Source organism: Phoca vitulina, unplaced genomic scaffold (genome assembly GCF_004348235.1).
Source record: "Phoca vitulina isolate PV1807 unplaced genomic scaffold, GSC_HSeal_1.0 scaffold115, whole genome shotgun sequence".
Classification (NCBI taxonomy): Eukaryota; Metazoa; Chordata; class Mammalia; order Carnivora; family Phocidae; genus Phoca; species Phoca vitulina.
In genome coordinates, this window is record NW_022589818.1 from 475,589 (window position 1) to 538,351 (window position 62,763).

General features: G+C 60.0%; 1 protein-coding gene and 2 long non-coding RNA genes across 8 annotated transcripts; 2 read left to right on the forward strand and 1 right to left on the reverse strand.

Annotated features, from left to right (window-relative positions):
• The first annotated feature begins 10,510 nt into the window (after nt 1-10,510).
• On the forward strand, nt 10,511-40,947 carry MEF2D (myocyte enhancer factor 2D). Of its 5 annotated transcripts, none has more exons than XM_032398275.1 (12): nt 10,511-10,845; nt 25,905-26,093; nt 26,669-26,872; nt 28,338-28,475; nt 29,338-29,548; nt 29,733-29,789; nt 31,230-31,420; nt 31,884-31,904; nt 33,012-33,141; nt 36,202-36,418; nt 36,804-37,113; nt 37,320-40,947. In XM_032398275.1, exons 2-12 carry the CDS (start codon nt 26,040-26,042, stop codon nt 37,329-37,331), a joined length of 1,545 nt encoding a protein of 514 aa, XP_032254166.1. In that variant the 5' UTR covers nt 10,511-10,845; nt 25,905-26,039; the 3' UTR covers nt 37,332-40,947. The 5 variants fall into 5 exon arrangements, with proteins under 5 accessions (XP_032254166.1, XP_032254171.1, XP_032254168.1 ...); XM_032398277.1 differs by lacking the exon at nt 10,511-10,845 and adding an exon at nt 11,438-11,494; XM_032398276.1 differs by lacking the exon at nt 10,511-10,845 and adding an exon at nt 11,509-13,144.
• A 6,139-nt stretch (nt 40,948-47,086) lies between these two features.
• On the forward strand, nt 47,087-51,094 carry LOC116628202. Of its 2 annotated transcripts, none has more exons than XR_004298597.1 (4): nt 47,087-47,377; nt 47,851-47,965; nt 48,587-48,720; nt 49,011-51,094. It is a non-coding gene; the product is annotated as an uncharacterized LOC116628202 (long non-coding RNA). The 2 variants fall into 2 exon arrangements; XR_004298596.1 differs by having other exon boundaries at nt 48,646-48,720.
• A 612-nt stretch (nt 51,095-51,706) lies between these two features.
• On the reverse strand, nt 51,707-54,667 carry LOC116628185. The gene is made up of 3 exons (XR_004298595.1): nt 54,418-54,667; nt 53,398-53,527; nt 51,707-52,863 (listed from the first exon to the last, which is right to left on the reverse strand). It is a non-coding gene; the product is annotated as an uncharacterized LOC116628185 (long non-coding RNA).
• Between the last annotated feature and the right edge of the window lie 8,096 nt (nt 54,668-62,763).

A 62,763-nucleotide genomic window follows, 5' to 3' on the forward strand; every position in this document is an offset into this window, starting at 1 on the left:
GAAGGCAGACGCTTAACGACTGAGCCACCCAGGCGCCCCTTATTTATGTTTTTGACAGAAAGACACAGCGAGAGAGGGAACACAAGCAGGGGGAGTGGGAGAGGGAGAAGCAGGCTTCCCGCAGAGCAGGGAGCCCGATGCGGGGCTCGATCCCAGGACCCTGGGATCATGACCTGAGCCGAAGGCAGATGCTTCATGACTCAGCCACCCAGGCGCCCCGAGAGGCTTGCTTTTTCGTTGGACAATGTCTCCGACCGCTGTGTGTCCCAGGGCCGGCCGCACGTCTTGCTTTGTAGGGCTGTGCGGTATTCCACAGCAGAGACATCCCGTAACAGAGCACAGAGGGTTTCTTTTGTCTGGGGCTGGGTCTTCAAAGGAAGGCTTACGTGGAAGCCCACCGTGTCACATGAGAGGAACTTCAGGGCCCCGCACGCCCCGCTCCTCACTAACCTTCCTAGAGGCAGGGCCCTTGAGGCGCTCCTAGCTCCCGATGACACCTTTAAAGATCCCGCTCCTGGGCACAGGGTCCGTGCACAGTGCACCGCAGCAGTGCTCAGTCTGTCCTCCCTTCCCTTCTATTTGAGATGGAACTGACGTATAACCGCGTACCGGCTGCAGGGGTGGGACGTAAGGAACTCGATACTCGTGTGTGCCGTGAAATGGTCACCACCAGTAGTCCAGCCATGACCCCACAGTTACTAACCGTCGCTCCGGTGACGAGAGGTGCTTCTCGGTCCCGAATGTACATTCAGATCACCTGTGCATTCGGTGGACGCGAGCTGTGCTTCTGGGGGGTTCCGGCCGCCTGCTGGCTGGGCCTGCGCGTGCCCGAGTGGTTGGGGGCCGGCCACCCCCAGCCCGCTCCCGCCTTCTTCTCTGACCTTCCAAAACTGTGGTGAGGCTCAGCCTGGAGCTGTGAGTATCTAGCTCCCCTAGTTCCCCTGGAGCCTCCTGTTCTCCCCTTCAGTCTTGGTACTTCTTTCTCCAAAATGCCTCCCAGGGGGCACCTGGGTGGCTCAGGCAGTTAAGCATCTGCCTTCGGCTCAGGTCATGATCCTGGGGTCCTGGGATCGAGCCCCGCACTGGGGTCCCTGTTGAGCGGGGAGCCTGCTGCTCCCCCTGCTTGTACTCTCTCTCTCTGTCAAATAAATAAAATCTTTAAATAACAAAAAGAAATCAAAAAAAACAAAATGCCTCCCAGACCAGGCAAGGCCACCGCGACAGGCTACAAACTAGGGGTCTGCAGCCGAGCTCCCCACGGTGCACACAGGAAGCCATGAACGAGCGGGTGGGGATGCTATTCTAACTGTTCTAGAACTCCCATTCTCTGGTCTCCACTTTGAATATCTGTCTTACAGGAGGAACGGGAAGAAGTCCTAGCAATTGTCCCCTCGGTCACCTGTTGTCATTACCTCTCCAGCAGAGGACACTTTTTTGGCCCTTTCTTGATAACGGGCTCCACGCGTGACTTCCCCTTGGCCACGAGGGAGGAAGACACCTCAGAGACCTTCCACAAACCGTGGCGAGGCTCGGGCTCCCCCAGAGCACAGCTGGTGCTCCGCCAAGTTTGCATGGGCCCTGCAACTTGCCCTTGGTCACAGGGGATCTTCGCCTTCTGGAGGGATGGAAGGAGAGGGGCTTTGTTGCAAGGTATCAAACACACGTTGTTTGCCTTTTCTATTGTAAACTAGGAGTATCAGCTTCCCACTATCACTGCGGAAAGCCAGGCTCAGAGAGGGTCAGTGGCTTGCCGAAGGTCACACAGCTAGAAATGGCTGAGCTGGGACGGGACCTCAGGTCTGCCTGACCCGGCCTTCTCTGCTGGCTTTCTCTAAGCCTGAGCAACTCTGAGGTCGCTGTGTGAGCACACGGGGTTCTGAGGGCCCTCTTCTTCTTTATTAGCACTTGGAACACTGAGTCCGTGAGGGTACTAACTGTGCTCTGGGGCTTCCCCTCCGTGTGGACTCCTGGGCCCCTCCAGTGTCCCTGTGACCCCATAGTCAGGGCAACAGACAGGCCTGGCTTCGAACCCAGAGCCCCTTCTTGCTGTGTGACTACGAACATGCTCTTTAACCTCTCTGAGCTTCTGTTCCATCATCTGTACAAGGAGGGTGAGAATTCTGTGACCAATGGACAGTTCGTTGTATGACGATGGCAAGAGTGCATCTCGGGCCTTCCAGAGTGTCTGGCATGATACAGAGATGAAAACAAGCCAAGCTTGTACCCTTTATCCCCGTTTTCTCTCTTTCTCCCGGGTCAGCAATCAGGAGGCCCCTGTGTCTTCCCAGCAACACGGCTCTCGGGGGCAAGTCTGGGGTGTGGGAGGTGGGTGGCTGGCAACTTCCCAGCCTTTATGGAGAGGTTCCCTGCAGAATTCGGGGACCACGCCAGGATAGACAGCAAGGGTTCCCAACCCGTATGTGCAGCATGTGCAGTGCCCACCCCGGGCCACCTCCCCAGGGCCCCGTCACAGGTGCACAAACGCTCGCCCCACGAAGGTGCTCTTTCTGGATGGGAGCTGAGCCGATGGCAGAGCCACGGGGCAAGAGTGGTGACAGCCCCGTGTCGACACTGCGGACGGCCCGAGCGGCTTCCTCAGCCTGGCAGAGATGCAGCTGGATGGGGAGCAGGGCTCCAAGCACAAAGAACAGAGTCGTTCCTATTGATGGCTACCTCTGTCAGACTCCAGTCCACCTAAAATATACGGAAAATAACAGAATAAAAATAATGAAATACGGTGGAGAACGTCAGCCTTGAGAACACTCGGACTTGCAGGCAGTCTCTCCTCGGGGAGCCCCTCTCTCACCGGAGGCTGGTGGAGGTCCCCTCCCCACCCAGCTGCCCCCTGGCGCCCCTGCACTTCCACAGGGGCCCCTACCTTGTCCTGCGCAGGGCAAGCCCTCACCCCTCCCATGACCAGTGAAAGATGCTTAACCTGTCCTTCTTGCCCCGCCCCGCCCCGCCCCCGCCTGACCTCAGAGATAGTCCCGCGGGGGCTACGTGGTCACAGCATCGCGGAGAAGGACCGCACATGTACACATCCATCAACACACTTACTGGGTAACGAGTACATCCCTCCTCGGCCACTGGCATGAGGAGGGTGGGAGAAGGAGCCTTGAGCTCTGTCGGCCCGGCGTCTTCGCGGTGTCCCTGCCTCCCCCGCCCCTACTGTCCCCGCCCGGGCCCCCTCCCGTGCCCTCCAGGTGCACAGCCTCTGGTTGCTCAGCAACGGCCCCGGTAGCTCGGGCAGAGCCGTGGCAGGGGCGGGGCTGGGGGGGCAGCCTGGACTTCACAGGAGCCGCTGCCAGGGAACGTGTGGGAACAAGCCCCAAAATAGGCCGAATGTGAAGCCCGGGGTCCTCTGTGAACACTGAGGTCCCGCACTGACTCCTGGAAAGTCCTGGCCCAGCGCCTGCCAGCCGGCTGCGCCCCCTCCCACACTGGACGTCCCCCCGCCCCCAGTTCTGCCCTGGGTCTCTGCGTCTGCCCCTGCGGTCTCCTCCTCTGGCGGGGCTCAAAGCCCTTGTCCTCTGGTCCATCCTGTGACCCCGCCTCCGCCGGCCTCTGTCTCAGGCGCCAGTCCCCTCGCTCCCTGGGTTGCTATAGCAACCGTGGCCCCGCCCCCTGTTATCACCTTTCTAGGAAAGGCCTGTGCTGGGAGGGAGGGTCACAGAACAGGCCCCCAGGGGCACCTAGCTTCCACATTCACCTGCCCTGGACTTCAGTTTCAATGGAAACTAGCGCTGAACTTGCAGCCAACCAGAAGATGATTAGGCCCAGAAAATGAAAGTCCTTCCTGCTGCCTTCCCTCTGTCCCTTCAGCCACAATGTCAAAGTCCCCAAGAGAAGCCCTGAAGAGGCTCAGCCCCTGGGACAGTCAGGAGCCTGCCTCTCCCAGAAAAGCAGAAAAGCCCCCCAGCCCCCGCTGACGGAGTGCCCTCTGAGGGCACGGTATCCATCTTCCTGTCTGTGTCCACCTGGCTTGACCTCTTTACCTGCACTTCCTGCCCCCCCCCCCAGTCCCGGACGCTGGGGTCTGATAATAGGATCTGTGGGATAAGAACCAGGACTAGGAAGCAGTCAGCGAAGGGTTGGCTGAGAGGAAACACTTCCAGAGTTACAGGAAGGCGGGTGGGGCCCAGCTCCCAGGCGGGACAGGCTGGGAGGGGTGCAGAGATGAGGGCTGGAGGGAGGCTCAGGGAGGGAGGCCTGGAGTCCGCCTTCTAGCAGACGAATCAGGCCAACAGCAGATGGAACTTTCAGGCCGGAGGCCGGACCAAGTGACCTCACCCAAACCATGTGGTCTGCTCCTATTGCAAGCTGGCGAGCCTCCCGGCTCTCCTGGGTCCCCGAGTAGGAGAGCTTTTTATAGTTCACTCCCCAACTTGGGTTTGAATAATTAAACAAGATGGACAGAAATAGCAGCTGGACAGCAAAGTTGGGTTATTTTGGGGTTTTCTGGAACACAGAGTGCTCCTGGGCAGCACCCTACCCCTGCAGGGGGCGGAGCCAGCACCGAGGCTGATGGGAGATTCCTGTGGGGACCCACCGGGTCCCTCAGGGTTCCTGAGTTGACAGGGTTGCTCTCAAGCACAGGAGGGTCTCATCACTTCTTCCCTGGTCTGCAAGGAAGGAGGGGGCTCCCAGCGCCTCCTGCTCAGAGCTCCTCCCTGGGGAGAAAGTCGGCCCTTCTACTTCAGAGATGGTGACAGATGTTGAAAATCAGATCGATAAGCAGCTGCGAGACAGGCTGAACCAGGATGGGGTGGTTACTGCTCCTCTGGCCAGCGAGCTGGAATCAGGTGGTAGGAGGTCTCGTGCCCTCCCCCTCACCCCTCACTAGAACTACTGGGAAGCCACAGGGCCCAGGAAGGCTGGGGTGGGCGATGGGAGTTCAGAGCAGGGCAGGGGGGTTGGCGCCCGATTAGCCTTGGCTCCGGAAAGGAAAAGGCCAAAGACGGACTTGTGTCTGCGCTAAGAAACCCTGAAGGGGCAAGAAACTCTCCCCCTCCAGCTCCCTTTTAGCGGCCCCGGCTTCCTGGGTCAGGGTTCTATCACCTCAGCTGGGGCTGGGGAGGGGTGAGGAGGCCCCTCAGGTCTCCACTGCAGACCGATCATTTGCGGCTTGTTTGCATAATACTTTTGGTTCAACCACAGTGACTAGGGCCTCATCCCAACTCCACCTTGAGGCTCTGCCACAGAGCTAAAAACCTGGGGGCACAGAGGGGGCATTTGTAAAGTTTTCTCCCTTTGGGTAAGCACTTCGGGGGTGGGTTTGGAGGTCAGATCTCAGGAAATACAGAAATCATTCATTCATTCATGTTTACTCATTCAACAAACATTTTAAAGTCACCAGCTATAAGCCTTGCACGGTGTTGGTTCTGGGACTAAATTAGTAATGGCAAGGGCCTCGCTCTCTAGAAGCACAGTTTAGTGGGGGAGATGGGCATCCTGAAACCTACTCCCTACCACTATGGAGTGCTTACATGAAACAGATCCCATACAAGAGCTTCGTCAGAGAAGTCTATGGTCAGAACAGCAGTAGCCCCATTTGACACTAAGCAGAACTAAGATGAAGAGACTTGTCCCAAATCCTTCAGCTAGAAAACAGTATAAATGGAACTGGAACCCATGTCTCCGTGATTCTGAGGCCTGTGCGCTTAAGCACTGCCCTGCGGTCCCTAATGCATGGAAGGAATATGCAGGGTCGTTAAACGCTGTGGGTGTTCGAGAGAGTGAGGACGTCTTTCCGGGGGTAGGTGCAGTCAGGGAAAGCGTCCTGAAGGAGGCGGCTTTGCACCGGATCCCACCACTTCTACAAATACCAAATACCTGTCCCCTTGGTGCCGGAGATACGGAAGAGAACGAAGTCCGTGCACCGTGGGCGTGCTGGGCAGGGGTGAAGGAAGGGCTGACGGTATAACCGGGCGAGTCTTAAATGCCAGCCTCCTTTACCTTCAGAGTTGTTCTGCTCTCCCAGGCGCGAACCCCAAACTCCTGGGGAATCTAGAGGAAAGGCCTGGCCCTCCTACTCTGGGAAGGAGCAGAACTCCTACCTGTCCTCCCTAACGTCTATCCTGCATTTCTTCCTGTTCCAATAGATTTCCCCACTTCTCATCTCATTCCTCTTTCTCAAGGCCAAACTCAGAACAGCAACCCGGCAAGCCAAAGGCGTCTGGCCCTTTAAGGCCACCTTCTTCCCCCCACGTGCCGTCTGGTTGGGCTGGCGACGCTGACGCACGCGTGACGTCAATGGCAGCTGGCGGAGTCTGGGCACGAGGAGCGAAGTTGGGATGGGGGTGGGGGGGCGAGAGCGAGAAGGCGGTTCATTTGCATTTAAAGGGGCCACTCCCGAATTAGTGGTCAGGGAGCTAAAGAAATGTGTATCTGGCAAACTTTCTGTCCTGGGCTACGAGGCAAGAAAAAGGCGTGGTACGGCTGAAGTCGAAGGTGACTTGAGTTTACGATGTCAATTATGTCCTTCCGCGGAAAGGGAGAAATAGTCCGTCGGTGCCCGGGCTGGAAGCACGTGACCTGGAGGGGGCGGATGGGGGGGAGAGGGAAGAAGGGAGGAGCTGGGGAGGCGAATGTCAGGCTTCGTTTCAGCTGCCCCCACCCCCACATCCTGCCCACCCTCTTGCAGCTGCCACCACATCCTGCCCAGCCTGGGGCAGGGAACTCTTGTGGGGGGGGGGCACGGACAGTGGACCCAGCTTTGGCACCCCTTTCCTGCCCCCTTCAGATCCAGGGTGGGGCCTCTGCCCTTTGCCCCGGGCCTGGCCCCAGGCACCCTGGCACTGAGCTTGGGGCACAGCTCTGCCAGCCCAGCCTAGGACAGCTCTCTGCTTAACTCCGCCCCCCCCCCCCCTTTCTGGCCCAGAGCTGGACTTGTCTAGGCCCCAGATCAGAGCCTCATCCCTGGGCTAGCACAGAGTTATCAATGGACGAATAGAGGAGATAGTCAATAAAGCTTTTATAATGTTAACTAAGATACAAAGATATGCACAGATTCACATAACAGACATTTGCCGAGTGCATTCCACTCCAGGCCTAGCAAGGCCCTGAAATCCCAAATCTGATTGAACTGTTGCCCTCAAGGATCTGGTGCCCTCCAGGAGCTCAGGATCTGGTGAAGAATAAACTGGAAACCAAAAATGTCAGTCCAGTCTGGTGTGTACTGATGAGGTAGCCATTTGGAGTCAAGAGCACTTTGCACAAAGAGGGGTGCAGGATGATGCAGAAGCCCACCCGGAGAATGTGCACACAGAGGGACCACCATGCACGTGCTGACGGCCCCTGCCCTCACAAACCAGGTGGAAGGCATGGGGAGAGACTGAAAAACTGGGAGGAAGAATGATCAGCCCAGTATAAGGGACGGGATGGACAGAGTGGGAGTGGGGTAGGGATGGTCCAGAGGGCTGTGAGGAAGGCTAGAGGGGTCAATGGAGCAGTCAGGCAGAGGCTGGAACAGCAGGCAGGAAGAGAAGCAGCTCTTGGGGGTGGGGAAGACCTTTCCGAGTAAAGATGGACTAGGGTGCTTGGGGAGATGTGAATAAAGGGAGCTGTTGGTGCCCTTTGCTGTAGAAACTGTGAAGATGATACTGTACAGAGGAGTTACCCACGTCTTAGGACTTTGGTGGGCACCCATCTAATTCCTCAGGGATTTTATAGCACCTTTGGGCTGTAAGATGACTTTTCTCTACAAAAGATGGGCTGGGAACCAGAGGGGCAGAAGGAAAAACGAAACCCAGGCACCTGAGCTACGAGGGTGTTTTCGCCCTAGAGGATTCTGGCATAGGTAGTGCAAGGGCTAGGAGAAAAAGATGGTGTGAGTCAGTTTCAGGAAGTCTTTATTATAATCTAACTTCCAGCAACGTTACTCCCTAGATCCTTTCTTAGTCCTCCATGGAAATCAAGACCTCATATTTGTTACTTTTCCTTTTCATGAAGTTCTCTCTATAAATATAAATATATGCAAATTCTATCCCCCTTGTAATGTCAGCCTCTGCGACTCTCTCCTCCTCTGTACTCTAGTGAATTATTCAGCATCTCAGGGTCCGGGATACTCCATCTCCCCCACTGAAATCTTCCCTCCTTTCTCTCTCCAGCTCCTGGCCCTTTAACGCCCTCCCAGGTGACTCACCTTCCTTCCTCATTCCTTTGTTAAGGACCCAACATTCCAAGGCAGGGAGTACTAGCCAGCCAATCGCAGCCCTGGCAAGCCTGTCTCTGGCTTGAGATTGGCTGGAGCTGTAGTTGGCGGGAGGCTCACCGGCCCAGATCTATCAGAGGTTGGGGAGGGGGTTTCTGGAAATCCGGCGTAGGAAAGAATTTGTTCTGGGGCTGTTTATGTTCTTGGAGAGAATCCTTCAAGGGGAGCTAGGGCCATAGGCATCTCTGGCTTGGAGAGCCTCAAAACTGGAGGCAGGCTGAGAACCCATGTCTCTTGGTCCCCTGGGGGCTTAGCTGCCCCCTGCCCACTTTGGTTTTTTCCTGTGATCTTGGGACCCAGCGGTCTGAAGGCTGCGTTCCCAGGCCTGTTCCTAAGAAGTCTTTTCCAGCAGCCCTGTCTCTCCAGTCTCAACATTCTGCTTTCCCGACGTCGGAAACAGCCGGAAAATAAACACCCTGATGACTAAACGGTTTCTCCAGCTAGAGCCTGGGGAAGCACTAAAAATAGAGGCCACAAGTGAGGGGAGGTTCCCCACTGGGTGGGGGGGGGGGGCACTTTCCCAGCTTGCTACTGCCCCAGCCCCAGTCCTGGCACAAGGCTCTGTTCTTCTCACTGTCCTAGGGACAGGGCAGACGGGCTCCCCTTCTTGTCCTGAGGACTTGGGGGCCAGCTAGCCCTGCCTGGCAGGGAAGACTGACATCTTCTGGTGCTGGGGCCCCATCTCCCAGGTCTGACAGGGAACTGAGAAGCTACATTTGGGGACAAAGCTGGACACTTTAAACCAGGTTTCCTGAAGGAGGGGCCAAGTGGAAGGGTTGGAAACTGAGGCCAAGGAAATAGGAGCGTGCTGGCTTCCCGTTTTGGGACATACAAGATAAGCCACCAAACCATTGGCAAGACGGGTTCCACTGATTTTGCCTCCTTTGAGGCTTGTATGGGATAATGGGCCCAAAGGGGTCTTGGCAGTCCAGCCCTTAAGGTATTATAATGTAGCATGAGGCACTGTTCTAAGCAATCTACCTGCATAAACTAACTTAATCTTCACACCAAATTTATGAGCTAGGTACTATTATCACCATCTTCATTTTACCCATGAGGATCATGAGGTACAGGGAAGTTAAGTAAGGTCCGCGTGTTCACAGGTAATACATGGTGGAATGGGGATTTGAACCAAGGCAGCTTGGCTACTCCCATGTTGATGCTTTTAATCACCATGACTTGCTGCTTCTCTCTGTGCATAGTAGTGTTTTCACTCAGAACTTAACCCAGCACTTAAGCCAGAATCTAGTCTTTGTTCAGTAAATCAGACCCAGCCAGATACAAATCAGGGTGTGTGAAGAACTGAGTACCCTTCTGTTCTGCAAGGTTCTTAGAGATCGAAGCCATATTCCATCATTTCCTCACGCTCCAGGTCGACAGCAGCAGGCTTTGGAGGTTAACAGGGATGCTGGAGAAGTCTGATGGGCCAGTGGGTAGGCATGGCACCGCACTCCTGTTGTAGGGCACGTAAAGGTTCACCACGCCCCGGGGCAACTAGGGATTTTTTAATTTTAATTTTTTTTTAAGAGCTACTACGGCTTCTTTAGTAAGATGCTTTTGGGCGTTTCCTGTGCTGGGGGAAATTAAGGTCCCGCCCCTTTAAATTGCCCCCCTCGGCTGTAAGTGCTCTGGGGCCGCAGGCACTGGGGATTAGGTCACCCCAGAACTATGAGCTGTCGCTTTAAATTGCTGGGCGTCTGCCGAGCCGGGCCTGGGAGGGGAGGGGCCCGACACAGGTAGAGGAGCGAGCGAGCTCCCCAGGTAACCCCCGGCCGCGAACATGCTCCTCTCCGCGGGGCTTCGGCGCACACCAAGTGGGGGAGACGGAGTCTTGTCGCCATTTAGCGTCTACCCTGAATTTGTCTACTTAGACTGCCACAACCAACTCTCCCGGGGGCTTGGGGGCCAAGGGGGGCGCGCTCGCGTGTGCCAGTGCGCGGCGGCCGCCGAGCCTCCGGGGAGGACCGCGCGGAGCGCACGGGGGCAGCAGCACCGAGGGGCATTTCGCGCGGGCCGTCCCTCCGCGGGCGCCTGGCCTCCCCTCTCCGCGCCGCCGGCCCGGCCCCCCGCCTTTTTCCTCCCCTCCCCTCCCCTCCCGGCCGGCGGAGGGATCCGCCGCTCCCGGCGCCGCAGCCTAGCCTGGAGGGCGGTGGGTGGGGCGCCCGGCCCGCCCGGCCGGCCGCGGGAGGCGCGAGGCGGGGCCGCGGCCAGGCCCGCCCCCTTCGGCCCCGCCCCGCCGGCGCGGGCTCCTCCCATTGGCCCCCCTGCCTGTCCATCAGCCCCGGGTCCCACCCCTCAAGCTAGGCTGAGCTGTGCCTACGTCGGCCTCGACTCCCGGGGGCTGGAGGAGTTACCTTTGGAGCCCGAAAGGAGGAAGGAAGCAAAATATCAACAACGCCGAGGCGTCTCGGGCGCTCGGCCCCGGTCCCCTCTGCCCGCCGCGCGCCTGCCCGCCCCCGCGCCCACGGCGGGGGCCCAGGCCCCCCGGCGCCGCCCAGGGCCCGCGCGGACGCCGGCCTCATTTGTTATTCCCCCCCGTCCGGAGCTGCGGCTGCCCGGTGTTGAAGATCCCCCGGACCGGGGGCGAGGGCCACCCCTCCCAGCCGTGACACCCCCTTCCCCCAGCGGGGCCGGTGAGTAGGGAAAAATAATGCGCCTGCCGCTTTAAGAGGCCCCCTCCCCCACCCCGTCCTGGGGTTGGGGTGGAGGGTGGTCTGGACCGTCCCCCTGAGGGGTGGGATGGGGTGGCCCCCGGGTGGGAGGAACTCGCGGAGCGGGCTGTTCCCGTGCGGCGTCGGTGGGAGACTACGTGGGGGGCTGCTTGTTTGTGTAGAAGACTCGGCCGGGGGACAAGTGCAGGGGGCTCTAATTCTCCTGCGTGTCGGGGTCGGGGTGGGGACCCGCGCTTGGGAGCGCGCCCGTCTGTGGGTGTCGGGGGGGTTACGACGGCCTGCGAGTGGTCTGGGAAGGGGCGCCATCCTCAGAGGGGGTCTCCGGTGACAGCCGGGAGCGACTGACATTTTAACAGCCGGCCCTCCCTCCTTCTCCCTCCTCGCGCCGCCTGTTCACTCCTCCTTGGCCCGAAATGGTGCAGAAGGGGGCCTGGGAGGGCGGCGGGAGGGTGGGGGCGGGGGGAGCCGCAGCTGTTTGGGAAGCGGGGGAGGGAGGGGGGACGTTGTTCAGATGACACCGGGGTGGTGGGTTGGGGTGTGTGAGTGTGTGTGTGTCCGGGCCCGCGATTGCCGGGTGCCTGTGGACTTAGGACGCCGAGTCACCACGGAGGTGGGCGCGCGACCCTTTCTTGGGACCTCCCACCCCCATTCCGAGACCCCCCGCTCTGGTTTGTCAGCAGCCCCAGTTGGAGAAACCCTGGCCAGAAGTTTGCAGCTGTTCGACATCTGGGCAAGAGTTCTCCAGTCCCTCTCTCCACCAATGGCGGGCTGAACTGGCCTGGGAGTGGGGGGTCGAGGGAGTGTTTGGGGGGCTTTTGGGGAGGTAAGGCCAAGGAGACCAGGATGGGTCTTGTGTCTCGCCCCCATGGCAGCCCCCTCCTGTCAGGTTTGGGTCTCAGGGTGATGGGAGAAAGGGCCCCTTCTGGTTAGTGGTTCAAGCCTCTGGAGGTCTCTCCCCATGTGGGGAGGGCTCCTGGGTGTGGGCACTCTTGGAGCCACTGACTAGGTTATCCCAGGTTTGTCCTTCTGAGTGGGAGGCTCTCTGTACCTCCTCTTAAACAGGGCATTGTTGGTGGTTTGGGGGAGGGTACCGTGGGTGGATCCTCTGCTCACCTTCCCTGTGCCCAGTCCCCTTTTTGAGGTCTCCTTGTTGGCCTGGTTTCTTTGGTTTGGGGGTGGCCCTCCCCCACCCTTCCCCCATCCCCTCGGTGGGTCTCCTAGGCAATTCAGGGGCCAGCCTGGACTATGGGAAGTTTGCCGTCTGGGGCGGTGACCTTGGGCTGCTCTGGCCTCAAGATAGGAGGGGAGCCCAGGCCAGCTCGAGATTGGGTGTTTTGAAGTTAGGGAGCTGTCCACCTCCCACTCGTCTTCAAACCCCCAACAGGGAAGTCTTGGTAGCCAAGGAGAGCATTGAAAAGACACATGTCAGTGTTCACAGATGTCCAGCCTGCCTGTGGCCGCTGGGTCACACCCGCCCCAGGACTTAGCCTGGCTGTCCCAGCTCCCACGGCCTGCCTGGGAATGAATTTCCTTCCTGTGGTTTCCCAGTGTGTTGGGCAGGAGATGGGGGTGGGGTGGGATCTGTGTGAGGGTGGCTGAGGACCTGTTTACGTGGGGTGATTGGGGAACACTAGAGCTTATGTGTGGCTCTTTCCCGGTTTGCCCTAGGACAGGCATTTAGACCCTTGGGTCTCAGTGGTCCTATTCTCTTTGTCGTATCTCCCCACCCCCCCAACATACTCTGCATGTGCTTGTGTACCTGTGTGTATGTATGTGTATGTGTGTGTGGACGTTCGTAAGTGAGGGGTCTCTGGTTTCTCTGGGAAAAGGAAGGGTTTTCACTCACATTCCTCTAGGGACCAGAGAGGTTGAGCTTTTTACCTGAAATCACACAGCAGATCTGTGTCAGGGCTTTAGTCTAAGTGCCAGTCCTTCAGGCATGGCTCCATAGTGGGGAGAGGCCGTGAGAGGGAAGACACAATCCTTGCTCTTAGAACCCCTGGTCCAAGGGGAGCAGCAGGCCCCAGGCAGAGAGAGCATCCTGACCCTTGTGTTGGGGGATGGGCGTGAGAGGTTGGGCTGGAGCTTCTGTCTCCTGTAGCCCGTGCCTGGAACCGAGTGGTGGAGGACTAGGACCCGTGGCTCTGACGCACTGCCCGTTGTCCACCGCACTCTGCCTGCGCTCCTGGGCTGGAGGGGCCTGGGCGTCCCAGCTCTGCCCCTCTTGGCTCCAGGCTCTTCACACAGACCGGGAGATAGGGTAGGCTTCCGACTGCTGTTATATAATCTTTCTCCTGCAGGGTGTTCTTTTTTCTCTCTCTTTCTCTCTCTCTCTCTCTCTTTCTTTCTTTTTTTAATCTTTTCTCGTCTTTCCTGAGAGGTGTGATGGGGGAGGAAGGTGGAGGGTAAAGTCCCCAGGGGGGTCTGGAGTACCTGTGGTAAGGAGGCTGGGGGAGGCCCTTGAGGGCCCTCCAGGGCCCAGGGAAGATGAGGCCTTAGGTTAGACCCTCACCGATTGCGACCTAGCCTCTCCCACGCTCCTCCTCCAACCCTGCCCTGGGCAGGTCTCTGTTGCGGGCATCCCTAGCCCTTGTGCCCCCAGAGAGGCCTGGCCTTCTGCTCGTCTTGCGAACCTTCTCCCCTGGCCACCTGGGCCACCTGCCCTCCCTGGTCGGCCCCGGGTCCAGAATCTCCGTGCTTACCCCCTGGCCTGGTGTGGGTGGGCCCCGTGTTGGACACTTTGCCACCCACTGATGTGCCTATGTGGGAGCAAGCGTGTCGAGGACAAACGGGCGGCTCCAGCATTTCGCTGGTTGTATTTGGAGCCAGGCTTCCGGCGTCTGTGCCCTTCTGGTCCAGAAGGTGGAGGCCTCACTGGAGAAGAGGGGCGGTGGGGGGTGGGCAACCGAGGCCTGGCCTCGGGTCGGACGTGGGCCTCGAGTCCATCATCGGGGGTCGGGGTCTGGGTCATGTGGCACTGTGGAGGGGGGCTCTCCCCCCCCATGGGACCATGGCTGGGACTCTGGGCTCCCTGCGGCCCCTGGCTTTTTACAGGGAGGGAGGAGGTGACAGGGGCCAGCATCACCTCAGCATCACTGTAATCGCCGGTGGCTTTTATGAGCAGTCATGGGGCCGGAGTCCAGCCAACCGTCTGTCCTTCTGTCCCAGTTTGGTGACTTACTCATGGTGGGAGGGGGAGGCGTGAGGTGCTAGTAGTTGGTGTGTGGGAAGCTGGACACCTCGCTGTGTTGTGGTTGGTGCCGGCCCGTCTGCCCACCACCGCAGCGGGGGGACGGAGCTCAGACCTCAGGCAGAACTTACCGGTGGCGCCAGATGAGGGGACGGGTGGCTCTCACTCGGCCTAGGAAACGTGGGGATCTCAAAGTGCTTTCTCTCTAGCCATTCTTGGTGGCTCCGCTTTCTGAAAGGCCTCCAACAGTGGCCTGGTGGGGATGGGGTATTTATTTTCTCTTCTGCCCCTGCCTGAGGCTGAGGAGTTTGTCCTGGAGCCCGCCGAGGGGCGCCGGGTAGGGTCTTGCGCAGAGCGCCGTGCACAGACGCACCAGGCAGGTCCCCCAGCATTTAGTGGCACGTGTGCATGAAGGTGTGCAAGCACGTACGCACGGGCGTGTAGACGCCCACGGAGCAAGCTGCTGCCCTGCGGGGGGCGAGGGCTAGTGGATGGGAAGATGATTAAGGGATTGGAGGCTGGGGATGGGTGGGGGACCAGGGGTGAGGAGGCGGAGGCCTGCAAGAACTTGGAAGAGGGAGGGCTGACTGGAGCAGGAGGGATTGAGGTTAGACCACAGATGGGCAGCCCTAGAGCATGGCTTTGCCAGTCGAGGAGCCCTGGCTGACGCCCATCACTGCCCCTGCAGCGCCCCCAGGGCCCCTCCCCGTGGCCACGGCTCGCACCGCCTCGGCCCCCCCGCCCATGGACCGCGTGCCCTGGGGTAAGTCAGCTCTCCAGGTGGACAGGAGTCGCACTAGCCTGGTGGCCCTCAGAGCACCTGGGAGGCCTGGTGGTTTGCGCTAGTCTCTGTCTCCCTCCCCACTCACTCTGATGAGCAAGGCCGCCCGATGTATCAAGGTTGCATCTGAGCCCTCGGGCATTGTGGGGTAGATCCCTGGCCTGGGGGGGTTCCCCAAGGCCCTTGGCATCTGATTTTTCCTTTTCCTGAGGCTGTGGCCGCAACCTCCCCTTCCTGGGAGCCTAGCCGTGCTTCTGGCTGGTCCTGGCTGGCGTGGAGACCAGAGGATGTGCTCACTGACTGTGCCCAGGACCCCGAGAGCCTTCGCAGGGCTGGGGAGGCGGCTGTGCTGTTGGGCGAGCTCTCTGCCTTCTGCTGTAGGCTGGGAGGGGAGGGGCTTGTCCAGAGCTCGGCCTGCTGCTGGCCACACCCAGGCGGGACCATATTTACTCATTTAAACTCACCCTCCCAGGAGGCTCTGGGCTCTAGGCCTGGTCACTGACCTTGGCTTGGTGCCTCTGGCTGGGTGCTCTGGCCACTCCCCGGGGAGCTGGGCAGACCAGGGAAGCATATAGAAAAGGAGATGTTTTTGTCCTCTGGTCCGGGGACCTTCGCCATGGGCAGTACCCCATTCACTCTTCCTTTGGAGACCTGACACTAAAGCTCTTGAGATCCCTGCGGACTGGAGCAAGGAAGCTTCTGTTCGTCGCGCCCCGTGTGCCAGGCTCTGTGCCGGGCACGGGAACGTATGAAGACTCGTTGGTTTCCTGGCATAACTGTTTTTTATAACTGGGGAACCGAGTCAGAGACTTAAGTGATTTGCTTAGGGGGTCATCCACTCCATCCCTTGCCTCCACGTCACGTGATCCAGCGGGAGCGGGAAGACCTCACGGCCCCTCTTCCCCGGTTAGGAGGCGTTAGGGGCTTTGTCTGCCGTTACGGGAAGGGCCCAGGGGAGCAGGAGACCCAGGGAGACCTGGGAGGAGGACGAGGGGGACGAGGACGGGGCGTGGAGGGAAGTGCGAACCCGTAGGAGTCCCTGGCTGAGGGCAGCTGAGGGAGATGTTGCTGTGGTTTCCTGAGAAGGTATCGTCCCCCGATGGAGTGCCATGGGAGAAAGCGCCCAGAAAAGGGACCAAGTGACGCCTGCCAGTCCCCTCTCGAGCTGGCTGTAATGCGCGGCCACAGGAGCTCAGGCTGGTCTGAAGGCGAGAGGCTGACGGGAGCCTGCCCAGGCCCCGAAGTTTGGGACCGTCCTGGAAGAAATTGCTCGAACTCCCAGGGGGAGGGAGGGAAGCCCCGTCATGCGGTGAGCCCACCTCTGCTCCTCACTGCTGGTGACAGAAAGAGCCGCCTCCCCTGGGAAAGGAAGGAGGGTCCGTGGGGAAAACGTGGGGCCCTCGAGAGCAGGTGCTTGGAAAGTGAGTGCCTCCTTTCTTCTAGACCCCAGCTCCAGCCTGGCCCCGGACTTGCCGGCTCAGGCAGCCGCCCAGAAGGTGGGGTGGGGGCAGGCAGTGTCCCGGCGGGGACCTGGTGTGTGGGAGCTGCCTGAGCGGGCCCTGCGGGGGGCCTCCAGGCCAGGGGCTCAGTCTGAGCGGGCATGGGCCGGGGACACTCCCCAGCCAGCTGTCTCCTTGCCTCAGCCTTCCCTCCACCTCCACCTCCCCCTGAGTCTTAGCAGATCCCCTGGCTGCTGGCTTCCTTATTCCTCATGATTTCCCCGCCCCACCCCCGCCAGCAAATGCTTGGGGTTGAGGGTTGGGAGAACAAGGAGTAAGAGAGCTCATCCCCAAACCTCGAGAGAAAACATTCAGTGGGGGTGGGTGGGGAGGGGAGTGGTCTGTCTCGTTTCTGGAGTCTTCCTGCTCCAGGCTCTAGTTGGATCAAGTGACATGGAGGCAAGGGGATGGTGCAGATGACCTCGGATCTCGAGTTTTTCCCCTTAAAGCATGCGTGTGTTCTGTGACGTGAGGGACAGTGGTTGGGGGTGGCCCTGGAGGAAGGGCTGAGCCTGAAAGGGGGGCTTTAGGCCTTCTAGTCACATCTCTCCTTGACCTTTGAGCTCCTTTCCTTCGGCCCCCACAGCTGCTTGCCTCTCTGCCCACTCCCCTCTGCACCCCCCAGGGCAGGCCCATGGGGCCCGGACTGACCGGGTGGGGACAGGTGTCCTGGCCCAGCTGCTCCCTCTTGTTTCTCCCACCTGTCAGCCCAGGGGGTGAAGGGTGAGGGGCTGGCCAGCAGGGGAGAGTAGGAACCCCTTGGTCCCCTCACCTGCTCCCTGGGGCTCGGTGGGGGTGGGGTGGGGGTCGCTTGTTGTAAAGTGTGGCAGAAGGATTGAGAGTGGACAGTGGGCAGGACTTCGCCACTCGGAGCCAGGATGGTGCCGGATCAGAGAAAGCTGGTTGATAGCCAGGGGTCTTCGCACAGTCCGCTCACGAAAGGGAGGGCTGTGAATTGAATCTGGGGGCAAGGGTTTGTGTAGCTGCGTAGAGGTACCCCCCCACCCGCCTGGGCCCCGTCCATCTGGCTGGGCATCTTAGCCTCACCTGGCACCTTTCCTGAAAGCAGCGAGCTAATCCTGTAAGAGTTGCCTGGCTGGCCGCCTCGGCAGGCCCATGCAGCCGCCCTGCCCGCCCTCCCCTGCCAGGGGCTTAGAGGACTGTCCTTCGAGTCAGGAGGAGACCCAGCCACTGCCCTAAGCGGCCCCTTTAAATCCTCGGTGGCTCCCTGAGGTCATGATGTCTCTAGGAGGATTTGCTTCCTCTGATTGGATTGGCCTCTTTTGGGCCCCGTCTGTGACTGTAGGTGGACACTCACAGCCTGACCGTCCAGCTGCCCTGTCGTCAGGCTGGGTGCTGCCCCGTGTGAGGGCCCGGGCCTCGGGCCTTGTGTCCTCTCTCCTCGCCTTCCTGTTCTGGCAGCCAGGGCCCGGACCCCACCACCTGCCTCTGCTCTGTGCGCGAGAAGGAAGGGTCCCACCACCGCCCTGGAAGAGCATCTTTCGGAGACCGTCTGCTGCCCTGTTGTCCACTTTTTCCTTCTCAGCCTGCTCTTCCTTCGCCCGGGGGCCTGCACTCCATAGTTACCCCGTGCCCTCACTTCCATGGGAAGTCCCTCCCCTGCTCTAACCATCAGCCCACCCGCTTGCCGTGGCAGGCGGCCCAGACACAGCACTGGTGGCATTATGCTCACCCAACGGCTCTGAAGCTGACCCGCCCCCAAGGCCCCAGCTGCCACTTTCACTTCTGTCTCCTGAGACCCCAGAGGGAAGTTGGGTGGGGAGGTAGAAGGTGACACGCTAACCGTCCCAACCGCTTCGGGTGGCCAGGGGGCCCCCGGCCACCACTCTCATCTGGATGAGCCGAGTGGAAGGACTGGCTGCAGTGGGAGGGCAGGAAGGCCTTCCCGGGAGAGCGGACCACTAGGCCAGGGCAGGGCTGCCGAGGGCGCTGCTCTGACTGGACAGGCAGATAAGACCTCCTCGAGGCGGCCAGGGGACGGGTTGCCTTCCAGTCCCCGTTGGTTGGAGCATTGTGCTGGGGCCTCCGTGCTCCCTGAGACCTTACCAGCTGCCCCTGCTTGGTTGGGTGACTTCTAACAAAGCGAATTTGAGCCCCAGAGACGACTTTGAGGCCAAAAGTGCAGCCCTGGGAAGTCCTCTCTGAGCCTAGCATGTGTCTTGTCTGCTGCACGAGGCCGTCTCCTCTCATTTGGAGGGTTGGAAGTGGATTTTAGAAATGAGAATAGAGGTAGAAGTAAAGGACAACCAGCCCGTCCTCCTGCTGCCCCAGTCTGGGCACTAAGAGCTGGGCTCTTTTTCCTGGGAAAAAGCCCCCAGGGAGCCCCCAGGGAGCCACCACGAATCTCCGATGCTTGCTTCCGTCTCAGGGTCACACCCCCACCCCACTCAGAGGAGGGACAAGAGCGGAGGGCCCCATGGGACCGAGAGCTTAGACAGTACCATGGGGATTCTTTATTGGTTCAGGGATGCTTTCTAGACAAGGTGCCGGGAACTCCATCCTAAGTGCCTAGGTGTGCTGGGTGGGGGTGGCCCAGTTCCTGGAATGGGAAGTTGAGCCTCATGGAATAAGGTCAGAGACACTATGCAAATCCCCATGCAAATGGTGGTAGTGAGTCATTACGGATCAGTCTGCCGGGTAGAGCATGAAGCAAGGCTCAGGCTTCGGTTCCAGAACCAGCCCCACTAATGACCATGACCGTGACCTCGGGGGGCAGTCACTACCCAAGCCCTGGGTCTTATAGGCATTCCAGGTGTGTTTGGGGTTGGGGTGGCTGAATCTCTGCAGCCAGAGCCCTGGTGTGCCCCACCTGGTACCCGCCCTGGCTGACCATGAGCCTCTCTCAACCCTCTGCCATCTGTTACGAGGGTTACTGTTCAGAAAGCACCTTCCGTCTTTATCAGCCCCATCCATCCCTCCTGCCTTCTGGTCCCCACACTGCCCTTCCCCCTAGGCTGGAGGACAGTGGACCCAACCAGGCCGTGTCTTCTGTTACCTCCCCATGGAGGAACCCGCTCCTGACCTCCCTTCCTTTTGGGCCTCTCTAAGGAGCACAGGAACCAAATGTCCTGGCTGGAAGGGCACCCGGGTATCTGCTCCCCTCCACCCACCCATCGTACTGACCAGTGGGGTAACACCTGGCAGGACAGTGACTTATTCATGGTCACACAGTCATTTAGGACCAGAGCAAGCACCAGAACCCAGGCATCCAGAAGCCCTGCCCAAAGATCCCATGCTTCCCTGGGCTGTTTGTTGCCCAACCACACCCACCCCTTTTCTGCTAGGATTCAATCTCCCGTTACCCCAGATTCTTCCTGAGATCAGGCCCGGTGGCTCCAGAAACTTGGGAGGATTTGGGGTGAGGGGTGGTTCCTAGGAGCCGGCCCAGAGGCCGCCAGGGGAAGGCCAGAGCTGCGGCAGGCGGTGCCCGAGCCTGGGGGGTGGGCTGGCTGCCGCCTCTGTGGGGCACTGGACACACTCTGGCCGCTGCAGGAAGGATGGGAGCTAGACTACAGGAAGGACAAGCTGGGGCGGGGAGGCAGTGGAGGAGGCTCAGGAGACAGACCCTCACTGGAGACGCATCTCCTGGGCAGAGAACAGGATGACCCCATCCCAGGGGATTTGTCCCGACGGGAAGCCTGGGGTGGGGCTTGGGAGAGGTGTCCAGCGGAAGCTGCAGGGAGGGTGCCCAGCGAGCTGGCCACGCGGGGTGCTCCTCTGGCAAGTCCGTTCCTGTCCCTTCAGCCAAGGCTGCAGGGCCTGTCTCCACTCGCCTTCCTGGGGCACCTGGGACCTGAGACCACCCCTGCCCTGGGTCCAGCTTTTCCTGGACTGGTCCTCCCCCTCCCCCCAGCCCGCCAGCCCGCCCCCAGGTCCCTGTCGGTGAGTTAAAATTAGCTCAGTGCCCAGGCTAAAAATAGCCCCTGCCCAGCCCTGAGGCTGCTGGGCTGGGGGAGGGGAGTTCCCGAGGGAGGGGAAGATGGTGGGAACCAGGGGTTTGGGAAGGGAGCCTGCCAAACAGAACTTTGAGGGGAGGAGGATGGGGATGGGGACGGGGATTGCCTGTGCCTTTGAAAGCAGACAGTGGAACTCTGGGTTGAATGAAGTGGCTGCCCTGGGCTGGGGGAGGGGGGTGGAACGGAAGAGGGACAGCAGAGAGGAGCAGGGGAGCAGTGGGGGGAGCAGGCTGGGGGCGTGAGAACTGGGCTGGGCGGGTGGGGGCGAGGGACACTGCTCCCACTTCCGAGGACTTCAGAGATTGCGGAGGAAGGCCCCCTGTGTGTACCCCGGGGGCTGTGAACCCCAGCACCCTCTGCCTGGGCCCCGCGTGTTGGTGTTGGGGTTCGCCTTCGCACCCCATCTTTCAGAGTGCATCTCAGTGTGTCTCTGCTCCCCTCGAAGCCGAGGGGAGAGGCTGCAGGCTGTGAACCCCAGGCTAGGGTGGGGGGGACCGAGAGGGCTCCTGGGCTCCCCCTCTGCCCACTGTGGGGGCCTGCCCGCCCTCAGGAGCCCGCATGCCCTCGCCCTTGGTGGGACCTGCCCTCCCCCGGTCTGTCTCTTGGCTGGACTGCAGGTATTCGGAGGGCAGGCCTGGCGTCCCACCGGTCGTGCCGCGCGCCCAGCCCAGCGTTGGGGCGCAGTCGGGCTGCCTCTGAGTCTGGACTCCGGGCCTCGCCCTCTCTGCTCTGGCCCTCTCCTTGTCTGTCTCTGCCTCCGCCCCACACTCGGCCTTCCTCTTGGCCTCTTGGCCTCTCTTTCTCGCCCGTCTGTCTGTCCCCCTCTACCAGCCTCCTCTGTGTCTGCCTCACCCACGCCTCCTCCCTCGTTAGTGAGCAGGCTGCTTGAGGCCGCCTGACTGTGGGGGTGACAGGTGGATTGGCTTGTCACCCCCTCCCCCAGCGCCTGCTGCTTATTTCATGCCCTGCAGCCCAGCCACGGGGAAGGGGCGGAGGAGGGCTGACAGCTGTCTCCGGCGCCTCCTGCCTTCCCCTCCAGTCCCCAGCCCGCGGCCTGGAGCAGCCTGAGAGGAAGGGATGGAGGGCCTGCCTAATGAGGGCTGCCTCTCTCGCCGTGCAGAGAGCGGGGTGGAAGCCCGGTGCTCTGCGGTGGGAGGCTGCTCGCTCAGCCTCTCTGGGCCCCTGCTCAGTTTTGACCTGCACGGGTAGGGCAGCTCTGGCCCCAGATGCCCTCCAGTTCCTGGGCACCGGGAGCCGCTGGGCGCCGGCTGGCAGGTGTGGGTGGGAGGGTGTGGGGGCCGCGGGGAGGTAGGAGAGGAGCTGGGAGACACTCTGGGCTCCCCAGGAAGGGCAGCCCGGCCACAGCTGCAGCTCCAGGAGGCCACCCTGACCGCCGGCCCCGCACTCTCCCCACTGGCCCCAGGCCGCCCTCACAGGAACTGAGATAGCATCATTCTGAAACCCGAGAATGGTTTGAATATTGCTCAGGTACCAAGAGGTGTTAAATTGGGGGAGGCAGGGGCCTGTTTTTTTTCTCCCATGCCCGGTCCAGCCTGAGACCCCCTTTAGGGTAATTTTGCATAGTGTTTGCGCCTCATTTGCATGTGAATACAACCCACAGGTTCCTCTTGGGTCTGGATCCCAGCTTGGACAAATGGCTGTCCACGGGTCGCTCTGGATTTCCCACCATGTCTGGTTCCCTCAGCCCCTCCTCCTTGTCAAGGGTGTTGTCAGATGAGCCTCTCCAGCCCTGTGTCCTCTCTGTTCTCCATTTGCTGAGGCTTCTCTGCCACCACCCTTCCCTAAAGAAGGTGGGTCTGGCCCAGCTGCCCTCCCCCCAGCCCCTCTGCTCTCTCTGTCCCCACTCCCTGCCCCCAGGAGGCCCACCCTGCCCAGCTCTGTCCGGCTGGCACTGCCTTGAGTGGGAGAAGCAGAAGCTGCCGGAGCCTTCCAGGGGCTACACTGGGTGACACACATGCCACCAGCCCCAGGAGTCATAGCTGTGGCCTGAGGTCGGGCGGAGCCGGAAAGCCATCCTAGCCAACCCCCCATGTCCATGGCATCTTGCTAAGCCCCCTCCAGCCCTGGAGAGACAGCCAAAAGTCAGGTCTGGGAGGGCTTCCTAGAGGAGGAGAGGGCCGGAAAGGAGAAGAGGGATGGGGGCAGGCCAGGCCAGGGGCAAAAGGTGCACGTCTGCAGAACAGATGCCCAGGCCTCTGGCTCTGGGCAGTTGGTTAGGTCATTAGGCAGGGGGCTAATTAAGGAGGTCCAGGTGTTCATTAGGATCTTCCTAATTGAGTAGGAGGGAAGTGGGACGGGAGTGGGACGGGATGGGCCTCCACAGCTTGGACAGGGTCAGTATAGGGTCCTCTGTGCCCACCCAGGCCTCAGCCGCCCTTTTCAAAAGTCAGTGGTGAGTTCCTGTTCTCGCCCCGGGGCTCTCCGACGCTGCAGCTCTGTAGAGTGGGTAGAATGGATAGAAGGCGAGAGAGATTATTGCAGGCTCGGCCTGCTCTGTAGGAGGGCTCCTGGTTAGGTAGGAGGAGGGACTGCCCAAGGCGGGGGCATCTCGTCCTCTGGTAGTGCCAGCACAGAGGTAGGGAGCAGTGGTGGGCAGGGGGCCTGGGAAACGTGGAGTTAGGAAAGCGCTCGGGGGCTACCCTGGCAGAGACTGGGATGGACAGGCGGGTCTGTTTACCCCTGAGTCCCCTCTGGTCAGAGGATGCTGGGGGCGGGGAGGGGGGGTGTCTCTGTGGCTTCCCTGTCTCCTCAGTCCTGATCCCTCTCGCATCCCAGCTCCCCCAGCATGAAGCGGGGGTGGGGGGGTGTAGGAGATCAGCCAGGGAGCCGGTTGCCAGGAGACAGTTGCCTAAGCAACCCCATCCTCTCCATCTCCATGTGCTCTGGGCTGCTCCGTAGACTTTAGAGTCTCACCCTCTGCACCAGGCAGCCCAAGGATGGGGAGGGTTGAGGCCTGGCCTGGAGAGGCAGGCCTGCTTGGAGGGTCGGTGGTGTCCAAACGTCCAAGTTCAGGGGCAGAGGGACAGGATGTGGGTCCTGCAGTGGGACTGACCCGAGTTAGGCCACAAGCCCTTTCTTGGAGCAGACATTTCCCGAGCTCCTCCTCACAGGGGGTGGAGTGGTGCAAAGGGCAGATGTGGACCCTGCCCTCGTGAAGCTCCGGCTCTTGGGGAGCCAGGCATTGAGTAGAAGCGCAGAGTCATAGCCAGTGTACGGTGGTGGTAAGTGCTAGAAGGGAAAGGACAGGGTGCCCTGAGAACCAAGGGAACAAGGTCGGACTGCAGGAATGACTTTGCAGGGGCCACGAGGGCACAGAGAGGGTTCTCTCTCCCCACTTGGAGGAAGGGACAGAAGTGGCCCGAAGCTGATAGAGGCCACATCTCAGCAAGAATTTGCTTCTGCACAAAAGGCGGCGAGAGGGAGCTAGGAAACTGGGTGACGGAGGGAAGGCGGATGCTCTGCACGGGCGTGCGGCAGTGGAAGCCCTCACACAAGGCCAGGCCAGAGAGACTCCGTGAAAACGCCGTCTTCGGAGCCCCCTTGTCCTCTGCGTGCCCTCTCCACCCTCCCTGGGAGCCCAGACCACCGTGGCTCTGAAAAACACAGCTTTGGGGTTGCACTGGGAAGCGGGGGACTGAAGTCCTCAGGCTGGGGCCTTCCCAGTGGGGCATTGGCAGAGATAGGGGTTTAGGCAGGAATGGGGTGGCTGCTGGACCACTCGGGGCTGCCTGGGCTGTGTTGGTGTTGTCCCAGGGGTGTGTGAGGGGGGACAGTAGGAGGCCCAGGGCCCATGGAGCACCTTGAGGACAAGGAAGAGAGGGAGAGGTTCTGGGACCCCTCTCTGGGGGGAGAGGGGGGTGGAGGATCCCTGTAGTTGTCAGGGAGCGGCATTGTTTCCTGAAGATCTCAGGACAGAGCAGAAACTCTCTTCCCGGCTGGGCTAGGGAGAGCCTGAGGGACAGCCCTGGTGATGGGGCAGGGTGGGAAGGGGTGTTCCTGGCTCCTCCCAAGTCCACAGATTCCCTGCTTCCCCTCTTTACTGCCCCCTGTGGCCGAGAGGCCAAGGTTGAACTTTAGCATCTACTGTGGTTGCTTGGGGGCCGTGGTTGAGCGGGGCTGGAAAGGCTCCAGGAAAACTGAGCAGCCCCTGGAAGTGGGGGCTGGGGAGGGGGTTCCAAATGATAGATGTGCCTTTCCCCTCTCCCCAGTGGGGGGCAGTGAGAGCCCACCTCCCTGTACTCTGCAGCAGGGTCTCTGTCTGGACCTCTGTGGATGGGGGTGTCTCGAGGGGCGGGCTGGATTCTGTGAACAAGGCTCTTCCTGGGACCCAGAGTGGCTTTAGAAAGCCTGGTCTCCTGCTCGCTGTCCCCCTCCCCTTCTCCTGGAAGGCTCCACCTCTGATTCTCCTGGATTCACAGAGCCCAAGGGGCCCCGGGGTCATCGTGTGCCTCCATCCCACCCCGGGCCCTTCCAGTCCCCGAGGGCTCACCCAGCCTGTTTGGGCACTACCCACAGTTGAGCGCGGGCATTTCCTGGGTCAGGCTGGGCTTCCGACCCCACGCGCCCTCCCATCCTGGACGCGTGTGGTGCGGGGGCTCTGGCGGCCGTCCTGGCTGTGGAGCCTGGCCCGTTCATAGGTGCATGGGGGGGGAGGCCTCTGCCTGGCGCCCGCCTCCGCCCGGCTGCCGGAAGCCTCCTCGGTGCACGCCAGTGGCTCGGTACGTGCTCCGGGCTTCCAGGTGAACCAGGCTGGGAAGGGCTGCCCAGCCTGAGCTCGGGTCCTGGACGCGGCGTGTGCCCCCGAGCGGGAGTCGGCCGACCGTGACCTCAGGGCCGGCTGTTACAGCTCCGCCAGCCTTCCGTGTTTACGTGCTGTCGGCAGCAGCCGTCGAGGAGCTGTCCAGAGCGAATGGCCCGCGAGGCCCGAGAGAGGCATCGACCCCCTTACTGAAAAAGTTCGCAGACTCTGCTCTGCAAGGGTGGTGTGTTTATTTATTTATTTTAAGCAGCGGAACCGTCTCTTCAGACAAAACTTTGACAAAACTTTGAGGCGGAGGCCCACCGAGTGAAACGGGTGTGGAGCAGCCCTGGGGGGCGGGGGAGAGCTCTGGGCCCCCAGGCTCTAGCCTTCCCTGTGTTCCTGAGCCCCGGCCACCAGAGCACGCCCCTCCTGGCACCAGGTACCCCGTGGAAACCGTGTGCGGCCTCGGTGGGTGCTCTCCGCACCGGGCGCCAGGACCGAAAGTTCCATCCTAGGCCAGAGGGGCAGCTGGCGGACCCAGATGTCTCTACTCCAGGCAGATTCTGGGGAGAGGAAAGGGCCTGGGGCGTTCTCCAGGCCCGAGACCCTTGGAAGCCAGCTCTGCGTGATCTAGAACCCGAGAGCAGCAGAGTTGGTGCGGAAAGAGCCTGGACCGGGGCCTGGGCACCCCCATCTCCTCATCTTGAGGATGGGGTGGACACCTTCAGCCCGCCCCAGGGGTGCTGTGAGCCTGGCCTGTGTGCTGGTGGCCACCGGGGCTGACAGTCCTCTCCTGACCCCCCTTTCCCAGGACGCTGTGCAGGTGTCCTGCAGACCATGAACTGAGCCCTGGTTCCAGGCCGTTCATGAGCACAGTGTGACGCGTGCCGAGACCTGCCGCCCAGCAATCCCCTCCCCTCCCTAGCACTGAGGATCCCCAGAGAAGATGGGGAGGAAAAAGATTCAGATCCAGCGAATCACTGATGAGCGGAACCGACAGGTGAGGAGGTCTTGGAGCCACGTAGAGTGGGTGAGGGCAGGGAGCTGGCCTCTGCCTCCACTCCTTCCTGCCAGTCCAAGAGGGCTTCCTGGAGGAGGGGGCCTCTAAAGGCTATTATGGAAGGGGAAGGACTGAGTTGGGAAGAGAGGAATCCCCACCTCCCTGCAGCTCTTGGAGCCCTGTACCCCAGAACTCTAAGGCTTATCTGCTGCTGTAAGAAGGTGCACCTGTGTGTCCCCCACCCCCAACCCCCGCCCACTTCCCACCCAGGAACCATACATAAGCCTCAGGCCATGCCTGGGCACGCCCTGTTCCCCAAGATGAATTCTCCACCTCATTCTCCCCCAGGGGAGGATCCAGGAAGCCCTTCTGTTTTCCTTCCCGACCCCTTCACAGCCCCTGGCACAGAGGTGTGGAATTCTGTCCATCCATCCTCTCCCTTCAGTGAGGCCGCTCTAGGCTGCATCTTGGCCGTACGTTGGCAGAGAGGTGCTGGCCTGTCTCTCTCCGGGCCAGGGGCTCCGGGACGGGCTTTGACTGAGCCAGACCGGGCCACCCCCCTCCACCGCCTGCAGGTGACATTCACCAAGCGCAAGTTCGGACTGATGAAGAAGGCGTACGAGCTGAGCGTGCTCTGTGACTGTGAGATCGCGCTCATCATCTTCAACCACTCCAACAAGCTGTTCCAGTATGCGAGCACCGACATGGACAAGGTGCTGCTCAAGTACACGGAGTACAACGAGCCGCACGAGAGCCGCACCAACGCCGACATCATCGAGGTGGGCCCACGCAGCACGTGCACGCCCACCCGGCCCGGTGCCCACCCCCCAGCCCGTTGCCCACCCCGGCCTGCTCCCCACCCAGTCCAGTGCCCACCCCGGCCCGGTGCCCACCCCCCAGCCCGTTGCCCACCCCGGCCCGCTCCCCACCCAGTCCGGTGCCCACCCCGGCCCGGTGTCCACCCCGGCCCGCTGCCCACCCGGCTTGGTGTCATTTCCCACCGCCGCTCCCCGCCCCAGCCCGCTCCCCAACCAGCCCGTTGCCCCCCCCGGCCCGCTCCCCACCCCAGCCCGCTGCCCACCCAGTCCAGTGTCCACCCAGCCCGCTGCGTCTTTGCTCATGCTTGTCAGGCTGGCGGGACATCCTCTGCTCTGTCTTCCCTCCGGTTCTCTGTCTTTTTCTCTCCTTGTCCATCCTTGGTCTGTTCCTGCATCTGACTCTCTGTCTCTGTCTCCCTCTTTGTTTCCATCTCTCCTGCTCTGCCTCTGTCCCTTTATGGATCCCTGGGGCTCAATTTTCTGTTTCAAAAAAAGCATTACAAGCTGTTGAAGGACACGGGCTTTGGAATCCAGTGGTGGCCTTTAGTGGCCACGTGGCCTTGGGCCATGGTGCCTACCTCCACGAAATGGGGCCAGTGTGAGCTTTGAAGGGTGTGGTGGGACTTGAACAAGACAGCCCGGTTCTTGCTTCTCACACGGGGGTGTGCGTGCTTTCAGGGAACAGAACTTCTGCCAGGGAGGCCGGTGCCCGGGAAGCCAGAGGCTCGCCTTCCCGGAGAGGGACTCGAACTCCAAGATTTGGAGGAAGTTACCTTAGCGTTATAATAGAGAAAACAGATTTACTCTAGACTGGAATGGAAAACGTACATTTGTTATTCATTCTAAAAACAGACCAAGTATCTGTGAAGGTGTTTTGAGCAGGAAGAGGGAAGTTTGGGGTCTACTCCAGACCTACCAGGAGTGCCCCAATGTGGCGTGGACCCCTGGGCAAGGACAGCAGCAGGAGCTCTGTAAACACTGGTTTCCTCTGGGCCTTTCTCCCCCTCCTTCCTCTCCCTCTGTCTCCATCTCTGCTTCTCTCCCCCTCTTCCTGTGAGCAGAGCCCAGGGACCAGGCTGGGCAGCACCAGCCCGGACTGCCTTGCCCCCTGGAGCTACCACTGGGTCTCAGCCCCCAGCCCATCCCCCCAGGGCCCCTCCCCACCTGCCACCTTGGAAGCAGGGGTCTGTGCTAAGTGCGTTGCGCATTCCCTGCGGTGGGCCTTGGCCTGAGGCCCCCCCAACCCCCCCACCCCGTGCCTCCCCGCCCAGCATGTGTTCACATGGTGCGGCAGGACGGGGAACGGGTGGCCGGGAAATGCTGGGGACCCAGAGGAAGGAGGTGGGGAGAACGTAGGGGGGCGGCGGGGACCCTGCCCCTGCCCCTCCCCTGCCGACGGCTGGCTGACGCCCTGGTGCGGTTGCAGACCCTGAGGAAGAAGGGCTTCAACGGCTGTGACAGCCCCGAGCCCGACGGGGAGGACTCCCTGGAGCAGAGCCCCCTGCTGGAGGACAAGTACCGGCGCGCCAGCGAGGAGCTGGACGGGCTCTTCCGGCGCTACGGGGTGAGCTCACTCACCGTGTCTCTGTCGGCCCCTCCCGGCCCCCCCCCAGGCGCTGCACAAGAAGCACAGGGAGTGTGAGAGCCCCGAGGTGGACGAGGTGTTTGCCCTGACCCCCCAGACGGAGGAGAAGTATAAAAAGATAGACGAGGAGTTTGATAAAATGATGCAGAGTTATAGACTGGCCGTGAGTAGTCGCATGGAGCGGTCTCCCCGTGGTGCATGGTGTGGCTTCGCGCCGGCCCCCGGCCGCCCCTGACGCACGTCCCACGCTGAGCCGTGCGGGGCTGGCGGTGACCACCGAGGCACCGCTGACCTGGGTTGTGGACTCCTTCCGGACGGAGCAGGGCCGGGAGAGGCCCGGAGCGCCCCTCTCGCCAGCAAGGCATGTGTAGATGACGTGAGGGCTTTAGACGGCAGGAGAGTAGGGGTCGTGTTCTTTGTCCAGGTCTTCTCGGGGCAGAGTCCCCAGGGGCCTACGTGGCCACCCCCGGCCCGAGACCCTCGGTGCAGGCCTTCCCCAGCTGCGTGGGTGCACGTGGGTCTGTATTCAGGCCCTCTAACCTGCTCCCCGTGTGTCCTGCCTGGCTGAGGACTAACCCACCTCCACTAGGGGCCTCGGGGGTCCCCGGTCCCATCTGCCGTGAGCAGAGCCTGTTCTCGTTCTCTGGGCCAGAGCTCGATCCCAAAGCATTCCCTCCAGCGAACTTCCTCCGAGAGGGCCCGGGGCAGAGAGGTCGAGCTGCGGGCCCTCAGACACACAGCCCAGAGACCAGAGGAACCCGTGCCTGCCCTCTCTCGGGCACAGTGGGTCCAGGGTGGGGGCGTTGCCTGGCCTGACCCCGCCTCGCCATCCTCTGTCTAGTCAGCTGTGCCGGCCCCCAACTTTGCCATGCCCGTCACGGTGCCCGTGTCCAGTCAGAGCTCACTGCAGTTCAGCAATCCCAGCGGCTCTCTGGTCACCCCTTCCCTGGTGACATCATCCCTCACGGACCCGCGGCTCCTGTCCCCCCAGCAGCCAGCGCTGCAGAGGAACAGCGTGTCTCCGGGCCTGCCCCAGCGGCCGGCCAGCGCAGGTGAGGTGGGGATGAGGTGTGCTGGGGACTTGGGGATTCCGTCTCCCTTCGCCCCACACGGCATTCTGCCGCTCACTTGTGTGGCTCCTGAGGGAAGGACCAGGGCTCCTCCCGCTGTTCGGTCTGGGGACCTGCTGTGGAAGGCGCCGTCCTGCCAGCTCACCGTGGTTCTGTTTGTCCCCAGGGGCCATGCTGGGGGGAGACCTCAACAGTGCTAACGGAGCCTGCCCCAGCCCTGTTGGTGAGTGCGGCTGCCCGCCTGCCTTCTCAGCGGCTTCGCGGGCCCAGGGACCAAGAGGGACCCCAATGAGACGGGAGGAAGGTCCCAGGGCCTGAGTCGAGCCTGAGGCTTGTCTGCAGCCCTGATGGGTGTGGGCAATCATCAGAGATCTGGGCCCAGGGAATCCTGGGCAAGCTGGAAGAAGGGACCAACATTTCCAGCTGGGGGAGAGGATGCAAGTCTTCTCCATCGAGTGGGGGCATCTGGGTGGGATCTGGAGGGTGTGCACGGTGTTGCCGACGCGCTCCCACACAGACCCCCGGCCGCCGACGGCCTCTCCCCTGCCCTGTGCTGTTGTCCGGCCGGTGACTGTGACTTCAAATGTCACCATTGACGTCACGCTGACATTCCTGCCATTCCCAGAGTGATCCGGGAATTGGGATGAGGGCAGCCCCACACTTCCAGGGGAACAGTGTGCTCCCAGGGGACAGAGCAAGGTGACACTGGGGACTGTGGTCGGCCCCGCTTCTCTGGGCTTCAGAACCCCCAGTTCAGCCCCAGGCACCACCTAATGCCTCATGGCAGTGATTGTGCACTGGGGTCGGGGAGTGGAAGGGATGGTGGCCGCCCTTTCCTCTCTGCGGAGGGCTGGAGAAGCACCTGCAGACTTCAGGCCGTGACGGTCCTTCCAGGCGCTCAGGCCCAGCATGCAGAGCGCGGGTGGGGCCTGGCATGGCTTCCCGCCAGCTGCGTCGCCCTGGGCAAGTCATTGTGCCTCTGCCAACCAGGCCTCGAGTTTGCTGCTTTGTGACCGGGGCTGACCCACGTCCTGTCTGCCTCGCCGCACAGTTAGCGTGAGGGTTAAATGAGATCGTGTGCACGTGGAGGCCCTGTGTGGATCGTGGCGCAAATGCTCAAGGTCGTTACGACACTGGTCGCCGCAGGTCTCATCGTGGTGGTGGCTGTGTTATCGGGCCCCTGTGACCAGTGACAGCACCACCACTGGCGGATGGCTCATCTTCCCCAGAGCCGCGGGCATCCTGTCATGGGCCCCCGTCTCCTGGCCAGAGCTGCAGTCTGAGTGGTCGAGGTGCCTTGGGGGTCCTCGTGGAGGCCCAAGTCCCAGGCTGCCCTCCCTGTCTGCAGCCGGGTCCCTGTGATCGGTCGGGGCAGGTTGTGGGATCGGAAGGTGCTGGACGCCCTGTCTGTGAGACCAGAAGGAGGGAAGGGGGCGAGGCGAGGCCACTGTGGCGTCCAGCTCCAGTGGCCCCCCACCCCTGCTCCGGCACACGTCGCTTAGAGGCAGGAGAATAACCAGTAATTCCCGAGTGAGGGGCCTTCCCCCCTTCTCCCAGGACAGGGTGGTCTTTGGCGAAGATCGGAGTCTGAGTATGGAGTCCTGGCACACGGGCTGGGGGCTGGGTCCGTGTCTGACCTTTGACCCCCATCTCCTCCTCTCAGGAAATGGCTACGTCAGTGCCCGGGCTTCCCCCGGTCTCCTCCCCGTGGCCAACGGCAACAGTCTCAACAAGGGCATCCCTGCCAAGTCTCCGCCCCCGCCCACCCACAGCGCCCAGCTTGGAGCCCCCAGCCGCAAGCCCGACCTGAGGGTCATCACTTCCCAGGGAGGAAAGGGGTTGATGCATCACTTGGTGAGTGGGTGTCTGCACTGAGGGGCCGGGGCTGGGGAAGAGCCAACCCCCAGCAGGAGAGATGCGGGCTAGCCAATAGGTGGGACTGCCGGAGGGAGACCGTAGGAGCCGGACTTCTCGTGAGCTCTTTCTCCCCAGAGGGCCTCGTGAGAGGTTGGAACGTGGACGTGCCACGCGCAAGGGCAGGAGGAAGGGACAGGAGGTGGGAGAGAAGATTCTGTGCTGGGGAGGAGGGCGGGAGGGCTTTGCCACCACAGCGGAAGGATGAAGGTTTCCTAACGGGTGCATGTTGGGATGTGGCATTTTCTGGAGTCGGTCTGGACAGGGAAGAGCTCTGTCCCAGGCTGGACAGCCGTCCTGCTTGTGTGTGAAGAGCTAGATGGGCGGCTGTGGGCGCCGGGCTGTGAGGGGAGGGCAGAGGCCGCAGACTGAACCGCCCCCTTGGTTTTATTTCCGCTCCCAGACTGAGGACCATTTAGATCTGGTAAGTGAGGCCCTGAGACGTGTGCGGTGGCTTGAAAGCCTGGGTCCGCCCGTGGCTCTGCGCCACAGCATGGAGCGCGCCCTGTCCCTCCCCCAGCGGGCGTGGTGTGTGTTGTTTGGTTATCGGCCAGGAGCCGTGCTCAGTGCCAGACGGGGTACAGAGGTGAATGGGGCGGGGGTCAGGGGTTAGACGTGCATGTGTGTAGCTGTGTGTACGTGGACGTCTTTATGTGACGCTGTGTTCACGCAGACACCCCTTTCTGTGCGTGTGTGTGTGCGCGCACGCGTGTGCATGCCGCGGGGGCCAGCCCCAGGCCTCAGGGGCCCCGTCTGGATGTGCCCCCGGATGCCTGCGTTAGGGGGGCTGGACCGGACTTGCCCTCTGGCTCAGTCCCACGGAGCACGCCTGGAACCCGGGCCAGGGGCCTCCTTAGGAGGAGAGCCAGCCGGACCGGGACAGCACGTCCCCCGAGGCGGCTGAGGCCCAAGGAGAGGCCAGAGCTGCCCGTGGCCGGGGCCCGCCGCCGCCTCTCCGCCTCCCCGTGTGCGCAGCCCCGCACAGCCCGCCTCACACGCGCTCAGACACACGCCGCCGCGCACGCGCTGTCACACTCGCGTACTCGCCCTCAGCCAGGCGTGGGGCGGGGGCTCCTCCCTCCCCAGCTCCCTGACGGGCGGCCAGAGAGGCTGGAAAAGGCAGGCGGGCTTTGGCGGCCAACACGGCGGCAGTTTCGGCCCCAGCGCGGAGCTGGAATAAACAAGTGACTCAGCGGCAGATGGAGCTGACAGCCCCACACACGTGTGTGCACGCAGGCACACGCGCCCCGGGCCCCTCGCTCCCGCGCACATGCCGGCGTGCTCCGGCAGCCTGCTCTCGCTCGGCCCCGGGCCGGCGTGCCGTCCTCCGTGCACGTGCGCACGCCCCCTCCCCGGCTCGCAGCCTCTCTGGGGGTGCACCAGCGCTCGTGTGTGTCTGCGGGCGCCGCTGTGCCCAGCCGTCCCCCCTGGGCCGCGGGGGGCAGGGGCCCCAGCTGGGCCTTGCCGTGGAGGGCCAGGGGAACGCAGGCCACCCTCCTGCCGCCTGGTGACAGACCCTTTCCTCCTGCAGAACAATGCCCAGCGCCTTGGGGCCTCCCAGTCTACCCACTCACTCACCACGCCAGTGGTTTCCGTGGCAACACCGAGTTTACTCAGCCAGGGCCTCCCCTTCTCCTCCATGCCCACTGCCTACAACACAGGTGAGTCCTCAAGCCCCTCAGCCCCCCTGTAGCTGCTTGGCCTTGGGGCGGGGGTGGGACCAGAGGGGGAGCAGGAGATGGTCCTGGGGGGTGCTCCAGTGGATTGGGGGGAGCCCCCACCTGATGAAGGTCGCCAGCAAATAGAAACAGGATGCCCACTGAAATTTGAATTTCAAATAAAACAATGAATAATTTTTTAGGATAAATAATGCGTCAAAGACGTTCTTCTGCTGAAATGTTAAAAAATTATTCATTGTTTTGTCTGAAATTCAAATTAATAAGTAGGTATTCCCCATTTTTAATATAGGACCTAATGGAGAAAAGAGTCCCCGCCCTTAGGGACTGAGGAGGAGCCGGGCCAGAGGTGGGCTGAGCAGATGATTCCAGCAGCCCAGGGCTGGGGAGAGAGGAGGGGGCATGGTCGGTTCAGCAAGGCTTCCTGGAGGAGGAAGAGGAGAAAGGAGTAAGGGAGAGAAGACAGGTAGAGGAGGCCAGAGAGAGAAAGCCTGTCAGGAAGGTTTACCCAGCCTCCCGGGAAAGCCAAGAGGGGCAGGGGGAGGAGGGAGGACAGGGCCCCTCACCCTGGTGGTGGCTCCATGGCGGGGTGATGGGGAGGGGAGAGGAGTGGGGGGACCGATGAAGGTCGGGGAGGGGTGTGAAGGTGGAGAGCTGCTCAGAGACACGGGAGAGGTGTCTGGGTCGAAGAATTCAGACAGGACACCCAGTGCCCAGGCCGTCCTGGGTACCCACTGCCCCTCCCAGGACCAGTCGGTGACACTCTGGGCCATCCTGGCCCGCACTCCACGCTGTCGTGTCACGAAGGACTTCCCCGTGGGGAAATCCCACTGCCGAGACCTCAGCCACCCCTCACGGTCCCTCACCCCTGACTGGCTTGTGTTGGGGCTGTTTGTGATGAGATCAGACTAGATCAAAAGGCCCCTAAACTTCTTCCTCCTCCCCAAGCCTCCATTCCAGACACCCATACAGATCCTCTCACGATCCTACCTCTTCCCTGGGTAAAAATCTAGAGCCCAGGCTCGGACACAGGGAAGCCCTGGGGGCAGGAAAGAGCTGGAGCTGCCCCACTGTGGAGAGGGGCCAGACCCCGCCGTGCGTGTCCCCGTCCAGGTTTTCCCACCCAGGTGTGGTGCGGGCAGTCCCTCGTCCCGTTCATGCATGGGGTCCTCGGGCCGCCTCGGATGGCCGTGCCCCTGGGGGCCAGTGTCCTCTGGGAGAGTCGTGGGCAGGCGGGGAGTTTGGCAGAGGGCAGCGCAGACCACTGTTCAGGAGCCACCATGTTTGGGAATCCCAAAATGTGGTGGTGGTTTCCTGCCATCCTCTCTGGCCCTTGCAGGCCTCTTAAAGCAGGACGGGAGGCTGGCGGGCGTCCGGGAAGCTGGGACAGGCGCCCGGCAAGGCCAGACTTGAGACTATTTTGTCAGTCTGGTGTGAAAGCAGGTTCTGACCCTGGGCCTGCCCTTGGGGCCCTGCTGGGAAGTGTGGGCTTCCTCACATCCTCCCAGGAGCCGGGGCTCCGGTTCGTCCTGCTGCTGCAGTGTGTCAGCAGGCCTCAGTTTCGACAGCGGGTGTGTTCAGGTGCCCCTACGTACATAAACAACACGCTGCTGTTTCGCTGTTCACCGCTCGTAGTCCTTGGCCCCAGTCCAAGTTCCGGCTGCGGGCGGTCTGGCTCTGGTGACGTCCTGGGTAAGGGACAGGCCTGGCCCCCTGCTGACACCGGCTGCAGAGGTCTGGTGGCTGTGGGTGGGCTGCCAGGCGGCCCGTGGGCCACGTTCCTCCCGTCCAGGACGCCCCGGGCCTCCGCGTAGACGGGGCTGGAGTGTGGTGGCAACATGCGGGAGCCCCTGCCCCTCGGGTGCAGGGGGGTGGCGGGCGAGGTTGTACGCTCTTCGAGCGTGGGCATCCTTGTCTGTAAAACGAGTCCGAGGGGCTCCTTCCTGCCCTCGCTCTGCTTTTTCTAAGAATGGCTCAAAGCTGCTGGCTAATGTGAGACCAGAGGCAAGCAGGGACCATCTCTAGGCCAGGCTTACGGGTAAGCGAGGGGCGCGGGGTCTTGTCTTAGCTCCTCCACTGGCTCTGGGACCCGGGGCGCCCCACGCTGGAGGCTGCGGTTGCCTCGTTTGTGGATCAGTAACAGCGCCAGGCCAGCCTGCGGAGACGTCCCGCTGCCCGACGCGGTTGTGCGCGCCCCGTGTGCGTTCACTGCTCCGCGGTCTCGCGGCCGGGGGGTACAGGCGGGGCTCCTCTGCCGCCGCCGCTGCCGCTTGCCCCGGGTCACGGGGCCTCGGGAGGCCTCGCCCTTGCCCTGCACCTTCCTGCTCGGTTGCGCGGCGGTGCCGTCGTCCCTGCAGAGACGGGAGCTGCAGCCCACGATCCCTTGAGTGAGCTCGGTGGTGGGACCACGCGGGTGCGCCCGTGCGCCCCCACAGCGCCATCGCCCTGGGCTCCTCGGGGGACCTTTACTAAGCTGCCCCAGACTGGCTGCAGCCTGGAACGCCCCAGCCGGGTGTCGGTTGTGCAAACATCAGCTTCTTCACTAAGACGGGAATGGTCGAGAGCAAGGGGCACCGCCTCGCGGGGAATGTGCCGGAATCCTGGCCCGGTGTGCGGGGCCCCACGAGGCTCTGCGGGCCCAGCAGGGGCACACGCGCGTCCGTCCGTCGGGTTGGTGTGCGGGCGCGGCGGCTCGAACCCTTGCCGCGCTAACGGTCTGGAGACGAGCCGCGGGGTGGTGATGGCACTGAGCCTCCGTGCGCCATCCCTCTCGCGGCCCCACGACGCCCCTGTCTCAGAAAGGACCTGGCAGTTGAAGAGATGACAGACGTGTATTAGACCCTCCTGACTTCTTTCCCCTTCTTTCTTGAGTTGACATTCTGAAAGTGATATCTACACGTGGTCCCAAAAAAGAAGTTAACGCTATTTTAAAAACGCACCTCTCTTCATCCTGCTGAGAAGCGGCACCTGCTGCCTGTGTCGACGTGCGTTCCCTTAGCGGGGGGCCCTGCTGAGTGCGTCCTTCCTCTCACCGCCCCCCTGCAGATTACCAGCTGAGCAGCGCCGAGCTCTCCTCCCTCCCAACCTTCAGCTCGCCCGGGGGGCTGTCGCTGGGCAGTGTCACCGCCTGGCCTCAGCCCGCGCAGCCGCCCCAGCCGCCCCAGCCGCAGCCGCCCCAGCCGCCCCAGCCGCCGCCCCAGCAGCCCCAGCAGCCGCCCCAGCCGCAGCCCCATCTGGTCCCCGTGTCTCTCAGCAGCCTGATGTGAGTCCCGGGGCGCGGTGGGGGGGGGGCGCGGGAGGCTTGGGGAAGGCAGAGCTGAGGGTGGGAAGAGGAGGCTCCTGTCGGGAGGGAGCGGGGTGGCCCTCTCGAGGTGCTCTGTCACCAGTGGACAGCACGGGACATGGGCTACTACGGCGGCCTGGGAGCCCCTCCCCAGCTAGCCTGGAGCACCAGGATGCCGTGGGGGACGCGGGAACAGAAAACTAACGTGGCTGCTTCCCTTCTTTCCCCTCTTCCCTCACTTGGCCCCCCTCCTCCCGGCTCCTCTCTGTCCATGTCCCTCCCCGCCCCACCTCCTCCCTCTCCCTGCCGGGCCCCCCATCCCTTCTGTGTCCCGCACCTCCTCTGTTTCTGTCCCGGTGCCCAGCCCGGGCAGCCCTCTGCCTCACGTGGGGGCCGCCCTCACAGTCACCACCCACCCCCACATCAGCATCAAGTCGGAGCCGGTGTCCCCCAGCCGCGAGCGCAGCCCCGCGCCGCCCCCTCCAGCTGGGTTCCCAGCGGCCGCCCGCCCGGAGCCTGGCGATGGCCTCAGCAGCCCGGCCAGCAGCTCCTACGAGACCGGGGACCGGGACGACGGACGGGGGGACTTCGGGCCCACGCTGGGCCTGCTGCGCCCAGCCCAGGAGCCCGAGGCTGAGGGCCCCGCCGTGAAGAGGATGCGGCTCGACACCTGGGTACTGTAGTGTCACCCCTCCCGCCCACCAGTGTGTGCTGCACCCCGGGACCACCCTCACCCCGAGCCCCCACCCGGGAGGCCTCTGGGCCACCTCCACAGCCCCCCCCCGCTGCAGGCCCTGGCCCTGCGGGGAGAGGGGCGTGGGGGACGCCCAGCCCGCGGCCAGGGCCCTGACACCCCGCTCTCCATCTCCTCTCTCTGCAGACATTAAAGTGACGATTCCCAGCCCCCTCCTCTCAGCCTCCCTGACGAAGAGTTGACAATCTCACCGCCCACCCCTCCCGGCCCTGGGCTCCTCCCGCTCGACCCCCACTTCCTTTTGTGCTCCGTGTCCTGTTGACGGTTACATTTGTGTATAATTATTATATTATTATTATTATTATTATATTTTTTTTAATTTGGATTCTCGCTTTGGAGAGGAGGATGCTCCTGTCCCCTCTTTCTGCACCCCCCGCCATTTTACTGGCTGGGGGGGCTCTTTTTTGCGGGAAGGGGGACACTTTGCACGTTGTACACATATGCTGCAGGAGGGGGTGGGGAGCCCGACAGGCCTTTGGGACAGGACGGGTGCCAAGCCCTGCATGCGGAGCCCTCCCACCCCACCCCCAGATAGAGGGAGATAACCAAAAAACCTACCAGGCCACAAAACCCCTTATAATATACTGAAACCCCAAAGTCGGCCTGATGGGTGGGTTTGTGTTTCAGGGGGCAAGTGAGCCCAGGTTCTGAAAAGGGTCTCTGCGTCTGGGCTATTCCCGTGGCCACAGGCACATGGGGTGAAATGCCCAAGCTTGGCCCCCCAGTGCCCCTGCACACACATGACACTCTCACGGATTCATGCATGAGCTGCACCCCCAAGGTGTGGGGGTGCTGGCCGAGCCTCTGGGCTGGGAAGGCTGCCTGGGATTCGGAGGCCGGGGGCAGGGTTTGAGGTAGGGGGCCCCTCGGAAGCACATTTGGAGAGAAAGACGGAGAGCCATGAGGAGGGGCCGAGAGCTGGGGTGAGGGGTGACTCGGGGCCCCCTTCTGTCCCTGGTAGTTTCTCTAAGATATACAGTGCAATAGCTCCCCGTCCCTGGGCTGACACCAGCCCCCGAAAGCAGGCCACAAAGTGCAGGGAGGACGGGGCGGGGGGACAGCTCCAGTGAGGTGGCTCAGCAGGACCGGCGCCCCGGCGTCCAGGGGCAAGTGTGAGTGGGGGCTCTCTCTTCCTTGCACGGACACATCCCCAAAGGAGGGACACTGGGGTGGTGGGAGGGTGGGAGGCCCGCCTGCCTCCTTTCCTCCTGGGCCCTCCCCAGGCCCCTCCCAGCTCCTCCCGCCCCGATCCCACCTCCCTGGTCGCCTACCTCCTGCCCCACCACCCCCGGCAGCCCACCTTCCCTCTTGGCTACTGTAACTGTAAATAGCAACCTTTGGAAAACGTTAGCAGTGTAACAGTCCAGGAAACTGTTTTTTTTGTTGTTGTTGTATTGATATGAAATGAGATTCTATTTTTGTCAAAGTATATTGTAATAATAATGACTCAAGCGGCCCGTACTGTACAGATGAGACTCTTCTGCTGTTGTTCTTGCTCCCCGCCCCGCCCCTCTCTGCTGGGACCTCAGGCTGGACCCCAGATCAGACGGGAGGGGGCAGGCCCCCAGCCTGCCATCCGGAGGGGGCTGGCCCGAGTGGGCAGGTGGCGTGTGCAGGCGGACAGGGGGTCTGCCCCAGTCCTTCCCCTGCTCCAGCTCCTCTGCCCCAGGGGCGCATCGCTCCCTGGGGGCGTCATCCCAGTAGGACAGTAGACGGTAGACAAGGCCCAGCTTTGCGGTCCTGCCCCTGCGACCCAGCCGCTTGCAGTATCCCGACACTTGACGCAGGGAGGGAACCAGAAGCAGGGGTGTATGTGACCACACGTGCACCTGAGCGTGTTCGTGAGGGCATCCGGTATCTGTGTGTGTGTATGGTGGCGTGGACATACCGGTGTGTGTCTCTGAGCCCATCTGGGCCTATCCACGGATCTGTGTGAATCGAGCTCCGAGGGTATGTCCGTGTGTGCACGTGCCTGGTGTTTGTGGAGGGACAGTGGCCGCTGGGCCGCACAGCCCTGGCTTCCAGCTCCACGCCCCTCCAGCTTGGCCCCTGCCCCAGTCCACCCTCCGCTTTGACAGGTTTGGACCACAGTTGGGGGGATCCGGCAGTTGCCCCCTTTGCCTCTCCCTGGGGCCCTGCCTCTCCTGGGCTCCACGCACAAGTGGCCACCCAGTCCCCGGTCCTTTGCACAAACGCAGCTGCCCTTCCTGCTCTTCCCCCACCCCAGTCCTGCTTTCAGGGTGACACTCATGATTCTCTTCCTTCTTGAAGCTTCTTCTTTGGGCCGTGATCCTTCCTTACTCAGAGTTTAAGCCCCACCTGCTGATTGGGCACACAGCATGTCCCAACCTACTCCGTGGGTTCCTAGAGGGAGTTTGAAGAGTCGACGAGACTCCATCAGGGCCTTGAAGTACGCCAGGGTATAGGCTTGCGCATGCATGCGTCCCCAGAGCCTTGCCCAGTGTCTGGCACGTAGTTGGTGCACAGTAAATGCCGAATGGGTGAGCGATAGGTGCTCAATAAAGCTTGAGTGACTGGCTTTCCCTTCTCAGGCTGTTCCTGGCAGCAGTCCGCCCACCTTTGGAAGCTGGGCTTGGCCGCCACTAGACACACGGTGGGGACGAGAGCCCCTGCGGTTCACGGTGCAATATTCACCAGTTTTGCCCTCTGCCTTGTAATGGCAAACCTGGCTTTTGATTACCGTGTGTGTGTGTGTGTGTGTGTGTGTGTGTGTGTGTGTGTGTGTCCTTCCTCTCTCCCTGGGGGCAGGGGGTGGGTCTGTGAATGAATATGTGACATTTCTGCAATTCAGTATCCCAAGGTTTCTCTTGGGGGTAGGGGCTCCTGGCTGGCCAGACGCATGGGTCCCTGGGAACCCAGACCTCAAGGGGGGGGGGCTTCATTTCTTCCTCTCGCAAAGCCAAATTTGCCTCCACCTACTCCTTCCTCCTAAGAACTGGGCGTTTGCCAAAGTAATCACTGGAGTCATCCCATGCCCCTCCCTTCCCCAGCCTTCCCACAGCTTCCAGGGACAGTGGGCAAGAGGACCCTCCCATTCCACTGGGACGCACCATTCCCCCCTCCCCAGCAGTGCTCTCAATGCAGCAAGACTGACCCCCGACCTTTACCCAGCCCTCCCCACCTTGGACAGGAAGGAATTAATGCACCTTCTCTTGATGATTATTTATTTGTTTGGAGAGACAGAAATGATGTAAAAGTGTATCTAGAAATATCTATATCTATATATTTTTAACTGACTCTTTGGAATCCCCTGGGGTGGGGTGGGGGTGAATTTAGGCTTTCGTAGAGGAGAGGAGACCTGGAGCCTGGGAACTCTTGTCCTCTCCTCTGCCACCTCTGTCCACCCCCTAAGCGATGGTGGAAGGCGTGGGATTTGTGTGGGGGCAGGGGGCTCGAATGTTCTATGGAGAATCTGGATTCTCTTTGTCTTCCCCATTCAGGTCCCAGAGGGAAGGGGGAGAGGGAGGGAGGCATGGAGGTGCCCCCCCAAACCTGACAATCACCCACACTCCTGGGGCTGCTCCTGGGTCCTGGGCAGGGCGAGTCCAAGTGTGTGGCTGTTGATTTGTTTTCAATATTTCTTTCCGTGCTGTATGGTGATGCTTTCTTAGTATTCTACACAATAAGAAGACAAAGTCCTCGGGATTCTTATGAGTTTTGTTTGAAAACTCTTTCACTATATTTGTTGTAAAGAGGTTTACTATTAAAAGAAAAAGAATACACGTTTCTGATACTTGGGCTTGGGTTCTGGTTTCTTTGGCGCGGTCGGAGGAGAGGACCGGGTGGCCCGAGGGTCCGCTCAGCATGGTGGCGGGGGGTGAGGGGTGCTCCCAGGTCTCAGGTGGGCGGTTCCTCCAGGTGCTGTCAGAAGCAGAGGCCGCCCCACGGGCCGGGGTTGTCCTGGGGGAAGCCACACGGGGGTTCCTGGAGCTCGAGAGGCAGAGAAGCAGTGCCCTAGGCCAGGTCAGGAGCAGGGTCATGGAGGGCAGGGCTCCAGCCACCATCAAGAACTCGCCGTGGATCCTGCTGACGCAGGCCGCCCTCTTATCCCTTCAGGGTGCTTTAACGGTGCCAGGGAGCCTCTCCCTGCTCTCCGAGGGCACCCCCGAGGGCCCCCCAACCTGGTGCCGCCCTGCCGGAGGGTCAAATGCGGCGTCTGGCTCGGCCCCAGCAGGGTGTGCACAGGCCGGCGCTGCTGAAGCACAGAGGGACGCGGGGGCGTCTCCAAGTGCGGGAAGTCCCCCCGTGGCGGGGTCGCGGGGGTCGTAGGGGTCGGCCAGTCCCGGTGCTGGCGCCCCGGCTTCCTGTCTGTACGATGCAGCGATCTGTACTGGCCTCCCTCCCGGGGCCACCGCGGACCGCACCTCGCTGCTCCCTCAGCTGCGGCAGAGAGAAAGGAGGCGCAGAAGGGCTTCCCCGTCCTCCAGATGCGCCCCCGCCCCGGCTGCCCTGCGCTCGCCCCTTGGAGAGACGGCCTCCGGGTACCCCAGCCTGGCCCTGGCGGGGTCCTCCCTCACACCGACGCGTGGTGGGCACGTGTGTGCAAGGAAGCCCGGCCGGCAGGGCGGAAGGCAGGGCACTTCTGCGGCGGGGTCCCTCTCATCATTTTGGGGGACGCCAGGGGCCACGCTGTGGCACGGAAGCAGCTCTGAGGAGAGGCCTAGGGGACAGAGCAGAGGCCTCCCATCCACAGCCCTCCATAGAGGTCCATGCCTCCCCAGACACGGCCAGGGCGCCCCCCACTCGCAGGACGCCCCCGTGCCCGTGAGGCGCCCTGACGCGACACTGAGTCCCCAGCAGAAGCCCCCTCCCTTGTCCCTCGATCTCGGTCCCTGCTCCGTGTGCTGGGTGGGCGTTACTGTTGCCCCCCGGTACTTCTGTCCTCTTCCCCTTCCTGCACGTGCACACTGCTGCCCAGTCACCGTGTGGGCATGCCGGCTCAGCGGACCGGTCCTGGCCAACGCACTGGCAGGGCAAGTCAGGCGCGTCCCTCCCGAGAGCAAACTGGTGCGTGGCTGTCCGAGTGCTGTCCCTGCTGTGTGAGTGGCCGAAGCCATCAGAGGGCCCGGGTCACTAAGCTGCCTCCAGGTGTTACCACCGTGGACTTCGTGTGAACAGAAAATAAGCCCCAGAGATTCACAGAGATCTCCACAGAGATGGTGTCTGCAACAGAGCCTCGCCTCTCCAGACTGGTGGAGGGCCCACCCACAGCCGCACAACCTGGGCGCCCCGTTCACTGCTGTGCCCCTGCGGGGGGCGCCGGGATCTCTGCACGGGATGTAGTCCGGAACTGGTTGGCCCGCTGGTTCTGCCCCTGCGTGGTTGTGCGGCCGGCCGTGGGCAGTCTCCCCAAGCTGCTGTAGGCCTGCCCTTCCGCGGCCCGTCCTCCCCACTGGGGGGCAGCTCTGCTCATCTGACATGGCAGCGTGCAAACTCCCCGGCTTGGCTCCCAGGGCCTTCAAAGAGCCAACACGACCTCCTGTTCAGGCTTCGTTTCTGTGTCCTGCGGCGCATCCCTTGGGCCCTAGACCAGCCAGGCAGCCCACTCCGCGTCCTGACGGATCATTCGGTTCTCTGCTCCTGCTCTCTTTCCGTCCGAAATGCAGCAAACGTGCATTAAGCACCTACTCTGTGGGAACCCTCTGTTAGGCCCTGGAAACAGAGAGAAGGCCAGGCAGCTCACAGCTTAGACAAGAGCCAAGTGAAGCAACAGCTGACCCTTGAGTCAGCGGTCTGCAGTAAATGTCACATAGGAAGGAGATGAGTGCACTGCGGGATCAGACTTGAGGCACACCCAAATCCAAGCTAGGCGACGCCAGGGGAGGCTTCTGGGTTTGAAGACAGTAGGTGTTCCTGGGCCAGCATGGACAGGGAAGACATTCCTGCTGGCAGGAAGAGCATGTGGTGTGCTCAGGAGACCTCAGATTGTGCTGCAGGTCAAGGGAACAGCAGGGAAAGCAGAGGAGGGAGGCAGAAGCCTCACCGTGAAGGGCCTTATTGCCATGGTTTGGGCTTTATCCTGCAGATGTTTGGTCTTCAAATGGATTTTAAGTAGAAGAGGGACTTGGTCAGATCTGCATTTCAGAAAGCTCCTGCCAGCGCACGCTCCTTCCCACAGTGGTGCGGAGGGCCAGTGGGGGGACCAGTGGGGGGACGCAGAGGCAGTGGTGCTGAGGGCCGGGAGGACCAGTGGGAGGGCCAGTGGGGGGACGCGGAGGCATGGTGTGGGAGGACCAGTCAGGATCCTTTACAAGTGAGAGGGTGAATTTAGCAAATATTATTAAATTTTATTTTATTTTATTTTTAAAGATTATTTATTTATTTATTTGACAGAGAGACACAGCGAGAGAGGGAACACAAGCAGGGGGAGAGGGAGAGGGAGAAGCAGGCTTCCCGTGGAGCAGGGAGCCCGATGTGGGGCTCGATCCCAGGACCCTGAGATCATGACCTGAGCCGAAGGCAGCCGCTCAACCAATTGAGCTACCCAGGCACCCCGCAAATATTATTAAATTTTAAAGATTTTGTTTTTAAGTAATCTCTACAACCAACTTGGGGCTCAAACTCACAACCCACAATTCCAAGATCAAGAGTTGCACACTCCAGGACTGAGCCAGCCGGGCACCTCTTGGTAAAGATTAGAGGTAGAATTATAGGACTTGGAAAATGCCTGGTGAAGGCAGAGGAGGAAGGAAAGGAAGGAGGATCAGTGGCTCCCACACTCATGCTTGGAATTCCGACTGGGCGGTGGCGCTGCAGCCCCGGGTCCGTCTGCAGGGGAGGTTTTCAGACTGAGTTAGAGGCACGCACAGAAGCCATTCGCGGCATTGGTAGATGGTCATCCTGTTCAGGCCTGCGGGTACATCACCCCGTGCGTAGGGAGGTTTTTCTGAAGAGGGAAGTTATTCATGGTGTTGGTCACCCATGAAGTCCACCTCAGGACATGGGAACTCCAAGGACCATGAAGGGAGGCTGGGGGCCGGGCAAGATGAGGGCCACGTCTAGGCCCTGAACTGCACACGGGTATTGGTGTGGTGTAGGTGAAATGAACCACAAATGTAGTTCCTGTGATCTCCTGCCTTTACCAAAGCCTTGCTTGACTCACTAGTCTTATGCTAATTTTTTTTTTAAGTTTATTATTATTTTTTTAATAATGTCTATATCCAATATGGGGCTCCAACTTACCACCCTGAGGTCAACAGTTGCACGCTCTCCTGACTCAGCCAGCCACGTGCCCCTAGCCTTGTGCTAATCTTGAACAAGGGAACACTCATTGGTGCATTCTCTGGGGGCATCAAGGGGCAGGGAGGGGGATACAGGTGCTCGGCTCCCCAGGAGTGGCTGCAGGGCTCGTCACAGTGGTCAGGGGAATGGGAACCTAAGGAAGAGGTATCTGGTTCTAAAGGCCCAACTGTTCCTTCATAGGGACACCCAGTGCAACCTTAGAGGCTGCTGGCTTTCTTTTGATAAGGGAAGATGACACTTCTCAGTTAGGTACCTGAAGGACACTCCAGAGGAACAAAAACCATTCTTGATCCATACTAAGGGCTCGGTAAGTGTTAGTCCTTATTTTTATTACTGCTACTTGTCAAAGACATGAAACTGGATGACTTACTCGGGTAAGAGGAGGTCTGTGGGGGGCGCCTGGGTGGCTCAGTCGTTAAGCGTCTGCCTTCGGCTCAGGTCATGATCCCAGGTCCTGGGATAGAGGCCCGCATCGGGCTCCCTGCTCTGCGGGAAGCCTGCTTCTCCCTCTCCCACTCTCCCTGCTTGTGTTCCCTCTCTCGCTGTCTCTCTCTGTCAAATAAATAAATAAAATCTTTCAAAAAAAAAAAAAAAAAAGAGGAGGTCTGTGGGCCCAAACAGCTCTACACCTGTTTCTACCTTTGAAACCTGTCCTACCATTCAAGATTCCCACTCCTACAATTTCCCTCCATAAAGCTTTTCCTGACTTCCCTGCCTTCCCCCCTGGCTGAGCAGTGTTGGGAATATGACCCCTTCTTTAGAGTACCCACCTCATCCTACCCAACGTGGAGGTACTGCTTTCTATTTTGTACGACTGGATTGAAAGCTCCTTTTAAAAATGCACTGGGTAGGGGCGCCTGGGTGGCTCAGTCGTTATGCGTCTGCCTTCAGCTCAGGTCATGATCCCAGGGTCCAGGGTTCAAGCCCTGCATCGGGCTCCCTGCTCGGTGGGAAGCCTGCTTCTCCCTCTCCCAGTCCCCCTGCTTGTGTTCCCTCTCTCGCTGTGTCTCTGTCAAATGAATAAATAAAATCTTTAAAAAAATGAAAATAAAAATGCACTGGGTGGCTCAGTCAGTTAAGCATCTGCCTTTGGTCAAGCCCTGCTTAGCGGGGAGTCTGCTTCTCCCTCTCCCTCTGCCTGCACTCCCCCTGCTTGTTCTTGCTCCCCAGCCCCCAAATAAATGAATAAAAATCTTTAAAAAAAATTAAAATGCACTGCCTCATCCATGTTTGTCTGGCTCAGTGCCTGGCGCAGTATGCCTTCAGCCAGGCTAGACGAGAACGTGTGCTTTGTACCCTGCAGAGTGCTACAAAGCTGAAGGATTTTTCTTCCAGGGTGCGGTGACTTTCTGCAGCTTCTCCTCTGCTCTGAAGCTCCTGAAGGAGCACCTGATCAACAGGGCTGAGGAAAGGTGTGGGTTCGCTTCCCGGGCTTAGCTAAGGGGCCACTGAAGAAGTCGCACCCACTGGGCTCCCATCCCCGAAGAGGTGGCTCTTGGAGGCAGGAAGCAGAGGGTGGTATCGGATTGTTGCAGCCAAGGAGGAGGCCAGGCCAGTTCGCTGTAGCTCGTGTTCTTCTGACTCATTCCTCAGTCCCATGGGCTGAGTAACTTCTCCAGCCTTGTGATTGTGGAAACGTTTCAGGAACAGCTAGCGGATGTGAAAAGGTCACAAGCGACCAACCCCAGGCTCCGAAGTGGCTCCTACTGGAGTGGCTACAGAGCGCTTATTTCTGTCCGCAGACTTCCACCAACCCTTCACAGCTAGGAAACCCGCGGGCCCAAAGGCACAGCCGGCTCGGGGCTTCTCTCCACCGCGCCTCCGGCAGTTCCCGGCTGGAAGGTGCAGGGCAAATCGGCCTGGGCGCCCCGCGATGACCGCTACGGGACCGTCTGCATTGACCCTCTTCGCCGCACACTCGCTTTCCCGCGCTTGCAGGCCCCTCTCGGCGCCGGGTCGGCGTCCCGCGAAGGGCGCCCCCCGCCGCCCCGGGGCCGCTCGCCCTCCCCGCGCAGCCGCCGCCACGTGCCTCCCAGAAGCCGGTGACGCGGCCGCGCCGGGCCCGCCCAGCGGGAGGTCACGCGGCGCCGGGCCCGCCCCTCAAGCCCCCGGGGCCGGGCGCCTCCCCGCAGGCGGATGGGGCGAGGGGAGGCCGGGAGGCGCGGCGGGCAGCGCCGGGCACACAGCAGGTGCTCAGTAAACGGCCGACTGGCAGCTGCCCCGTGGCCACTGCGGCCAGTGCCCTTTACTTCGGCCTGCCACCCGCCCACTCCCCCTCCCCGCCACGACGCGGCCACGAAAGCAACGTTAATCGTTAAGCGGCGGCTGGGCCCACACACATTCTCAGTGGGCTCGTCCACACTAGCGCGGAGGCGGACAAAGACCCAAAGCTCCGCCCAGCGCCCCCACTGTGGGGCGGGAAGTGAATCTTGAGCCTCACTCGGTTGGCCACTCCGATGACGGACGGGGTCCTCAGCCAACCGCAGCCCGGACAAGACGCATGCGTACACAAAAGCTTGAGCCCGAGATTGGGGGAAAAAACGCCGCGGGCGCACCGCGGTGTCTGGTCGCGCGCGGGCCTGGAGCGGCGGGTGCGCATGCGTGACCTCAGCACCGCCTCCTTTCTGCGCGACCGGCACCGAGATGGCCCCGTGGGGGCGCGGGCGGCGCGCTCAGCCGCGGAGTCCCGGTGGAACCTCCGTGCGCCGCGAGGCCGGGCGGCGGTGCCCGGAGCGGACCCCGTGGGGAGGAGCCCCGGCCAGCTCTGCGCGCAGAGGCCGCGGTCACGGGCCAGTCCGCTCGCTGGCGGGGACCCCAGGGCGCCCCGGGAGGCACCAGCGGAGAAATCCCGGAGCGCTGCAGACGTTCGCAACCATTTGTATAACCTTCAAAAATAAGCAACACAGCGTTAGGTGTATGTGGTAAGACGCTGTAAAAAGTCGGAGGAAGGGTGAACAGGGCGTTCTTGAGTAGTTGGAAAGGTTGGGGGTGGGACGCGGCGGGACGGGGGGCTGCCGCTGGCTGCGCTCTCCTAACTGGGTGAAATGGTAGGTTCATGGGTGTTTCACTGTGGTTTCAGCGTAATACATGGGATGCTTACTCGTGCATGTGTGCAGTATGATTTAAAAATGGGCTTGGCGGGCGCCTGGGTGGCTCAGTGGTTAAGCCTCTGACTCTTGATACCCGCTCAGGTCATGATGTCAGGGTGGTGAGATCGAGCCCCTCATCCGGCCGGTGGGCAGCGTGGAGTCTGCTTGGGATTCTCTCTCACAAATAAATAAATAAATCTTAAAAAAAAAAAAAAAAGAGAGAGAGTGGCATCACCTCCCCTCCAAAAAAATACACAGTTGGAGAAAAAGGAGAAAGCCTTACCTATGTTACGCTTGGTTTCCAGAGCACTTCTACACGTTGTATCAGTTGATTCTCACAACAGATAATTCTCTCCATGTGCAAGATGAAGAAACAGAATTGAAAGTTAACCTGAGGCCAGCAGGACAAAGACAGGAAAGGTGAGTGTGCAGAAGACCAGTGGGGAGCCCCGCACGGTTTAATCTCCAGTGTGGCAAGCGCTGTGCCTGGGACAGAGAGCATGGTCAGTAAGCACTTGCTGAGTGGGTGAGTGACTGGACTTTCTCATTACGTGGGTGCCCCGTAGTGAAGGGAGCTACCCTGAAGGCAGGTGGGTGCCCGCACAGCAGCTGGCTGGCCACTGTCAGGGTCAGGAGCCCCAGAGAAGCTGTGTTCTCTCTGGGCGAAGTTTGGATACAAGTCCCTCTAAGGCTCTGTGAGTTTGTCAGTGACGGAAGACAAGACCATATTAAGATAATAAGGTCCTCCCCCGCAGTGGTGGAAGCAGTCACCAGAGAAAGGCCTGGATAAAAGACAGTTTGAAGGGAAAGCTGTTGCAGAATAGGTGTGAGGGGTGTTGTAGGGGTGTGTCCTGTTGCATGTGTTGCACGTGGCTGCCAGACGCTGACCCATCCCAGCCGGAAGAATGGTGGAGCTGCTGAGTGGGTAAAGCAAGGTCATAGATGGGCAGTGATTCAGAAACGCCAAAGGAGAGTGCTCCGGACAAGTCAGGGCCGAAGGGAAAGAGCACCGGAATGTGAGTTAGGAGACCCGGTTTCTAGGCCTGTCACCTTGGACAAGTCACTTCAGCTGTCTGAGCATTTTTCCTCCTATGTTAAAGAACGTCTGCGCACAACAAGAACTAAAGCATGTGCCCTAGCCCCTTCTCAGGAACGAGTTAAATCGACTCATACAGGTAAATACAGATTTCCATCACTGGGACTTTGTTTTCTTCCGTTGTCCCATAATACGTTCGTGGTGCTGGGACTCCCGTGTTTTAGTCTGTGTGCATGTGCGGGAAGTTGGGGCTGACCCAAGTGCCTGTCCCCCGCAGTGCCTTGCATGAAGTCGGAACTCAGGAGATTTGTGTTGAATTGCACAGGAGTGTGTGGTGAAGGAGAAGGAGCATTGTTTAATCTCTCTGACACCTATGTTTCCTTGTTTGTAAACGAGGCTAGTTAACCTTAAAACTCCTTTGGGCTCTAGAGTTCTGTGATCGGACTGTGTTCTGTGGATTGAGAAGACTGAACCGTCTGATCTCTAAATTCCTTTGCAACCCCGCTGTTGAGTGATTTCGTGGTGCTGGGTTGCGGGCAGCTTACAGAAGCCGTGGTTGGATGGGATCTCAAAGGGAAACTGCGGAGAGCGCTGAGAACAGAAGCAACACCCGGTTATCCAGTTGGAGAAGGAGCAGCCTTGGCGAGCGACGTAGAAGGATGAGTCTGAGGAGCAGGAAGGAAAAACAGCGTGGGTGTCAGAGTCCGATGCCTAGGGGAGCCAGGCAGCCACGCTCTCCCCGCCGGGGGGCACTGCCACGTGTGACGGGTGGTGGCGACTGCAGAGCCCATGCCCACCCGGAGCCAGCCCACCGTCTCTTCCAGTTCTTGAGATGAAGCTGGAAATCTAGATTTTTATTTGAAATCTCATGATTTTTAAGTGTTGAGCCCCAATTCAGATTATTTTAAAACTCTGGTAAACAAAAACACCACTCCACACCTGCCAACCCCTGGTCCTTGGTCTCTGTGGCATGGTACCCGTGGGGCTCTTCCCACCCTCGGTCCGAGAGTGCTTCCGTCCAGCTTTACTGGAAGTGCCCCGTTCCTGTCCACACCAGTGCTCCAATGTCCGTGCCAGCCAGCCCATCACTTAGCCCCACGCTGTCTTCAGCTTTCGCCTTGCATCTCCTTCACTCTAGAAGCTTGCGAAGTCTTTCCACATCCTAAAAACCCTGCTCCGTTCTACGCTCCCTTCCAGGGACTGTCTGGAAAGTTCTTTCTTTAACCTTCTCCAACAGATTGCCGAACAGAATCAGTTGTATTCTGCTGCCTCTCTTCCTATCATAAGTTGGCTTTGTTCCTCCGCTCAGTGCCGTTTGAAGTCAGCCTTCGCCATCCCACTGAAGCCCTTCTGACCGGGGCAAAGGTCTCTGGCTAAATTCATGGAACTGCTCCAACTGGGCTCAACTCCTCATCCTCGGAGATTGAGTCTTGTCCTTTTTAAAATTTTATGACCAAACCGAGAAGTGTTCCATCAGTGTTTATTGAACCAAACCAGAATGTGTTTTCAAGAAAGAAGGACAGTCAGCATCATCAAATTTGCAGAGAGATCAAAGTCTGTGTTGGCCAAATGAAGCCCACTGGATTTTAAGAAAAGGAGATTGCTGGCAGCTTTTGAGGGCAATTTGAGCAGAGAGAGCTGGGAGATGTGTTCCTGTAGTTCCTGAGAAAGGGGTTGTGCAGGGGTGATGGGGGGTCAAACTTACATACAGACGATATGCACACGTGTACAGATGACACGCGGGAGGAGTTTGGCGCTGGGGGGAGAGGCACAGAGCACGAGTACTGGAGACGTGAGCGCCACTTGAGATTGAGAAAGCCCCGGCGTGCTGAACGTGCGCGGGAAGGGGTAGCTGAGAGCGCCCGTGGGGGACGCTGCAAGAGAACTGACGGGTCAGCGAGGGGAAGGGACAGCAGGTGAGAAGTCTCCGAAGCAGGCAGAAGGGCTGATCATCTCTGGACTGCGTCGCGGGCCGCGCTGGGGCGGGAGAGCCCCGTGCTTTCCGGCGATGAGATGCGGGCAAGCTCGTCTGCAGGCGTGGGGCCGCGGGGCTGGACGGGGACCTCGGGCCATCTCAGAGCCCTCACTCTCGGCCGTGCTGCTTTTGCTCCCTCTGTGTTGGTTGCTGGGGACTCTGTCTTTGGCTGCCCTCCCTCTATGACGCCCTGTCAGGGAAGTGTCTGTGCCTGAGGTTTAAGCCACCTCCATGCTCGTGACTCTGATTCTATGTTTGTGACCGAAAGGTCTCTCCTGAGCCTCCCTTCTGTGTGTCCAGCATATTTCACCGGCGGCTCCATATCTTCATGCCTGAAACTGGTCATTTCTCCTTAATTCTTCATCCCAGCTAACGGTCACAATAATTTTGCAGTTGTCCAAGCCAGATACGTGTTTTCACCTCCCTGCCCCTCTCCCCCCACCACCCACGTGTGTATAGGTAGATATTGAAAAGAATAAGAACATACTTGTATTTTGTGTACTGTGTTTTCTTTTTTACTTACTACTGTCCTGATCATTTTATCATGTCAATAAATGCTTTTTTTACATTTTTAGTGGCTGCCTAGTATTATCTCTTGCACACGTACTAAAGTCTACTGCCTTGAAAATTGTTCCCTTTTTTCTGGGTGCCTGGGTGGCTCAGTCCCTGAAGCATCTGCCTTCGGCTCAGGTCATGATCCCAGGGTCCTGGGATCAAGTCCCACGTCGGGCTTCCTGCTCAGCGGGGAGCCTTTTTCTCCCTCCCCCTCTGCTTCTCTGCCTGCTTGCTCTCTCTTTCTCTCTCTCAAATAAATAAAATTTTTTAAATTTTTTATTTATTTATTTATTTATTTTTAAGATTTTATTTATTTATCTGACAGAGAGAGAGACAGCCAGAGAGGGAACACAAGCAGGGGGAGTGGGAGAGGGAGAAGCAGGCTTCCCGTGGAGCACGGAGTCCAATGCAGGGCTCGATCCCAGGACCCTGGGATCATGACCTGAGCCGAAGGCAGACGCTTAACAACTGAGCCACCCAGGTGCGCCCCGAGAAATAAAATCTTAAAAAAATTTTTTTTAAAGCAAATAGTTATTAAAAAGAAAAAATTGTTTCCTTTTTTATATTATACATAGCACTGAACGTATCTGTACATATCTTCGATTTCCTTAGATTTAACACTTAAAACTGAAAAGAGGACAAAGGAGTGTGACATTTGAAAAGCTTTTAATACATATTGCCAAATTGGCCTTCTAGAAAATTGTCCCAGCAGTATATGGTCCACTCTGCCTGTACCTTTGCTAGCATTGGATATTAATATTTTTACGCTTTCTAATTTAGTAAATTATATCTGAGCCTCCAGCTCTTAGCCCCCATCTTTCTGCCCAATGCCCCCAATTTCCTTCTGTGGTACCACAATTGCCCTGGGGACACAGCTTACTTGGAGGGCAGAGGGGAAGGTAACACCCGGGTTCCCATAGGACGATTCTCAGTCTTCCACTCTTTGCTTAGGCTCTTGTCCCACTTTTGCTACTCTTGTGCACAGGGCTTTCTTTTCTGTGGTGACTCTTGGGGATCTTCCCTAATCTCCCTAGTTTCCTAACTCCCTGCCTCGGGAAGGAAGTTTTTCCTCGCTGCTTGTTCCGGCTGACCCTCCAGGAACGCCGGGGTGCTGCCCTCCCCTCTGGAACCTTTGTGTTTGGCCCGCGCCAGCTCCGGGAACCGTGGTACTCTCTTCCCTGTCCCAACAAGCAGACATACCCCAATCTCTCCTATCCCGGGAAAGGATATCTCCTGTCACCCCCCTTCCCCTCTCAAACTGCTGCCTTCTTCTCTCCTTCCTTTGCCATCAAACTTCTCCCAAGAGGAGTCAGGAGGTGTCTGTCGATCCTCATCTGCCTGTCTGCGTTCCAGCCCCGTCTTCTCTCCTGAAACCACAGTGTTCAGGGGCCCAAGCATCCTCAAAGCTAGTGGGCGGCCAAGTCTCTCCCCCTCCCTCCAGTCAGTAGCTTGTGACGGGCGGTGCCCTCGCCGCCGTGGCGAGGCCGTGTCCCGGCCACGTGGCTCTGCCCTCCGCGTCGTGCCCCTGCGACAGGCCGGGTGCGGCCCTCACGTGAGGCTGACTTACTGTTCCGAGCCGGCTATGAGGAGACCAGTGGAGGTGAGCCTGGTTGCGCTGAGGCCTCTGGGGGGTATTTCGCCGTGTCATCTCTCTGCTCCTCTGTGCCACCTGCAGCCGGTCTCCGCGTGTTCACGGTGCGCCCACCCTCCGCGTGCCCACCAACCCCCTCGGTCAGCTTTGGTTGCCTTGGCCTGGAAACGAGCAAGCCCCCGTCAACAACCACAGACTGTATTCTAAAGCACGGTTTTAAGTACACCGCTGCTCGCAAGTGAAGAGCCTAAATGGCTCTCGGTGCTGGGCACGGTCTACCCTGTTAGCTCGGCCTCCAGGGCTCCCCTCTGACGCCAGCCTTTCGTCCTCCCAGTGCCCTTTGTGTGCATGAGCTCCGTCCAGCCCAGAGCATGAGCCCTGGACGCACCTGCCCTCCCCCACCCCATCCGTCCTCCCTCTTGCTTCCTTGTCCGGTCCCTTCTTCCTTACCGAACCCCCGTCCCCATCAGATGCCCCCATCAGATGCGGCTTCTCCATAAACCTTCAAACTCTCCGACACATTGAGTTCTACCTCTTCCCACCCCCACCCTTAGTATTTTTTGCTTTTCTTTATCCTATTTTTCCTGGTCTCAGAGATTTTTGTCAATGTCTGTCTCCTTGACTAGTCTCTTACATTTTCGGAGGATACGGACCTTTGCTTAGCTCCCTGTCCCTCCCACCCTATCCCCCACTACCAGGCAGCGTCCGGAGGAGGCAGGTGTTGGCTATAAATGTTAGTTTGGCTTCAACGTCCGGGTTCCAGGGTCTGTCAGATGAGCTGTTCCTCCACTAAAATGCCTTCGAGGACGGAGTCATTCCCGGAGGCTGGAAGAGATCAGAGATACCCAAGAAGAGAGATGACTCTTTCCCGCGGGATTCTGACCTGACTACGGCTCGCCCGCCTTCCCACAGTTAGTTGTGCGGGGAGTGCGGGCTGGAGGGAAGCCGTGGTGCGGGCCTGGGGGCAGCCGGGTGTGGCCCCAGCCCGGGCCCAGCGCTGCAAGGACGGCTCGGCACACGGAGGTGTGAGGATTCAGCACAAGACACGGGGAGCGTTACGCAGAACAGGGCCGGCCGATTCCGAGTCCGGGAATGTTAGGTGTCGCACTAACGGTAGCAATACATCAAACACATTCAGAATGGGTTTTATCTGTTTCCATTTTAGGACGAATGTGTCTGCTTTCCTGGGAACCCGCGTCAGGGCGCATGAAGGCCCCTTCTGGCCTCCCGCGCAGCCCAGCCCCGCGTTCCCCGGCTCTTCCTTCGCGCTCCTCACTCTCCCTGGGGAGGGGGACAGTACCCGCCGTGGCCACCAGGAGGCGCGCGCGTGCCGCGGGAAAGCGCCTGCGCGCGTGTTCCCGCGCCGCGGACACCCCCGGGGCACGCGCTCGGCCGCTGCACGCTGCGGTCTCGTGACCGACGTGAGCGCCGTGACCGCCGCAGCCACGGCCTCGCCCCCGTTCCGGGCGCGCAGGGGGCTCTCTGGCTGCGGGTCTCCCCGCGCCTCTTGCCCACGGCCGTCTCTGGAGCCCCGAGGCCCGGGACCCCCTCCCCGGCGTCGCCGCCGACTAGCCAACAGCTCGGCTTCCCTCCCCTGTGAGAGGGGCTCCGCCCGCTGCCCCGTGAGCGCCGGGGGGCTGCTGTGAACGCCAAGCAGCCCGGCGGGACCCGACACTACGAACTACGGAGTGCCCCCGGGGTGTGCCCTGTCTGACCTCAGACTGCGTCATTTCTCGCTCCCGCTGCCTTTTCGGCGACTGCTCTGCCCCGCCGACCCTGGGCCGGGGTGGGGAACTCAGTGCCCGCGGGGGTTCCTGGCCCTCCACGCCTGCTCGACCAGCCGCAGCCAGAGGGCCGGGAACTCACGTTCCCCGGGCCGTCCCGAGGTGGCTCTGTCGCCCGGGAGAGAAGGACAGAAACCAACGGGGGCGGCGGGCGGCTCCGCAGCTGGCCGCGGGGGAGGCTGAGAGCATCCTGCTGGGGGCCCGAGCCAAGGCACGCGCGCACGTGGACATGAATGTGCGCGCGTGGGCCGGCGCACAAACGCCCCTCCCCGGGTAAGGTACTCCGAGGTCTGGGGACACTAGGTGGCAGCACGAGGCCACAGACCGCGGGGCGTCAGCCTCTCTCTGGCCGCTCGGACGCGAGGGGCACCCCGACCGCGCTCCGACTGCAGGCACCGCGTCCCGCCCCACGCGTGGTAAGGACCCCGAGCAGGCCGGGGAGAGCAGACCCGGAGAGCCCAATGCCCACTCTCCAGGGTTGTTGTCAGCCCCTAGGCTTCGTTTTCCAGCTTTCAAAAGGGTACAAACAAGGGGAAGTTTGGAAAGCTGCATGAGAAATCTGGATTAGGGTAAGGGGGCATCTGGATAGGACTCCCCAACCTAGACTGATCCGGAAAAGAACTGGTTGCAGGAATCCTTTTTTTTTTTTTAATAAAATAGTGATGTCCTGAGGACATTATTACCTCACCCTTTCCTGCCCCAGGATCCTCAGACATCTCTCCTCCAGTTTCCTCAGAGACAGAGAGCCCATAACCTTTCCCAGCAAAGCAGAAATCAGGCACGTAGTTCATGGAAACTCTTCATTTTTATCTTTCCATCAAGTATTGGTTCTTTGTTCTACCAAAAGCCAGGGACACTTGAGAAAACCCCATCTCAGCCAGGACATCCGGAAAGGCTTCTGAGACACGAAGCAGGGAGTTGACCGTGCCACCATGCCACCTGGGCAAGTGTTCTGGGGTGGGGGGGACATGGTCCCAGTGCAAGATGCCACCTTCTCCTTGGCCTCACTTGCTTTTGTAACTCCGAAATGAAATCCCCTTTCTGGATCATTTCCACTCCTCCTACTGCTCAGCTCAACCTCTTAATTAGTGGAGTCATCGTGGCCCTGAAGCCCAGCGGTACCCCTCCCAATTTCCTTGAGCACAATAGAGCCAAGACCACCACCTCATCCTGTCTTCTCTGTCTGTGGGCTGGGACTCCGCAGTCCTCCCCGGTCCTCTCATTCTTCCCCACCCTCCCTGGTCCTCCCCGGTCCTCCCCCATCCTCCCCGGTCCCTCCCTGGTCCTCCCCTGTCCCTCCCCGGTCCTCCCTGGTTCCTCCAGACCTCACTTCTTCCCATGCTTCTCCTTTGACCAAACTGATGTAACACTGTCTTTATAACGATGCATATAAAGCACTTGAAACACAACTCAATGTCAATGATTATCATTGCTATTTCCAACTATCTGCAGTATTTTACAGTTTATAAGAACTTTTTTTTTTTAAGATTTTATTTATTTGACAGAGACACAGCGAGAGAGGGAACACAAGCAGGGGGAGTGGGAGAGGGAGAAGCAGGCTCCCCGCTGAGCAGGGATCCCGATGCCGGGCTCGATCCCAGGATCCCCGGGATCATGACCTGAGCTGAAGGCAGACGCTTAACGACTGAGCCACCCAGGCGCCCCAAGAACTTTCACCTGCATTGTCTAATTCATCCATCCACTCATTCATTCATTCATTCAACAAATATTCATCAAACACCTGTTACATGCCTGTCACTCTTCCGGGCACTTGATAGAGAAATGACCCACATGGACACAGGCCCTGCCTTCATGGAGCTTTCAAGGAAGCTTGTGGTTTTCAATGTCAGCTGACACCTTTGCGCTGCTTTGTGTCAGGATCTTGGCGTTGGAAAGAATGTTAGAAACCAGCTAATACAATCACTTACCAAGACCAGAAATTCCTTCTACATCTTCCCTGGGTGGTCATTCTCGACCAAACATTCTCTATCTTTGGTCTTTTCCAGCCATTTGAACATTCTTCCTCATGCCGAACCTAATGTGCTTATTCTCTCCTTCTCTGCATTCCCTGATTCTCCTGCACCTTTAACTGAGTCACCCCTCTTTGGCGTCACACCCCACCAACAGAGAGAGACCACCATCTGTCTCCAGCAGTTTCTTCACAAAGCTTTGCTTTTGAGAGTTAGTTCCTTTTTTAAAAGAATGATTTTAGGGTATCTCCACTCGGGCAGCTCAGGTAAGCCTCACTTGCTGTGCAGTCATTATCCCCTGCACTTTACTGAGGAGGGGGAAACCTCCCCAGGTCGCCCCCTCACACATGGCAGAGCCCCCTGTCTGTTTTCCAGGCTCTTGCATGCTGGTAGCTCGTTTAAGGTGAGCTCAGTCCGAAGTATGGTGACACTCTTCGTCTTTCTGGGTTTGGATGTGATTCTCCCTTACTAGAGCCAAGGATATCACATGAGCTTTAGCAGTTCCAAGAAGCCACTGGATCATGATGTGCTTGTGTTTACACAAAGCTCAGGTCTTCCTGGTCCACATTCTCGTGAGGAGCGCTCGCTCCTGTCCCCTGCTCTCCCCTACGTTCTGCATGTTCTGCACCCTGGGGGCCTAGGCATCCTTCGAGGACCACCTCCTTCATGAGACCTGCCCTGATTCCACACCACCCCAACTGAACGTTATCTCTTTCTCTCTCCATAGAATTTCTGTTTTATTTTCCGAGCACCTATCACGTCCTGCTACGCATGCCAGCAATTTGTGTCCTTGTCTGCGCTCTTTAATCAGGGCCTGTTCCTCATTTCCCCTTGGGTCCCTTAGTGCTTTGTACGTGCAGCTATCCAGCAAACACTTGCCAAGTGAGCAAATCTTATAACTAGGAAATGAATATTTTGTCCCTACGCGTGTACATACTTTATACACCGCTGCAGAATTTCTTGAGCAAAGGCTTTCTGTGGCGCTGGGCTCAGTCCTGCTCTGTGTTTCGAGCAGAGCACCTGCCAGGAGCGGTGTGCTGTCCCGCTGAACGCTTGCAGCAGTCCTGTGAGGTGGGCATCAAGTCTGTTTCCCAGATGAGGGACTGGAGGCTCCAGACCCAGGGCCACCCCGCTCGCGAGCAGCAGAGCTGGGCCTGGCTCTGACTGTGTTGTTTCTGTCACCCTGCTGCTTTTCGACAGCAAAGCACGTGCCCTTCTGGAGACCGAGTGTGTCTGGGGCAGCGGTCCCGATCAGGTAGCTGTTTGGCAGAGCTGGGGAGACCTGCAGACGGCCCTGCGGAGCTTAGGAGTTTAGGACAGGGCTGCTGGTGGCTGCTGTAGGTTCTTTTACCCCCCACCCCTTTTAAAGTAAGCTCTACGCCCAACGTGGGGCTTGAACTCAAGACCCCAAGATCAAGAGTCGTGCACTCTACGGATGGAGGCAGCCAGGTGCCCCCAAATAGGAGAGAAGACTCTTTTTTTTTTTTTTTTTAAGTAATAGCCCCTTGAGGTTCTTGAGTGGGTTACAAACCAGCTAAAAGTGGTGGTTGAGGGACAGGATGGGGTGGCAGTGGCCAAGGCAGGGGAACCCGTGGGCGGACACTGCTGTTCCTTGCGTGCAGGATTCATTCTCCCCAACCCCTCCTGAAGAACCCTCTCACCTGTAAGTCTTTGCTCAGATGCCACCTTTTTGGGAAGCCCGCCCTGGCTCCCTCACCCTGTTTCGCGTCTCATTTACGGTCTGGGGCAGCGTCTCCCTGGGTGTCTGAAGCCTCCAGCCGGATGTGCCGTGCACGCCCTCCCGGTTCCAGCCGACAGCTCCCCGCCAGGCTCCCCTGAAGCCTCTCTCCCCCATTTGTGAAGCCCCCTTCAGCGACAGAGTAATAACCAACAAGACATTAAATGTGAAAAGCCTATAGAATAAATGACTTTTCACTGGATTCCGACTGGTGTTTACGTGCATCTTCACGTCCTGTCCCCACACTTCTGCAGGGAGGGGTGAAGGCTACGTTGCAGTAACGACTCCCCAGCAGTCCCAGGTGGGAGAGACTCAAAGAGACCAAAAATGGGTCGGGGCTGAGTTGGGGGGGGCGCTGAGCGACTCGTCCCACACCCGGCGGGGGGCTGATCCCCAGAGGCCCGGGCCGGCCGCCCCTCGCCCGGATTCCCAGCGTCGCAGGCTCCCGAGAAGAATGCGGCTCAGGAGCATACGTGACCTTTCACCCTTCAGACAAGCTAAGTTTGTTTTCTCCTTTTCTGTCCATCCCGCAGCAGGAGGGAGGGGGAAATGGGATGGGCCTTGTCGAACTTTCTCCCGCGACAATACCCCAGAGGAGTTGAAGTGCAGGGAGTAAAGGATCTATTTATTTTGGCTCAGGAGGGACAATGTAAGCAGATGGTCTTTGATGGGATTAGCGGCGTAATCTCTAAGACCCTGGTAAATTGGAAAATGATCCATTATATTCCACGAACCTTTGGCGGCTTCAGCTCCTGGAGAGGGAGGGGCAGGGCCCAGGGGCACCTTGTTAGAAAGGACCCCCCTCTGGGAGCAGCCCAACCCCGCACAGAGAATTTGGGAAGGAGTTCGTTAGCTGCACGGCGCCAGCCCCTCTCCTCTTGAGAGAGCACAGAAATCAGAACTCTCCCTGTGCTCTCTCAGAGCTCCTTACTCTCGGTCTCCCTCCTCCCTCCTCAGGAGATGGCTGAGGGGTCCTGGCTACCACCCCCTGCCCACCCCCCGACCCTTTCCACTCCCAGGGTGCTCAAGGCGACTCTTCCTTGTGAAGAGAAAGATATGAACTCTCCCACCTTGGAAGGGCAGGAAATTCTTCTTAGAATCCAAACTGTATCCCTCCCACTGGATTTCCAGTCTGTTGCCCACTCCCAGCCCCACAGCCCAGGAGGACCCCTCTGCTCCACACCCTGGGAAGCCGGGCAGAGCCTGGGCCCGAGAGGGGGATGGGAGGCCGCTGCGGGGAGTAGGGGCTGGGGAGGGGGAGAAATGTGAAAGGGGAGATAGGGTGATAATGAACCACTCCGCCCAGCCCTCCACCCTCTTCACTCACCTCGGTCCCCCAGAGCCCAAGTGCCTCCAGGCCTAGGAGCCCCTCCATCTGGAGAATCTGGGCTGTGGAGGTGGGGGCATATGGGAGCCCTCGTCCGTGCGAGGGCTGGTGCAGCAGCTCAGGTCGTAGAAGCTGTCTGCCCTGTGTGCTACATCTTCGTCCCCATGGTAAGCTGCAGTTTCTAAAGAAACTTGGATGTTCAGAGTGGTCGTTTGGATCTCCGAACAACCGAATGAGGAGGGCATCGGAAAACTTGGAAAGCAGGTGTAGACAGGGTCGGTGACTTGCTGAGGGCCTCAGGTCAGTGCGGACAGAGCCCGGACTGAAACTCAAGCTCAGTGTACCAGGGGGTCGGCGCACGTTGGTAAATGCGTGAAGTGTTTAACTACCGCACACCTTGTTCATTCATTTCAACACTTCAGTCGTGTCCAGAACTTTCAGTAGTTCTTGAACAGGTGTCTGATTGCAACTGTATCAGATTCATAGACTTAATTTGGGGGAATCCAAAGCTCAAACACAAACAATCAAAACATGCATTTTTCCATACACAGAAGCCACAATTCTTTGAAAATAAGCACATACATGAGGGGAGCCGGAGGGTGGACAGGTAGAAGGGTAGTCACTCAACTCCAAATACAAGTTCCAACACCTCTGAGCGTATTAACTTCAACTGTAAGAGATGAAGCAGGTGACTTGGGGGGGCGGTTCCGGGAGGAATTCGACTTGTACAATATTTTATTTCAGACTATTCCAATGTATTAAGATATATTTTACTTTATTTTAACATTTTTTACAAATGGACACTTTGTAATGTGTGTATTTTTTCAACTTTGTTTTTAAAGTTATCTCTACGCCCATCGTGGGGCTTGAACCTGAGATCAAGAGTCCCCTGCTCTACCAACTGAGCCAGCCAGGCGCCCCTAACGTATGTATGTATTTATTTATTTTTTGAGATAGCTTGAGCTGATGCCGGGGTTTGCAGACTGCTTAAACCAGGAAGGCAGAGTGGAGAGGTAGCAAGCTGCCACCACCCATCCCCCTCTCCACTGTCCTCTGCCCCCGGTACAACAATCGCAAAGTGGACGGGACAATCCCGAATTGGAGGAAAGCTACAATTCCTTGACTGTCTGCGAAGGGCCAAGCGGGCATACAGCGGGCACATTCATTCACTGAGTTCACAGCGCAGGGAAATAGGCTTCCTGTTCTCCACGGTACCTGTTAGGAAGAGAGGATCCGGTTTAGGGAACCGGCTTAGCGTCACACGGCCAGTTAAGTGGTGGGGCTGGCATTGCAGACTACGCTCCCCCTAACAGCCTGCAGCCCTCCACCGAGCCCCCTGGCCTTCACATCGATCCTCCCCCAGAATGCTTGCATATTCACCTCGCGGCAGGGACTCTCCAGGGAGGCCCTCCCGCTCCCTGGTCTCCCCGGTTTCTCCCATGGGAGCACCCCACTCCTCACCTCCCACCCCCACGGGTAAGGGGTAAGGGTTTTCTCTCGGGTTAGCTCATCCTCTGCCCCAAATTAAGACACAATCCATTTACTGATGAAGTCCAAAATATTCTGGAATAGGACTGACCCACCAGATCTGAGTTGGGCTCATTCCCTCCTGGCTCTGGTCACCTTTGCACTGGAAGAACCCTTCCTTCATCAAGGAGGAAAGGGGTGGACGCAATGGTGTGGCCAAGGCCGCTGGGCTGGTCATCACCACCCCTCCCGGCCCCTCTCCCTCCCTCCACAGCCCACAGAGGTGGGGGCGGAGGAGACTGCTGGGAGGCATTTATCCAGGTGTACCGAGAGCCAGGTGGCCACCTGACACTGAGGTCAGCTGGGGCTTAGTTAGGTTGCGAAGCTCTGGACTCAGCCAGCCTCTCAGTTGCCAAGAACGCCCTGCACGTCAGTCTGGAGGCTTGGGCTGGCTGTCCCCGCTTAGGTCCCTGCTCTGTGCCCTGGAATGTTAGAGCTTCTGCAAAGCACCGGCTCTCTATCCCCTTCCCTGCTCCGGAGAACCACAGACAGGGTCCACGTGGTCTACGCCTGGCTCCCTCCGCCCTTGGAAACCTGGGTCTAGGGGCAGAACTGGGCAGCTTTGGAAGAAAAGGGAAGGGGCCCCCAGAGCCGCTGGAGAAGGGGGAGGGTTGCAAGGCCTCTGGCCAGACTCCGGGAGGGGCCCAGCGCCCTTCCACCGCCTTGGTCGGGTCCCTCTCTCCTCCGTCGTATTTCCCTGGATCTCCTTCTCTCCGCCTCTCTTCCTCCCCTGGCCGCTGGTTCTTGGGCCCCCTTCTCCCCTGGCTCTGTCCGGCTGGTCTTCCTCGGCCTCGGCTTGCCAGGCTCCCGCGTTGCCCCAGCTTCTCCGGTGACCGATTCCTCAGCCTCCCGACCCCGCACCGCGGCCGGGCCTTCTCGCCTGGGGCTGACGGCCAGCGGGGCCGGGTGGGGACTGGGGCTGCCACGGCCCCGGCCTCCAAGCGCCCCACGGAACCCGGCTTCGCGAGCCTCCGCTTGGCACCGTGAATCCGGAGACAGCGTCTACAAGGGCCTGGCGGCCAAAAACTCGAATTCGAGGGAGGACTGAGCCTGGGGGTTGGCAGTGGAGGAGGGAGGTCGTGCTTGGCTTTATTCCCCCCGGGGATGGGCTCGGCGGCGGAGGTGGGGGGAGGGGAGGAGGCACTGCACGGCCTCCAGCCGGCTGTTCGCCCCAGCCGGGTCCGGGGAGCGGGCGGCCAGCGGAGGAGACCCCGCGGCAACCACTTCCCACGGCTCCGGGGACCCCGGGACCCTCGGTTCCTGCAGCCCCTCGGATCCCGTGCCTCCTCCTTCCCGCAGTGCCCCGAATCCCGCAGCACTCCCATCCTGCATCCACCCCACTTCCCGCGGCTCCCCATCCCGTGCCCCCCCCGCTTCCCGCAGCAGTTCCCGCTCCCCACGAATCCGTAGGCGCCCCCGTCCCTGAATCCCCCCTCCCCCGGCTGCCCGCGGCCCCCTTTTCCCGAGCACCCCCCTTCCTGCAGTCTCCCAGATTCCGCGGCCCCGGATCCTGTGCCCCGCCCCCGCCCCGCTTCCCGCGACCCCTGGCTTCTTGCAGCCCCCAAACTCCCGCGTCCCCAGATTCCCGCAGCCCCCGGGTCCTGCAACCCCCCGACCCTGCAGCCCCCCGCTTCCCGCGCCCCTCGGTTTCCTACAGCCCCCCCTGATCCCGTGCCCCCCGCTTCCCACGCTCCCCGGCTTCCTGCAGCCCCCCG

Bases quoted from the DNA above. Each gene is read 5' to 3' on its own strand.
- MEF2D (XM_032398275.1), top strand. From the start codon at position 26,040: ATGGGGAGGAAAAAGATTCAGATCCAGCGAATCACTGATGAGCGGAAC. The intron at 29,549-29,732 runs GTGAGGTGGGGA...GTTTGTCCCCAG, and splicing joins CCAGCGGCCGGCCAGCGCAG to GGGCCATGCTGGGGGGAGAC. The intron at 31,421-31,883 runs GTGAGTGGGTGT...TTCCGCTCCCAG, and splicing joins AGGGGTTGATGCATCACTTG to ACTGAGGACCATTTAGATCT.